The 72,089-nt window shown below is 32.6% G+C and overlaps 4 protein-coding genes across 6 annotated transcripts; 2 read left to right on the top strand and 2 right to left on the bottom strand.

The window, feature by feature from the left end:
• Positions 1–1,806: 1,806 nt before the first annotated feature.
• LOC25492199 (BEL1-like homeodomain protein 1) lies at positions 1,807–7,768 on the bottom strand. Of its 3 annotated transcripts, none has more exons than XM_039833736.1 (5): positions 7,732–7,768; positions 6,346–7,452; positions 4,411–4,784; positions 3,615–3,675; positions 1,807–3,085 (listed from the first exon to the last, which is right to left on the bottom strand). In XM_039833736.1, the coding sequence occupies exons 2-5, from the start codon at positions 7,252–7,254 to the stop codon at positions 2,294–2,296; spliced, it is 2,136 nt and encodes a 711-aa protein (XP_039689670.1). In that variant the 5' UTR covers positions 7,255–7,452; positions 7,732–7,768; the 3' UTR covers positions 1,807–2,293. The 3 variants fall into 3 exon arrangements, with proteins under 3 accessions (XP_039689670.1, XP_039689669.1, XP_039689668.1); XM_039833735.1 differs by having other exon boundaries at positions 6,346–7,571; positions 7,732–7,750; XM_039833734.1 differs by having other exon boundaries at positions 6,346–7,762.
• An 18,814-nt stretch (positions 7,769–26,582) lies between these two features.
• On the top strand, positions 26,583–30,421 carry LOC25492198 (R3H and coiled-coil domain-containing protein 1). Its single transcript, XM_013600277.3, has 5 exons — positions 26,583–26,806; positions 27,323–27,574; positions 27,812–27,973; positions 28,844–28,939; positions 29,958–30,421. Exons 1-5 carry the CDS (start codon positions 26,668–26,670, stop codon positions 30,152–30,154), a joined length of 846 nt encoding a protein of 281 aa, XP_013455731.1. The 5' UTR covers positions 26,583–26,667; the 3' UTR covers positions 30,155–30,421.
• A 4,881-nt stretch (positions 30,422–35,302) lies between these two features.
• On the top strand, positions 35,303–36,907 carry LOC25492197 (E3 ubiquitin-protein ligase PUB24). Its single transcript, XM_013600275.3, has one exon. It carries the CDS (start codon positions 35,485–35,487, stop codon positions 36,724–36,726), a length of 1,242 nt encoding a protein of 413 aa, XP_013455729.1. The 5' UTR covers positions 35,303–35,484; the 3' UTR covers positions 36,727–36,907.
• Positions 36,908–61,316: 24,409 nt separating this feature from the next.
• Positions 61,317–61,802, bottom strand: LOC112420840 (uncharacterized). Its single transcript, XM_024780555.1, has one exon. The coding sequence runs from the start codon at positions 61,800–61,802 to the stop codon at positions 61,317–61,319; it is 486 nt and encodes a 161-aa protein (XP_024636323.1).
• Positions 61,803–72,089: the final 10,287 nt, after the last annotated feature.

The raw sequence follows: 72,089 nt of genomic DNA, 5'->3' as shown, positions 1-72,089 counted from the left end.
ATTTGATTGTTGAAAGTGTAGGTAATCCAATGAATTAACATGAAAATTGATGTTCAGATTGTAGAACAACAATAGGTAATGTTTCCTGTCAAATTTGGGATTTGGGTAGTTGAGATTAAGATTTGAAGATTGTAAAAACAAATCTTCAAATTAAAAGGTTGAAATCTAAATAATTTTTTTACAAGGAGACAAACCGGAAACCGCTAATATTACATGGGTAAAATTAACCCTTTCTTAAACATAATTTCCTTTTACACTTTAAACGATTACATGATCAGTTAATGCTCTCTGTCTAAGTTATAATTAATGTATAAAAATATTCACTCATTAATTAATTAAATGGTGACAAATAGTTAGATGGATTCCTCCGGTGGCGGAGCTAGAAAAAAGTCTAGGGTGGGCCATAAATAATGATGAAGCTTAATTTTCTTACAGGTACATTTTATCATTGGTTAGTTCCAATCACTACAAATTTGTTATTTGTTGAATATAATTCAAACCGGTATTTTAAAATCTGAACCGTTTATCAACCTTAATAAAAGTACAAGATAATTGATCGAACAACTAGGTCATTGAACCTAACGACTGAATTAAATGACTCGACTTCAATAAAAAGATGTATAGGTATTAAATCGAATTGAATCAAACGACCGAGTAAAAAAAAATTAAAATAAAACTCATGACATATATATTAATGTAAAAAAGATCATTACATGAGAAAATATACTTATAATCAAGTACAATAATGAAATATATTTGAATTTAAGTTTTTTCTAGATTACCTTTGAAGAATGGTGGGTAATTTACCCACCAACCAATGAAAATGAGCAATTTGTTGGTGGGGTCAAGATAGTTCATGGATATCACTTAAAAATGTGCTTATGTGGCTAATGTGTATTGGTTGAGGTAAATCACCCACCATTCTTCTATGGGTACCCTAGTTGTCACCATTTAATAAAGAAAATAGTATTTTTTTTTTACCTTTTATTTTAGGGAAGTATTTTTTTTTACCTAAAAAATAATGTTTATACAATTAAATATTTTTATGATATCATGTTTTTTTTAAAGATATTTTAACATTTATGTTATATGTTATGCATTATAAAAGATGGTTGAGGTCCTCTTTTAAATAAAAAATATGTTATGTGTTTTAAAAGAGAATTTTTTGACAAAAAAAGAGATGAAGTTATAAAAAAAAATAAAAAATAAAAGAGTAAAGAGACAATTGTACCCAAAAATAAGAGTAAGGAAGGAAAAGATTATTTTAAATTGAATAAAGGAGTTATGTTTTATTAAAGAAAGAAAGGATTAAGTAACAAAAAAAAAAGGATTATTTTAACAATTATGAATGCTTTTTTTATACAAAAGAAAATAAAAGAGTAATGAAAATGGCTTTGACAAGAGCTGAACCTAGCACATAAGATTTGGCAAAAAGACACTTAACCACTACATCATGCTACACAATCTTCATATAATTACAAAACATAATATATATAATAAGAAAAAAAAAATTGGGGGTAGGCCATGGCCCACCTTGGCCCATGAGGGGCTCCGCCTCTGGATTCCTCTATATGAAATGAGGAGATCCATTTGGAGGGAGTAGGTCAATCAATAAAATAATATTATTTAGCATGCAAATCTTTCTACAAATGAACATCTCGATTTATATATCGATCCAAACTCCATATAATAAAATTAGTTCTTTTAAATCTAGCTCATATTAAATAAGTTCATAAAAGTAATTGCATAGATAAATTTACTTTTTGCATGCATGCAGCTGTAGGGTATGGAAAATACGTAATAAAATTTCATCCAAATTCCATACACATCACTTTCATATCTTAATGAATGCATCCAAATTTTTGTACATCTTTATACCTTTAATGATTTCCACCACATCTACGTACTTACCAAATACAAATTACATTCATGCAGGATCACAAAGTAACGCATACATGTCTGTGTGTGTATATATATATTTAAAGAAATCATTCAACTCCTACATACCTGGTTAAATTTCCAATACCATAATTTTTCTTAACAAACAAAAATGATATATATTAACACTGACACGCAATCTCTTCAGCAAAGGTATGCCAAAGAGACTACGGAATTTTTTCCAATATTATATTAAAGTATGTATACCTTCTCCAACTTGATCCAACTCAACTTGAGTCTTATAATTATATATTAAGTGTTTTGCTTCAACTGGCACTGAGTTTGATGAAATCACATTACACCAGGATTTTGTTGAAACTTCGAAGTGTAGTTTTTGTCAAAATCACATTAATTTCTAGGTCACAAAATTTCGCAATAACTGAGCAGCAAACCTCTTTCTGTTTTCAATATCAATACTCTCATAATTTGTTTCTGAATGAGAAGGAGTAGTGTTGATGGTACAAAACTCATTCTCATTGCTTCCCATTTCATCAATCGTCCCTCCTAAATGTAAATTCTGAGAGAGAAATCCATGTTGGGTTGAAGAGAGAGGGATATTTTCATTATGAGGTAGTCCAAGAGTTAGAGAAACACCATTTCCATGGAACCTAGGAGCTAATTGCTCACTAACATTAAACCTTCTAATATCTTCCATTGAGAATGATCCATAACCACCATCATGATGATTTTCATTTCCACTCATTAAAGGGTAACCATTTTTGTCTTGATTATGTCTTTCAACTTCAACCTCTATGTTAGACTCTCTATTAGACTTCATTTCCATGTCCATTGAAAGGAAACTACCTTGATGGGAGTTTTTTGGACTCCTTTGTACATCAGATGATCCTGCAAGATGGAAACCAGAATTGGATTGAAAGGACCCTCCTTCTCCTCCCATTGTTGATGTTGACATTGAATTATTGGAACTTGAAATTACTGTTGGAGAAGGGTTTTGGTTGTTGAAGTTTTCTGCCTTTGAATGAAGATTATTAATTTGATCAAGTTTTGTGACACCTAATTCTTTTGATTTATTTGTGTTATCCTTGGAGTCATTATTCTCCTCTTGCTCCTTGGTTTCTTCCAAGTACATTTCTTCAACCATTGGCTTCCACAGCCGAACTCTGGCGTTTATAAACCAGTTAGATACCTGCATTAAAAACTTAAAAGTGTCAAACACTTTCTATACATTGTTGTAAAAATCCCGACTAAAATCCTAAAATCCAAGATTTTGCGACTGTATTCACTTTCAACGACTCAAATCCATAGCAGAATCCTAAAATAGGCAAAATCCTAGTAAAAGTCCATCAAAATCGCACAAAATCGTGAAATTCATACAAAATTGCAGGATTTTAAACGGTTTTGAAGGATTTTGTCCATTTTTGTAATCATTTATGTATAAGTATTTTGTGGACTTTAAACCGAGTCATTTATGACTATATACAGTTCATAACATATATTTAGCGTTACTTTTGTTTTGGCAAAGCCATCGATTTTGATTTCTTATATCAATTCTACAAAATTAGTTAAGTCAAATCCTTCGATTTTAATTGCGATTTTACGATTGTCGATTTTGCTCTTTCCTTTCAACCTGAAGCAAAATCTCGATTTTGACAACCTTGTCTAAGATCAATATATTAACCATCCAATTAAAAGTACAGAAATAGATTGGAATGTACCTGACTACGAGTAAGTCCAGTTTGTCTTGCAAGCATAACCTTATCGGAGTCCTTGGGATAACTGCAGGTCACAATTAGAAATTCTTGAATGGAAACTTATCGGAATACTAAATTTTTCTATATCAAAATTTGTAAGTAAGGAAGAGATAAAAAATGTCAAACTTTAAACTCTTAATGTATATACAGTACATATATTTTAAAACTGTACTTTCACTTTTTGTAGCCAAGCACGACACCTGAATTATCACGTTGAAAAATATGATTAATTCAATTGAATGGATGAATAGTTTAATTCACGACCAAAATTATGGTAATTTAACTACATGAGTTAACTACAATTCTTAACGTGAATTTAAAAACTATATATTCAATTGAATTAGCCATAATTTTGCACTTAATTAACCCAATGTTGTAGTTGCATGAAAAAAAAAATGGTTGTAGATAAAATAAATCTATTAAAATTTGCACAAATCAATAAATTATTTTTATAAATTAGCAAATGTTTAATATTTTTTTTTGTAGTGGTGGACGGGGTTCGAACCATAAACTTTGCATATATTATTATGCATTGTTTCTACCAACTGAGTTAAACTCACGAGAACAACACATTGACAAAAATGTGTCTTTATTAATTTATTCTTTTTGAGGGGAATGTGTCTTTACTATAAGTGTAAAATAATTGATAAAAATTGACAAAAAAAAAAAAATGCAACTCTGGACGTAACTCTAGACCTATAGAATGGAGTAATATTAAATATTTTTTTTTTTTTGAAATTTAGTAATATTAAATACTTACGGGTGCAAGAAATGTTCAAAAAGCCAGGCACGAAGAACAGAAACAGCTCGTTCAGGCAAGCCTCTCTGAGGCCTCCAAGCATTGCTGTGAATCATTCCAAGTTGCTGAAGTGCTCGCTGTTGTCGGAGTTGGTGATCGACATACCTAAGCCTAGAACCTTCTAACTTAACACCCAAGCAATCATCTTCGCCCAAAGTCTTGCTAGCCGTCTTAATTTGTGAAGAGATTGAATCTTTTAGACTTCGAAATTGCTTTGAGATTGTCTTTAAGGCAAGGGATGTGTAAGATTTTGATGCTCCATATCCTGTTGCTTGCTCAAATGATGATATCACACTTTGCATTTGATGGTGGTATTGTCTGTACCTTAGCTCTACCTACATTGTTCATTTCAAAAGAGTCATAAATCATATTATTCTTGTATATTCCTTTGCATTAAAAGCTATAATTTAAGTGCATGATCGGACCTATAATAAGTTTGACAAAATTACGGTGAGCTTATGCTATTCTAGTAAAAGTTACACTTTGAAGCTGCAAACAAAATAACAAAAGATATAACGAAACACATTATCTCATGTTATTGTATCTTGATATATAGCTATATATGTAGAAAAAAAAATAAAAACCATGTGAGTTGTGCATTCCTTCTACAATGACACTATTACTCACATGTTGAAGTAGAGTGTAATTATTGAAGCAAAAGACATTTATGAAAAGCCTATAAAGAATATTTCAATTGAAAAACAAAAGGAACAAAGAAAGCAGAAACTCTATTCATGCAAAACAAAAGTAGAAGTAAGTTTTTTTTTTTTTAAATGGCAAAATATATTAGATAAAAAGGGGAATAAATCTGAAGTATTACACCAAAAAGAGAAAATAAAAACACCAAAAACCCCTATAGAAAAACCACCAGCACCCTCAAAATGCAGATACCCCTAACAACAAAGTAGGAGTAAATGAGTAACATACAATCTTCCAATAACTATTTCTTAAAAATACAATCTATAATATCTACACATTACTCATGAAAAAGACAAAATAACAACTTTGATATAATCAGGAAACATTTTTGAACTGTTATGTTAATATGCTACTTGCCACTTGGATCCGCTCCAGCGGATCCATGGTAAAATAAGTGTAGGGACCGTTTAATCTAAAACCAAAACTTTCTCTATCTAGATCTAACGATCTTCAAAGCGGCTACACCATACAGCTGTTGCATGTGATCCATTTCCCTTAATATGTTTAATGTCCTTTAATTATAATCAATTAAAGGAAAAAGACCATATATATATATATTAAAAAAGTGTACTATTAAGATGATTCATGAAATAACACACATAAGAAGAAAATTTGGACCCAACATGAGTGTGTTTATGAATTTATGAAGACTTCACTTTAATTTTATGTTTTAATGTAACCTTTACTTTTCTTCTCACTCTCAATCAATAATGGGTTCACTTGGTAGTTCAAACTATGAAAACTAAACATGAAACTGACTCAATTGGGCCCGACCCAAATTATTCTCTCTGACATTCACCAGATCAAATGGCTTTTTTGCTGTGATTAGTTCCCTTTCCTCAACATATATTTTCAACAAACAACTAAGAAGTGATAACTGACAAACAATCCTGTCAATTTCTGTCCTTTGCATTGTCTCAATCTTTATTATTTCTTCAGTGTCAAAAGCTGAATCCTTCACAATTTTGTTTTTAAACACAAAATATAGTAATAAGCTTAAAATTATCATCATAATAACACATTTGTGTGAATCACCATACACATAATAACACATTATTATTTTTATTCAAACAAGTACAGAATCAAATTAATCAATATGTACCGTACTTTCACATGATCCCACAAATATTTTATTTCTAATGAATCATAATTAATTATTTTGTAGAAAGTTAATTATTACGTGCATGTATAACGTACCTCATCTAGCATGCTAACAAGCTTTGACTTCTTCATTTGAAGTTCTTGTCTTTGTGCAGTGCTTAATTCAGCTACTTGTTTCCCTCCATCGTTTTCTCTTCCACCACTTGAACTAGATTCAATATTCACTTTCCTCTTCTCTTTATTGTTATTACTATTACCTCCTTCCACAGATTCTCCTTTGATGATTCCCTTATCCACATTCACAACTTCATCAAGAAGCTCTTGTGCTACTTTCAAATACTTTGAACCGAAAACAACACCGTTCATGGTCGAAACTCCACCGCCTTCTTCGCCTCCACGGCTACCTGGAGATACCTCAATCTCACCAGAGGCTGACCGGTAAGGCGTTTGTTGCGAAGAAAGACTGAGAGACAAACCACGTTGATAAATTGGTCTGTGAAAACCAATTTGCTGCGAGCGAAACTCTGTAGATGATGTCACAGCAACGACATCTGAACATTCTGATCTATCAGTTGTCGTTGCTGTGACAGTGTGATCAGGTATAAAGCTACCTGATCCCCACATGTTATAATGGGGACGAGGAGTCACGGTGGCCGAGGAGGCAAATGGATGGAAAGTGGAAACTTCATATGGTTGTGTAGGAGTGTCGGTAGTGTTGGATCCATGAAAGTTGGAAGGTGGAATAGTAACTCCAAGCAAGTGGTGTTGATTGAGTGATGAAGGCGCGTGGGGAAACTTGAATCCATGAAGCGCGTGGGGAGAAGTATTATTGTTAGTGGTAGCGTTGGGATTAGCGAAAAGCATGTTTTGTGTTGGATTTTGTGGTTCCTCCTCAGAGTAAGGTACGTAGTTTGGATTCATAAGGTAAAGTGTCTGTAAACCTTCTACCGACGGTTGGATTTCAGAACTGTTGCTGTTGCTATTGCCATGAAAGTACGTTGCCATATCTGTCAGAATTAATTCTCTTTTTTGTCTCCGTACGAAAATTCTTTAACGTATAATTTGGATTGTTGAAAAATGAAAAAAAAAAAAAAAAAAAAAAAAACCTTTTTGGTTTATGTGTGTCTTGATCTATAAGCTTGGTTTTGATATCCACCATGTGATTTTGTTTTCATTTTCATAACTTGGTGGTTGATGTTGATCCTGAAAATCATGGCAAAATAAACTTATTAATTCATATTAATGAATCTAAGAAAATAACTTACATATTAACACATGAGCTTATAATCATCTGATTCTCGAACGAAGAACTCGCTGATAATCTAGATTTCAAGCAAGTAAAGTCTGGTTAATAATTGTTTCATACAGGATTTGAACTTGAATTATAAAATCTTGATGAAGAAGAAAGTAGCTAGCAAGGTTGTTGAAGAGAAAAATAAAACTAATCAAGAAAGAAAAGTGTGCAATATTGAAGAAACAAACCAGTTTCTTTTCACTTTTCAGTGTGATCGTACCATTTGCAATTAATTAGTAGACAAAGGCAGCTACAAGGATTGGAATTCCCGCACGAGGAGGGGAAGAAAAGATTAATGGAACTTTTGGAGGGTTTGGAGTATGATTGATTGCTAGCTCTATTATGATTGTGGTGGTGTGTATAAGTATTTTTCTTGTCCAAGTGAATTTTGGGTGTGGAAAAAAATGTATGATATTTAAAAGGACAGATATGGTGGATGAGTGATGACTGGTGAGATTTAAAAGGTGTGGTCCGTTTTATGTTTCGATATTAAATTATGTAATGTTAAATAGGGGTTACATTTAATAGACACCTCGCAATTAGTTTTGTTGTACACTCTCACGCCTAGTGTTGGTGGCTATACCTTTCTATACAAGGTACTCAAATCCAAGTCTAAATTATTACCCATTCCGTCCAAAATTATATGTCGTTTTGGTCGATTAAGATAAATTAAGAATTGTAATTGATTTCGTAGGAGAAAAATAAATTATGAATTATTTTACAAAATTATCATTGATTGATGGTATGGAAAAATAAATTAAAGAACTGAAAGAAGTGAGACCAATAACTTCGAATGATTATTTTTCCAAAGCGATTTATAATTAGGGATAGATGAAGTACTTACAAGACTAAGGGTTTGTTTGTAACACCCCGAACATTACATGTGATGATTTAACGAAGTTAATTAGAAGAATTCTTGATTTTATGATTAGGGTTAATAGGTCTTTACCCCCCTGTAATATAGGTCATTTCCGGTTTTCACTCCTGTAAAATTTTTATTTTGATTCACCCCCCTGTAAAATATTTTTGTTTTGCTTTACCCCCTAATAGGCCAAACAAAAACCAATTTTATTTTATTTTTTCAAAAAATTTTCGTTTTTGTTTGGCCTATTAGGGGGGTAAATCAAAACAAAAATATTTTACAAGGGGGTGTATCAAAATAAAAATTTTACAGGGGTGAAAACCGGAAATGACCTATATTACAGGGGGGTAAAGACCTATTAACCCTTATGATTATAATGATGTTATGATGCTGGAATATTATGTTAGCTATGAAGAAACAGATTTACGATGATTAATGACATGCTAGGAGGATTATTATGATGAAGGAAAAAAGTGAATAAAATAATATAGAGGCAGGAGGTGTAGAATAGAAGTTTTAATTAGGTGGGGGAGGGAGAAGTAAAAATAATAGAAAATAGAATGGAAGGAATAATAGTATGAGATTAGCCCAAATATAAATAGAGAATAGAAGAGGAGAGAAGAATAGTAGAAAACCCTAATTCAAGAGAAGAGAGCCAAAAAGCTGAGGCTTCAGAGATTCTAGGTAAGGGGGAGATTCCTTTCACATTAGGGTATCTATTTTATGATGTGGGTTGTTTGAACTCTTTAGATGTTAATGTTGTTATGATGTGAATTTTGATTAGAAAATAACGATGAAGGTACATGATGATGATGTTGAAATATTAGAATTGAGGGATTCTAGTTTAGGGTTTTGAATTGAGTCTATAGACTTAAAAAGTGTAGATAATAAGATGGGTTAATGGAGGATTAGTGTTGGAATGATATGGTAACCTTAGGGCGATGATTTGTGACGAGTTTGGCGAGTTTAAGGTCGAAAAACGGAGTTTGGGAAGGTCCCCCAAGATGAAATTGCATAATATTGTGATTTCTACATACATTGGGTGAAACGCACTACCGTGCATGTTATATGCACGGACCGTGCATTTTTCTCTTCCAATTTTCCTTTTGTGTGTTTAAAACACACGGTCGTGCACTTAGAGACGCATGACCATGCACTTTTCCAAACCTTAATAAAATCACTTTTTTTCACCACTCTCTGCTCCGAATCAAGCTTAGGTGTCTTCACGACATTTTTAGGTATGGATGTTACCTTTCAATAGGATTTGGTTTGACCTCAATACCACATCCACAGCTTGAGTTATGATCAAAATACTACATGTGTGTTAACACTGTCGTGCACCCTGTTCAGGCTTAGAAAAACCAACTTTTCCACCACTTTCTGTTCCGAATTGGATTTAGGTGTCTTCATGAAAATTGTAGATATGGATGTTAGCTTTCATTTGCTTTTAGTTTGAGTGCATTTAGACATCTAGAACTTGACTTATGACAAAACACTACACATGGGTCAAGCTGCGTTTTTCATGAAATTTCAGCATAACCCTCCCAATGGACTCTAAAACACTTATGAAAGCAATAATGAGTTTTAAGAAAGTTGTTAGCATGGAATGTAAGAGTAAGGGTCCTAAACTATGTTCATAAATGATGGAGTGTGTTTAGGCATAATTAGAAGTGATTTAGATGAAGCCTGCGAAGATATAGATGTGCATTTCATGGTGGATTAATAACGACGAGAGTAATCCTTTGGATATTTAAAGAGTCTAATATTGTAAGTTAATTAAGATGGTATAATGCAGAATAAACAAAGAATACAGTGGTAGTAGTTATGATGCTCGATGGTATAATGATTGATCGAAAATATGGAGATAGGGCATTAAATATGCATAGGTTAAGGAAGTGAGAAAGACAATGATAAGGGGGAATGATGGAGCAGGTGGCTAAGGGTAATTGATGAGGCTAAGCATAATCGCCCTAAAATAATAATGAGCTTAGGAAAGTTGTTAGGTTGTAAGGGATAAGAGTTAAGATAAACGATAATGTTAAAGGATTTATAAGGTATATATAAACGAGGTAAAGGAGATGTGGGGTTAAATAAATGGATATGATGAGGGATAATGATAGCGGTAAGGATAAATATCGAGTTGCCTTAGATTATTAAAAATAAACAATAATAGTGTAAATTGTGTGGTTACATTGTGAGTCTAAAAACACGAATTTAAGTTTAAGGAGAATAAGACAGATATAAGAGGATATATATATATATATATATATATATATATATATATATGTGTGTGTGTGTGTGTGTGTGTGTGTGTGTGTGTGAGGTAATGACGTTGGCGAGGTAGAACCCTAGAGTAAGGGTTGACTCTAATGATTTAATCTAGATTTAAAGGGTACAAATGAGTAAATTAAGTGTACGATGTTATTGGTCTAAGGTAATAGACGACAATAATAATGAAATTAATATATAACGATAGGGTCTTAATACTTAATAAGCCTAGTCGTATAAACATAAGTTATTATGAGGAAAGGCAAAAGGAGTAGCAAAAATCGTAAAGACCAAGAATGAAAGATAAGGTAGGTTACTAGGAGTAAAAGATGCAGAAAATTTAGAGAAAACCAATAATGAGTGCAAGTTCTAAACATGACGTGATTTTTAACAAGAAAATGTGTTAGATATAATTATATGAACATATGGTGTTAATTAATGATGAGGTGTTAATGATGATGTGAAACGACATTATGATTGTTATAAGACGAATGACAAAAAATGATGAATGATGAAATATGACGAAAGACAAAAAATGATGAATGACAAAAAAATTGACGAATGACTATGATGTAAAGATGATGTGTTGTTTATGTGTCTTTCTAAATAATGTTTTGGTGAGTCTTCATGCATCATATCATACTGCATAATGACGAATGACGAAATGTATGTTTCAGTGACACATCTCTAAACTACATTATTATGACGATATGATCCAGGCATGCATGTATGTCTAGGAATGAAGTATGTTGCATATAGGTCATGTTAGATGAATTGTGATATGTGTTAATGATGTTAATATGGTGTGTGTATGTGTGTGTGCGCGCGCGAATAAGATGTATGTGTTAATAATGTTTATGAAATAAATTGTATGAATATTATGATGAATGATTGATGATGATATGATTATCTACTTTATAATTTATGTATTCCAATATATGTTATGATGTGAATTTTCACCCATTTGTTGTTGTTTATGTAGTTTGGTGTCTGTACCCTTGGGGTACAGATTCTCAGAACGGTGAGCTTTAACTTTGCGGGACGCTTAGAAGGTGGTGACGTTATACCCCGTAGCTATTATTTGCAATATTAAGTAGTCGAATAAATATGTTCTCTGATCTGTAACACTGGGGTTGGGGAATACAAGAAGCATAACCTGAGGAAAAATAGAGAAGCAATTCAAAAGCCAAAAACCCTACTAAAAAAGTAGAGTTGTTAAGAAACAACGAGTAGTAGGATGCTGAATCATCACATAACTTATCTGGGCAGAATCAAGATACTTAGAAGTGAAGCTAAAACTATTAACTCTCATCTCTAATATTCCAATAGAGCCCCTTCAGATTGAGATATCGTTTTTGTTCCCTTCCTAGAGTGAGTTTGGATGCTACCTATGTTTCCTTGAGACTTATAGGATAGTTTCTCTTTTTTCTGCCTTTTTTAGACATATGAGGAGTGAAATCTTTATCAGTTTCAATGTTATTCAGGTGTATTTATGAGTTGCCTCCTCTTCGTCTTCTGAAATCAATTCACCCCAAAACATTTTGAGAATATGCAAACTTTTATTTATTTTCTCATTGGAGACAAAAGATGAAGCAGGGTTAATCAAAGTCTTAGAACAAGGAACATACAAGCCAGTATCAGAATTACCAACAACAATAATATTTGTTATAGTACCATGAACGTGTACCATATATTGAGCTTGGGAAGAAGTAGAAGAGGAGATAAATGTCTTATAATAAATTGTCATTAACAAGACTAAAGTGAGGTGCACCTGAAACCCCCATTTGCAACAATGTTTTCTTCACCACAGGCTCAAAATGAGACATAATAAACTTTAACTCAGAGGTATGGTGCATAAGCATACTTTGGCTTATAATATTAGTTGTGTTATCCACCTTTTAGCTATATCATTGTCAATGGCATGAGAAGTTTTCATCCTAACATGAATATCAGAATCTCTATTAAGAGGAGATGCAATGTCACCAGAGATGTTCTTCTATAGCTCATTGTGTTCAAGAACATTCTCATTACCATGAACCTTGTTTGACAAATTGCGCATAATATACTTCTTAGTGGAATTTTTACTTGTGAAGTTGCACTTTGATAATGTCTGATTCAGCTGCTTTTATGTCCCCTTTTGGTGTTAAGGAATAGAGGCCTTGGCAAGTCTTTTGCATTGTTGGGGAAACTTTGTCAAAAAACTAAAGTAACTTCGTCAGAAAACTAGATGAGGAAGGTAATTCTGAAACATTATCTAATATAGATGTACATTCCTCACAAAGCTCTTAAACCCAATAACCAGAACAACCACAAAACACAGAGTTAGAACTAGGTCAACAAATATGGACTCAGCAGATATCCAATCACCCATAAATTTTTCAACTTTCAATCTTACTAAATAAAAACGTCCATACTCTATCTACCCCAAAACATGAAGTGTTTAGTATAACTATTTATGATGCGGTGAAGAATATGTTAGATGAGAGGTCTCAGATTGATTCCATTGGAGATAATGATCAGAAATGGGATGAGCTAAAAAATCAAGTGGATTAGTTTCTGCTGAAGCTGAAAGAATGTGGAAGAGAGCAAGTGAAGGCTAACAAGGACACTATGAGAGCATGCTTTTCAGATCTGATCATTCACATGGACTTAGCAGATCGCAGAAGGAACCATGTGTGTCATATTGAATTCTTCTAAATTTGTGCCTCCTATTGCTGATGATCTGCCAGAGATCTCTGAGATTACAGATCTTAATACTTACGTAGTGCCTTTGAAGTCAGGTAACTTGATTATCTCTAACCCCATACCCCATAATTCTACTGAATTTGTGTCTACTACTGAGATAAATGCGAATTATCCAAAAATTTGGCAATGATGGGTGGATCACTCGGTAATATTATCTCCGAAATTCAAAATGGTACCACATGCATGTAGAGTCATGTCTAGAGTGTTACATGCACATGAGTTATGTGAAACATGTCATAGGTGATTATGTGATTTGGTGCATTATGTGATTTATGTGATTAGTGAACAATGTGATTTTGTGTGAAGTCGTGTGCTTGGATATCTTTACTTGATGATGTTAGTGCACTTGAGATGATGTTGTAGTTGTAAGAATGATGTGATGATTTGTTGATGATGATGTGATTAGAGAATGTTACTTGTCTTGAAAAATGAAATATGCTTTTATATGCCTTGATTGAGTTGAAGATAATATTCACATGATGTTAGTATTGTAAGAATATTGTGCATGTAAATATGTGATACTTGAAATTCTATAATGCTACTTTTGTGCTTATACGTTTTTATGTGAATATTATCTAACCCCCTAGTGGTCGTTTAGTTGACCGCCTCACCATTTATAAAAATGGTGTAGACGTGCAGGCTTGAGGACGTTCGTGGAGACATGAGTTCCCAAGGCTTGCATGGCGCACTCCTCGTTTTCATTATTGCATGGAGTCTAGTTTAGGCTCTTATTAGGATTGTCGGGAGTCTATGTTTATTTATCTTTGAGATTATGTTGAGACCATATTGTTTATGTATTATGAGACCTGAGATAGGTTGTTGAGATTTTGTGATTCATGCACTTTAAAATTCTGGATGTATCTGAGATATTTGAGATTTTTTTTTCTACTGCGAGTTTTATGAAAACTGGATTATGCATGTTTTTGAGAAAATGATGACGTAGCATCTTGAACTCTTTTGATTAAATGATTTATTTGCATTAAATACTGCTTGTGGGGTTCAAGGGTGTTATAGGTTCCTCGCCTATTGAATCTTAGAAGTGCATAGCACACTCCCCCTCTCGATAGTTCTACAAACGGGAAGCCCCAAACGTCTACCTTTCCAAGGTGCAAGGAGAATGAAGTTACCGGGCTAATTTAAGTCGTGAAGTCACATGTTTCCTTAGTTACTAACTAGTTACTTGCTGATTTTGGCAGGTATAAACCAATATTAAGTATGTCACCTCCATAAGTGCCTAGTTATCAGGGTTATTCTCTAGACGAGACAAATCTTACGCACTACAGTAAAATTAAATAGCAATCGAGAAATAAAGTAATAAATATTTTAAATTAAATTAATATCCAACAAACATAATAAAGGTTCTTCTTAGAACCCTATCCTAAAAAGATTTAATTACTCATGGTAACTAAAGACAAATAACAAAAGAAATAAAAATACCCTAGAGACTTGGATTGAGGAGAGAGAAACTCCTCCCTTAAAGCTTTAGTGCTTGCTTTCCTCTTGAACCACTTCATTCTGAATGAGAAATTATGAATGAAAGGTTTGGTATTTATAGAGAGAGTTTCCACCTGAAGATGGGCTCAAAATTGGGCTTTTCCACTTAAAAGTAGCAAAAATCAGTTACGGCCTATTTTCAGCAATGCTCGGGGCACATGAGAGTGTAGAAAATGAACTCTCGGGGTACCTAGCCCATGCTCGAGGTGCCTGTGAGTGTGTTTCAGTGCATAAATATTTGTTTCTTCGTCTTGTTGGGTGTTAGCTTCCATATAAGATGTCTTGGGACCTAGGAACATAATTTCTCCCTCTGTAATGTTTTCTAAGGCCTCTTGAATCTTCCTTCTTGATCTTCCCAAAGTTTTCACAAGTCTTCAGATGTCTTGCTTTTCCGATTTGCATGATTTGTTCGTGAATTACATTAAAACACCCTAAAATTGTTATGTTTCGAGAAGAATAGAATTACAAACTCAAATATAGAAAAAATTACAAATATCCCGAAATCATAAGCAATTTCTCTAATACCCCTCTAATCTGGATGTAAAACCTACTAAAAATGACTCATAAACATGCTAAGAATAACATAAGTTGGAACCCTTTGGCGACTTCGTCAATATTGTCGAGTCTCCTGTAGTCTCCTAGTGTTATGCATTCCATATCTCCCAACTCTTTGTCGGAAGTGAAATCACTTAGACTTCGAAATGCAACTACTACTGCTTCTCGGATTGCTTTCCGAAGAGCTCTCTCGGTTTTATCAAAGTCGAAGTCGAATAACAAGGTACTTGAATCTTTACCACACATAAAACAACTCGCAACGGATTTAAGAAGAGCTTGCGATAGAGAATTAGACTAAATAAAAAAAGGAAATAAGATAAAATAAACAAATTCGGTTTTCAGGAATATAAATAAAATTGAACAAAATTTTAAAAACAAAATAAATCTTACCTAGATATTACCATAAAATAAAACAAATTAATTATTTTTTTGTATTTTTGAAATAAGATAAAAAAAAATAAAAACAAACTAAATCCAATCTAACCTAGAAACAATAAAAATAAAAAATAACTTATTCTAAAAAGATTTAAAAACTAAACCTAATCCTAAAAGATAAATCTAACCTAGAAAATATGAATTAACCCTAATTTCTAGTAACTAACCTAAAACCAAAAACAGGAAAATAAACTAACCCTAAAAACATTAAAATCGAAAATTTAAAATAAAAACAGAAAATAAAACTTACCTAACATAATAATCCTAATTGTTCAAAAAATAAATTCTACTGATTACCTTGTCGAAATATTAACAATCTCCGACAACCGCGCCGAAAACTTGATGATTGAAATCAGCAAGTGCACCGAATCATATAAAGTAAAAAAAAAGTAGTAAGTTATCATCTTCAAGGGATTGTCCTTTAACTTGGTAATTAGTTTGATTTTATCATTTGTTCATGAATTGTTGTTCAACTTGGTAGTTAGTGGAATTTATTATAAATAACATAATTAAAAGAGATAAAGTGGTTTTGATCGAAGGGTTTTAATTGTCCTGCCCAATACGAGATTAGGTTTTGTGATTTAGAGGTGTAATATGGTCATTAAGGAACCCTTGAATCCCCCTTATATCTTTGTTGGAATTAACTCGATTATGTTGGAACAAAAGTGGTTTGTACAATTGAATATACTAATATTTGTTCAATTGTGCAGGATCTTAGAATATATCCATCAAGTATTAAAGCATTAGTAGCACCAGAAAAGCTTAAGAGACTATGGTAGAAGATATGAAAAAAGGTCAACCAGAAGTCAACATCTTGGATTAGAAAGAAAGAAACAAACAAAAAGGACGTCTCCTAGAAGCTGAAGATTAGCCTCATCAGACGGAGATCATCAGACTTAGAAGACCCCATCAGACTTGGAAGACTTTCAGACTTCAGAAGAACCTGAGGGACCCAGGATCCACGTCAGATTTGTCGTCTTCTATAGTTGTCTCCATCAAAGGATATGAGTATAGTTTTGTCTTCTTCTGAAAACGTGTAGAAATGGACAAAGAACGTGAAGGACAATAAGAAGGAACGGATACTTCCAATTTCAACAAAGGATTTTTGAATGACTATCCAACATAATTAACCATATCAGGATATGGCTCAACATCCTTGGTTTAAAGCTTCTCAACGACTCTTAATGCGCTTACACTATTCTCCAACGTCTCTCAAATCCCTGCCTATATAAGGAGCTGAAGACCTGAAAAAGATCAACAAGACTCAATTATTTTATTGTGCCATTACTCTTCCAAATCAAATTGCGCAAAACACTTAAGATTTTCGTTTCAGCTTTTGTATCTTAGAAATCCTAAAGTCATTAGAGTCTGTTCAAACATTGTTCAGTTAACACCACCAATTGTTTATCTGGTGTATGAAAAAAAATTGTTTTTCTTTGTAAACATATAGAAGTCTCTTGCATGCGAAGCGTGAGCACTAGCAGTCTCTTTCACTTGTGATTGTGCTGTAAAAGTATCTTGGAGTTGTCCTTGAGCATTGGAAGCCTCTTGCCTGTGTGCTTAAGAATTTGAAGTTTCTTGGAGTTGTCCTTGAGCAGTGGAAGTCTCTTGCAAGTGTGCTTGAGCATTTGGAAGTCTCTTGGAAGAGTCCTTGAGCAATTGTAATCTGTGAGATTATAGGAAAATCCCTTGGAAGTGCAAGAGGACTGGACTACTCATGTGTTCTGGGAGGAACTAATATAAATTGCTTCTCTCTCTCTCTCTCTCTCTCTCTCTTATCTTTATGTTATGTTATATTCCGCTGCACTCAGACTATGTGCCAGATTCTGAACCCATCAGAATCTGACCAGTTCCAACACTCAGAAAAACCCCTTCTTGTGTTATTCTCACGTTCAAATTCATTATTAGTTTATGACTTGTCTCTTTGGCTTTAACAAATTAGAACATGGCCCCGGGATGAATCAATGGAAGTTTATTTTAATATCGATTAAAAGAATTTAATTTAAAAACTAAGCAATTTACTACTGTCTTGTTCGAATGGATTTCAGGTTGTCAATCCTACAAAGCTTCATATAGAGATATGGTATAAACGGACATATACAAATTAAATTATACTTTATATCATAAATTGAATAAGAAAGTTTATTAATTGAATCCAAAAAATAAGAAGGTTTCATCGTGGAACCCTAATCAAAGATGTTTATTTGCTCATGGCACCAACATCATTACAAAACAACATAAAAACATACCCTAATGAGAACAAGAGGAGGATGGAGATCCTCCGCCTTGAAACTCTGATTCTTGACCCTTTCCTTGTACTAGGATTTAAAAGAAGAAAACTAGGGTTTTTCCACTAAAAACAGCTTAAAAACCAAGCAACCAACATTTCCTGGCCGTGCTCATGTGCAAGGCACGTAGAGTAAAGCGCAAGGGCACATTATGCAATAGAAAATGCTGCCTCATGTGCAGGGGAGCATGGTCTAGGTGCATGAGCACTTTTGGCAGCCCGTATGTACAAATTTTGCAGTTTTCATCCCTTTTTCGAGTGTTCTTCCGTCTTGCAATGCCTTGAAAAACGAAATGAATTTTCTTCACTTTCCAAGAACCATTGATCTTCAATCTTTGTATCATCGATCCTTCACGTGATGTCTTGTTTTGCAGATTTACATGACTTCCCACGGAAAAGACTTAAAATACCTATGGAGTTGCGTGATTTAGGATAAAACTGAATTACAGCGGCTCGAATGAAAACATTACAAAGAGTTCCTCAAACCAATACTCTAAATGAATTCTAATTTGCCTTTAAATGCAAAGATTTTTTAAAAAAAAACATAGCCTAAAATATCATATGATGTTCGATGTCAACCTAATTAGAATGTCTCAGTCTCACCTTGATCCCTCACCTATCTGTTAGTTCATCGAAAGAAAGAATTTATTATGCAATAGGAAACAGTGACAAATTATAATTTAATTTGGTTAGCATCAACTTGGATTATTTGTTTGAAACATAATGACGTTTTTTTATGGGAAAATCGCAAATGTAAAGTTAGAATGAATTATGCATTGTCATGGTCCTAGTTTATATGCAAGGATGGTAGAAATAAGTACATTTTATTCTCAAATTAGTGCATTAATTTACCATCTTGTCTTCTATGTATTTGATATTGAGTTGTTGTAATGGGTTTTGAGTACCCTCTCATAGTTACAAACTTTTCTTATAAAAATATAAGAATATAGAACACAAGAAAAATCATTGAAGTACATGAGAAATTAGTGAATCTACAACTCTTCATACATTTTGAATTTTAGTATCCGGATAAAGAAAACACAAGTTTGGATTTTAAAATCTGAAGAATAATAGAATGACAGAAAAATGGACGAATTGAAAACGCAATATAAGAGGAAATGTTACTTGTTTTGAAGAAGGTTTTACTACCAAACCATTAGTTTTGTTTTTTTTTAAGAAATCAAAATGGTATATATTCACAGCGGCGATGAAAATTCCTCAGTACAAGATGTACCAGAGAAACCACCCCGAAAAACAACTGTTTAACAAAGTAATTACGGTAACAAGGTCAGTCGATACTCAAACAAAGTAAAGGGTTCGACCACCATTTCTGAGAACTGTACACAAAAGTGGTGTTATCAACTTTTAACCACCAAAACGAATGAAATTTTGCTTTTTCTAATAGCTATAAAATCGGTGTTTCAATGTTATTGAACAGCCAGTTGTTGCGAAAAGTTACAAATCCAACGTCAAAAAACTTTATATTTTCTTACCTTTTTTTATTAATGAGATTTTTAAATATATTTTGGAAAGAGTATGACTGTCTATGTCCATGTAATCGATAAGTTTTATGTCTCATAAACTAATAAATAAGGGTCAAATGCACCAAAGTTTAAAGCTTTTATGGACTTGTTTAATTAAAAATGAAAATATCTTATTAAAAAATTAGCATGTTATCAATTGATTGAATAATGATCTTAGTTTTTAAGGAATTATCTATAAAACAATGTAAGTACAAAAAAAAAGAGCAATTAAAACGAATATACCATAACCATACTATACCATGAAGAAGATAGTGTGTTACATACCGAGAATCTTAGTTAGATTGGACACAACAACAAACTACTCTTTCTGTATGTTATTACGAGGGATGTCTTTTTCCTTGATTAATAACTAAGATAATTATATATATTTGTACAATGTGAGATGTTCTGCCCCTGGTGTGATACGACTATTGAGGATGATTGACATGCTTTTGTGGGTTGTACGGTGGCGCGTGAGAGTTGGTATTGGACATGGCTTTTGACTGTGCTGCAACTGCGAATTAGAACTATGAGCAGTTTGGCAGATTTTGTATTTGATATATGTCGCTCAGAAAGCCGAGATATTGCTGGTCAGGTGGCTTTACTTCTTTGGAAAATTTGGGCTACACGTAATGATGTCATTTGGAATGACGCTCATCATACTTTAATGAGCATTGGGAGGACAACACTATATGCATGGCAACAATGGCAAGATGTTCATAAACAACCTCATCACCGGTTGTGCAATACAGACAAAATAGAGTGCAAGGTAACAACTCTGTTTGGGAGAAACCGAGCGAGACGTGGTTGAAGTGCAATGCGGATGTCGCGTTCCATGACCGCAACCATATTACAACTTTTGCGTGTTGTGTTAGAGACTCCCATGGGCAATTTATTCGGGCTCAAACGAAATGGAAGCGGGAAAATATGACAGTATTGGAGGGGGAGGCAGTAGCCTTACTCGAGGCCCTACACTTTGCTGTTGCGAACAGATGGAACCGGGTTATTTTCGAGTGCGACTCATCTACTAGTGCAAGCTATATCGTCTTTGGCCCATGGTGATTCAGAATTCTATGCTATTGTTTCTAGTATTATTTATCAGTTATCTTTATATTCCAACTTCAAGGTGAAGTTTGTTATGAGACAAACGAAAATGGTTGCTCATATTTTAGCTAGGGCGGCCTGTTCTTGGGCTAGTCACCGTATTTTTAATTTTTATCCTTCTTGTATTGAACATTGGTTCATTATTGATAATAGTTAATTTTGCTACTGTAAAAAAAATTATATATACAGACACAAGCATTAGAAGCTAAAAATAAATATGCGGATACAATAGTTTATGAGTACAAGGGGTATTCAAGTCCGAATAAAAAATTAAAAACGACACAAACCAAAAATAGCCACAAAACAAAAAACCAACACACAAGAAAAAACATAGCTTCTAGAGAATTAACACCAAAAATCACTTTTGATAATCAAGAACTTTGATGAAAAAGTACCAACTAGTGTGTCGATAAATAGTAATATTTATAAAAGATTCGTCTCCATAGGGTATGTCGAGTTTCAACTTGAAAACTGTGATTAGGATTAAGATATTTGTAACAAAAAGGGAGGTTTTGCACGTGGCAAATTGGTTGGTTTTAATTCTTGGAGAGAGAGAGAGGGGGGGGGGGGGGGGGGGGAGGGGGGAGGGTGGGAGGGAGGGAGAGAGAGGGAGAGAGAGAGAGAGAGAGAGCTTGGGTAACTACAAACTATGAACCCAATGTTGTTGTTTACTTGATTTTAAGACATTTGATCAAAATAGCTAGGTCAATGTCTTTGTTACTAACTCTCTTCAATGGTTGGTACCCACCAATGTCTTCTTGAAGCCCATAATTCTCGAAGGTTTAAGAATGTCAAATTAAGTACACAATTATCATTAGTTTATATCTAAATCTAATCTATAATTAAACGGTTAAAATAGGTCAAGAAATCAAAGATAGTGTTAGTATTCATTATGACCTATATCAATACATGGACATTCCTAGATGCATAAAAGGCATGAAAAATAATATTAACCAAATAAAATGGCAAAGTAATAGACTGAAATTCATAGAATCATTTAAATTTACATAATTAAACAATTACAGAAAAATTCCTCCTTCATGACCTAACCTATTGAGGATTAACTATGATAAAGGAATCACCAGTTGATGATTCCTTAATCTCGAATGGCTCTAGTCGATCCAATCCTTTCGAAATCGCGTTTCTACATTTTTCTTCTCTTCAAAAGGTGTTTTCCTACTTACCTAGGAATCTGATACTTACAGGAAAGTGTTTCCATAAAATTTAAGGAAAAATGGTTCGTTATGCGATCCCAAATCTCGCAATGCGTGACAAACAATAAGCTCCCCTTTGGCCCTTCATTCCATTCTAGCGATGTGAGGATGAGAGCCTGCGATGTGAGATAGATAGTGGCGATCACCTTTCTTTTCAATAGTATCTCACGATGCAAAGCCCGTAGCCCTTGATGCAAGATTGGCAGTGATAAACTTGTAAAAAACATAGCACAATCATATAGTTGCCTTGTTTGGGTGGATTTCCATGGTTTCAAGGATTTTTCTCTTCTTTTATCTTTCTATGATTTTTGAATGATTTCTTTACAAAACTCGACTAAAATACATATAAGTTAACTAATTTATCTCATCAAACACCCTAGATCACGTACCATGAGAAGAGGAAATTAGCAATACCTTATAAGGGATACATTATAGTAATACCCTAGATCACCTTTGAAATAATAATGAAGTGTGCTAGATTTTTCTGATTCTAGATTGTTAAAGGGATGCATTTTTTGAAATGTACGAGATGTTTAATTTTTGTTGTTGAATATTGGTTTCTTTGTTATTTGTTTCAATATTTTATGTATGATGTAATGGCTAGGAAGGTGAAGCAGCCGATGGATGATACTGATGGAAAATATGGAATTGATAATGATGAAAATTATCATGTTGTGTCTTTGAAATCTGATAACGATTATGAAAGTATATTTTGTCATTTTTCTTCTCTTGTTTGAATTTTTTTTATTATTTATCTGTATAAGATGTAGAAAGTCTTATCTAGCCTACACAAAGGACATAATATTCATATCCTTGGAATTTTTAAGATCTTACACTTGACAAGTTGTTTATGATATGTTAGTTTGATTACTATACTAGTTTACTTGTGATAGGACTTTGAATGAGAAGACCAATTTACTTGATAACATTTTATTTTCGGTTAAGATGAAAACTGATACCATTTTACATTGACGACTTGGTGATAAATTTCATTGTTGTAACATAGCTAAAACCGTCTCTTTAAAAAATTCAATGCAGCTAAATACTTTGTTGAGAAGTTCCCTTTTTACCAAATTTTTATCAATCAATCTCCCATGTTCATCTATCTACGCAAGTCATAATAATCTTGGCTTAGGATATCCCTTTTTTGTTTTCTTTACTTTTTTTTATTCTTTTTCACCTTAGATAAATCAATTGGAGCTTCTTCACTTAAAAACTATTGGATATAACTCATCATCGCACTCCAACACACTATCTACATCGCTCAAGTCTCCGGTTTCTATCTTAGATTTTATTCCTCTCTTTCTTGACTGCGCCTTTATCTCATTAGATAAAGGCTCTCTATAATGAGACAAATCATAAGCATTATATTTTCTATCATAATCAATAATGCTTAAAGTTGGTTATTGATTCAACTCAAAAAGGAAATGCACAACAAAGTCTTTTGGTTCATTAATTTTTTTTAAAGAGAAGTTTCAGCTATGTCCCCATAATGAAATTTATCACCAAGTTTTCAATACTAAAGGATTTCTGTTTTCAACTTAACTAAAAAGAATATGTTATCTTGTAAATTTTTCTCCTCATTAAAATTCTAATCATAAGTTAACTACTATCGTAAACATACTGACATATCATAAACATTTTTAAAGTTTAAGATCAGAAAAATTTCAAGAATATATATGTCATGACTTTTGTCATGAAATAGATAATACTTGTGAAACCTTAAACATACATTTCATCACAAATTTTCAAATAGCGGAAGATAAGTGAAAAAATATACCTTAATAATTAGAATAAGATATCAAAGACGCAACAAAATCATCTTCATCAGTGCAATTGCCATATTTTCTATCAGTATCATCCTTTGGTTATTTCCACTTCACATCCCCTAATTCATACATAAAACATCAAAATCATGAACAAAGCAATCAATAACCTGCTACAAAAAGTAAATCATGTTACATTTGAAATAACAATGCTCAAATAAACATTCTTAATACCACACAAAAAATCCCAAATCAAACACAAATACAAATTAATTGACATCTTCAACAATCCATAGTCACAGCAATCGAGCACCCCTCCTTGTCATTTTGATTTAGATTATGTTCAAAACATTTGACAAACAAAAAATAGACCCAAAAAAATAAATTGTGAAATAACCGAAACCCAAATATTTCATAAATTTTGACATTTTCTCACTGAATAAACACTAAAAAACTAAACATTCATTCAAATTACAAACAAAGATAGAGAGAAAAAACACAACAATGAGCTAAAAAAATTTATAATGTATTATGTAAAGGACCATTTTCTCATATTATATCTAAGACTCGTAAAACTCTAGAAACGGCCATGTGTAGGAGAAAGGCCATAAGTGATGTGCGTCAATAGAGTTGCAAGTTTTGTCTATATATTAAATATGCATGATATTCATTTTCAAGTAGAATAAATACTAATAATTTTTCAGATTTAATACTTAAATGGTTAGATTGAAAAGTAGAAGGCTAGGGTGCTGAAATAGTTGATAATATTTTGATATTTAATTTATTATGCAAAGGGAAGAAGTGATGAAAGTATCATGTTTAATTTGGTTATCATCAACATGGAGTATTTGTTTGAAACATAACGATGTTCTTTTTTATGGGAAAGTCACAAATATAAAGTTAGATCAAAGTTAGATCGAATTAAGTGGTTGTCACGGTCAGGAATTGTATGAAAGGGGATATAGTTTTTTATTTAATAATCCAAGTGATAGGGTGAAAAAAAAGAGAGATAAGTAAGAATTTGATGGAAAAAAAAAAGAGAGAAATAGATTGAATCATTGTTGTCAAAATCACGAATTAAGTCTCAAAATTTAGGATTTTGCGACTTTACTTAGCTTCAACGACTCAAAACTATAACAAATTCCAAAAACCAGCAAAATACTATCAAAATCGCACAAAATCTTGAAATTCGTTCAAAATCGCAAGATTTTGATGGATTTTGTTTATTCTTTTATACAAGTCAATTTTTGACTCGGTTCGTCAAATGACCCGATTGGTACCCATGACCCGGTACTATAATGAGGGAAATGATGAAGATGAACGTGTTGATATGATTGGGATAATCCATATAATTGGTGATTTCTTTGCCTTAAAACTTATAGCCACTTTCTCACTTATGATCAAGTATTTTGTCAAACATCTAGGATTTGTCTTTAAGTATTTTGTTTAGGTTGTTTAACATTATCATGACTACTAAAAAATATTTGACATTTAGATTTTGAGTCGTTTATATATATATATTTATGTGTGTGTATTTTGTGGACTTTGAACTTTTAACATTAAGTATTTTGATACCATTTTTCTAATGTGTTGCATGCCGAAATTTAAATTTATTTAAAAATAATTTAATATAAAAAATATACACTCCCTCCGTTTTTTAATATAAATAAAATTGACTTTTTAGGTTCATTCATTTAATGATGTATATGGTTCATAATATGGACCACATACATCATTAAATGAATGAATCTAGAAAGTAAATTTTGCTTTTATTTAAATACGGAGGGAGTATGACATTAAATTAAGGGTTAATAGGTCTTTACCCCTCGTAATATAGGCCAAACAAAAACGAAAATTTCTTGAAAAAAAAAAATTGGTTTTTGTTTAGGGAGTAAATCAAAACAAAAATATTTTACATGGATGAATCAAAATAAAAATTTATTGGTTTAAATGTGTCATTGGTCCCTGCACTTTTTTTGTTTTGCATTAGTCCCTGCACTTTGTAAAAATATTGGTATTGGTCCCTCTGTTAACTTTCTGTTAAAAAAAAACACAAAACCAACGGAGTGCCACGTGGCCCAATCATTTCACGTCATGTGGCACCAATATCAATATTTTTACAAAGTGCAGGGACCAATACCAATATTTTTACAAAGTGCAGGGATCAATACCAATAGTTTTGTGTTTTTTTTAACAGAAAGTTAACAGAGGGACCAATACCAATATTTTTACAAAGTGCAGGGACCAATTCCAAACAAAAAAAGTGTAGGGACCAATGCCAAAATCTGATGAAAGTGCAAGGACTAAAGGCATATTTAAACCAAATTTATTTTACAGAGGTGAAATCAGAAATGACCTATATATTAAAGATAGAGTAAATAGTCAATTTCCCCCTGAAATTGTAAGTTTCATCAATTACCCCCGTGAAATTAACAAAACTTCAATTACCCCCCTGAAATTTCACAACGTTAGTCAATTTACCCCCTCCATCAAATTTTTCTGTTAGTGAACATGACGTTTTGCAAATACCCCCCAAACTTAAAAATTTATATTATTTTTTTCTTAAAAACAAACAATTAATATTTAAATATTAAAGCTAACTATTAATTTTGGAGTTTGGAAAAACTACATACATATATACTTCAGGGGGTAATTGAAATTTTGTTAATTTCAGGAGGTAATTGATGAAACTTACAATTTCAGGGGGAAAATTGATTATTTACTCATTAAAGATACTTTACAAAACCCTCAAAAAAAAAAACAAGAAAGTTAAAAACAAATCCAAATACCGCAACACCTTAAACAACGAAACTTGATAATTTTGCGTTCTGGTTGAAAGTGAGAGTGTATTGCCCTCTGAGATCGAAACCAATGGAGAAAGGGAATCGCAGTGAAGACTTAGTTGAAACCCTAGTGGCGAAAGAGTCCAATTACGACGTTGGTGTTACACCATCACCGACCAATCCTGCTTCACTAGATTCTATTGAAAATTCTTCTTCTGCTGATGACGGTATGTTTTTAATGTTCTTTATTGTAATAATTTTAATGTAGCAAACCCACCCGGCGTTTTCGTGCTGGTGTAGGCTTCGACCCGGAGTGGTGTTCCTCTTTAGGTTTTAGATTTGTATCCAGACCCGAGGCACTCCTCACCTTACAAGCCGGTTTTGTAAGGATGTGTTAGGCCCCAAATTTCATCATATCCCATTTAGAATTGATTCTTAATCAGTTGAGACTTTGCTGACTCAGCAAAAGTTAGTTACTATATTAAGGTCTTGTTTGGTTCTTGGCTACTGTTTTAGTGAGCAGGCAGAAGGTACATATATGGATGGCTTGTCATAAAGGAAGAGCAATCAAAGCAGAGATGAGGGTTTATTAGAGACAAGTTTGATATTCATGAAGGGATAGTTCTAGGATAATAGGTTATTGAATTTGAGAGGTCACTCGTACATTATGTTATAGCCTCATTTTGATATTAGATTTGTTTTCTTGTTGTTCATGAATGGGCATGTTGGCCTAACCGTTACAGATTGGGAAGCAATAGCAGATCGTGAACCAGACAAGTTAGTGCCCATGGTGTCTTCAGACATTTTAACTGGAGTGTCAAAAATTAAATTGGAGGACTCCAAAAGTCCAACCCCAAAGCGGCGTGGAAGGGGAACATTCTCTTATGATAAAGATAAACTTTATAGTGATCGGTTACTTGATGGTTCGATTATTGATGATGTTGAGGACGATGAAACTAATCGTGGTTCAGAAGATAAGAAAGATACAACTAACTGTAAGTACACCTTGTTATGTTTCATCTTTTCAGTAAAATCTAGATTTGTTTATTTTTTACATCCATAGTTTTTTTTGTATTGCATCACATTAGTTATTTTAAATGGAGGATAGTTAGATACTTATGATTTCTTAAATACCCCTGATCATAATTTTCATGTTCCGGTATAATTAGGTTGTCAGCATAATATATTTTGTTGAAAACACTTAGATTTTAATATACTTTTTTTCAACTCAGTACAATATGGGACCAATCATGTTCTTCTGCTGTCTCACTTTTCACCAAGCACTAGAACAACCGACTTGGAGAAGGTTTTTGAGGACATAAAAAATTGTGATTTTGTGATTCGCTGGGTCAATGATACAGTTGCACTTGCAGTATTCCGAACTCCTGCAGAAGGTAATTACAAAATTACTTGGTTTATTATTTCTGTAATATAATGTTTATTATATTCAACTATGCTTATTTGTTTATGTATTATGATGGTGAATTATGGTTGCGTGCCTCTAAAGTTTATACTTTTTGACATGATAAACATGATACTTTATTTAAAATATGATAAACATGATATTATGATTGTGTAGTATGTCTCAATGAAAAAACTAGTACTTGTCTACTTGAACCCGTTTATATGGATCTTCCACTTCAGTTCTCTCTTGAACAACATCATTCTCTATGCCTAAAGCATGTAGTGTAAACCATTTTGAAGCTGGTATATAGTATATACCCCATATTGACATCAGTCTGAATGTGACATTTGAGTAAACACTGGTACTAATTATTTTATCATCATTAAGAACCATCTCTTGCCTTTGCAATATATGTAGAGTGTGTCATCGGTAGCTGGTTTGGTGTTACTTAAGTATGCAAATGCTTATCTTTGTTTACCATTCTATGTATACTAGGAGGATGTGCTCTTTAGCAGTTAAATTCTCATCATTAATCATACTGTTACCCGTGACAACCACTTTATCTAGACAAACATACAGAGTGACATACTGTTACCCCTTTTCGGGAAGTTGGTTGGATTAAACTTTAATTTATTTTAATGCTTTTCCAGTATTGTTCACATGATATATGATGTATAACAACATTCTGTATGCTTATATTGCATCTTGTTGGACTTCTTTATATGCATTATTTTTTAGTTTCATTACTTGACTATTCGATACAATCAATTTTATAATGACCCGATATCATTAACTTTATAATGAACTGGTAACAGTAATTTGACAATGGCTAATCAATACCATTACTTTTATAACGCAGCACTCCAGGCTCAAAGCAATGTTCGATGTTCATTTAATATGAGTATAGGGATACTTGATGAAGATGATGCTATTCTCAGTTCACTTAAAGCAAATGGTAAAATACTGCTTTATCTTTCTGCTATTTCAGGGTGATATAAGGTTTGCTTAAAATAAAGTTTCTTGGCGATGCATTTACTTTAGGAAATCTAAGTATGGCCTTGTTTCAGAAGCTCTTTTTGATGTTTAAAGTGTGCCAAATTTGTTGTGATAGCATTTTCGCAATTGTGTTGCACAGCAACTGTGTCTCTTACTTCTCCCAGTTCTCTTCTTTCTTTATCTACCAGACGCGGCATGTTTCTTCTTGTGACATTCAAGTTCTGATTGCAACACAAACGCAGCCCTGCTAGTTTCAGAGTTTGACACCGCCTCTGCAGAGTGTCGACGATGTATTGGCAGTGTGTCCACAACTTTTCTACAGCGTGTTGCAGGCGTATCGAACATATTTTATTTTTTGATAATAAATGTCACTCATACTTGGTCGATACGTGTTGATGGCATATTGTGTCGTATCAGTGTATCAATATACCTATTGAGGACGATACGACATCAAAATTTGCATATTGGTGCATCATAATTATAGTTTACTTAGATAATATTGTGTGGTCTCGTATCGACGGAGGTATTTTGGAGCACTATACAGCCTGGTTCTTTGGTTCAATCTCATTTGACTGCTATTTTGTGTTAAAGACTTGATAACATGGCAGTTCCTGTATTTCATGACTTTTTAGACACCCTTGCTTGTTCCCTCAAACTTGGTTTTATTGCTAGCTAGCATTTGCAGTTGACTAAAATGCAGTTCCTGAGATCTATGATATTTTGCAATATATTAAACTAAATATGAAGTTGTTAAAATTCATTTTCAATCAATGATAATAGTTTTGAAATTCATCTTTAAGGAGCTGGGTATTTTGCGTACTGAGCAGGTTCTTTGACTGATAGAGTACTACAACTTTATACACTCTCGTTGAATCGAAATAAAATTCCATTGTTTATTGCACTTTTGAATTAATTAACTGTATGATCAGTTAGTGTTGTCTGTCTCACATGGTTTTCCTGTTTCATTGTTTATTCAGACCTGAAACCGCCTCAGCAAAGACCAAAAACCTCGGCCACAGCAGCCCAGAGGATGATTGCTAACAGCATGGGAATAAAGTTACCCTCCCCGAGCCACGTGACAGGGTCCCGAGAACATAAAAGGCACGAAGATACAAGGAGGGAACGCATTGTTAACAGGCAAAAGTTGAAAGATGAAGCATGGGGAGATGATTAATATCTTCATAGTACTGTTTTAATTATTGTAGCTTTTAACTCCATTCATTGTATCCATAACAATCAATAGATGCTTTGTCTGGTAATTCGTAAGGTGTAGTTAACGAAGTAACGAAATAATTTACGGAACATGAAATCACGTTGCACGGGCTATGTCAGGCGAATTTGGTCAACATAGAAAATAATCTGTATAGTATATGGACGATGGTTTAAAACTTGTACATAAATGTGACCTTTGCAGATTCTCAATTTTAGCGTTACTTTGAAATTTGTTAGAAAATGAGTATTTGTTTCCTTAAAAATTATGTTTAAAATTAGTTGTTAGATGACTTATTTACAGTAAAATTCTTGATCTAGTAATTATTCAGAAAATTCTTTCAACTTTTTGGGTAAAGGTTCTTCTATAGACCCCCACCATGAAAGAGTCCAATGAGAAGATAGCTTCCGATGGAAAAAAAGAAAAAAACCTACGGAAACGTATTTTACAATATGTGCTATCGGAATTTCCAATATATTGAGAGACTTTTTTAGTATACCTATAGGTTCTAGTCGAAGGCGATGTTCAATTTAGAAGTCTATCATTGATGCTATGAAGATGATATTGTCTTCTTGGAAGGGTGATCAACTATCCATTACTGGATGAGTAACTCTTAATAAATTTGTTGTGAGCTTTATCATTGTAACATCATTTTTTATGGGGGTGGAAACGGTTATGTTGATAATTTTTTTTCTTTTAAGAAGTCAAAATGGAATTTATTAAAATCACAATGAATCCTAACTAGCACAAGGTATCGTAAAGTAGCAATATACAAAGGAAAACAAAAGTTGTACCCAAACCCCCACCAAAAACCTTTGAAAAACAAACGATTGAAACAACAACAACCACCTTCGCCGCAACAACAATTGATGTCACCTTAACGAATCCACCTTTGCAACAAACAACAACCAGCCCAACAACAAAATCCACCTTCACGGCAGCCACATCATCGATCCACATCGACAAAACACTATATAACAGAGTAGTCGAACCGGATGAGAAGATTCTGATCGAACCCAACCGTTGAAGACCCACCGTCACCTCCTCACACCACCAAAAATGTGGCCTACATCACCACCTCACACCACCATCATCTCCTCCGCATAGATTTGGATCGGAAGGAAAAACCATCACACAAAAACACCAGACAACCTGTATTTTCCTAACAGCTGCAAACTCAGCACCTGCAACAAAGAAAATCACAAAACCCCCAACAAAAGTTGCGATTTTAGCCCCCTAACTAATTAAAATACAAAACAGCCCCTTATGTATTGGATCTTTGCCAGTTTTGGCCCCCAAAGTGGAAAGAGAGGGGGCCAAAAGTGGTCTTGGGAGTCAAAATTGTCAAAGATCCAAAATACATAGAGGGCTGTATTTTTTTTTTTATAAAAATGTGTTACTAATTGTTTTTTTTCTTCCTGAAAGGATGTGTCACATGTTGTTGAATGGTAGTAGGAGACTACGAGTATAATATAGGTAGAAATTATTCAGTTTTGCTGACCAATTCGTTTCCCAAAACCCGCCGTAGTGGTCCTCATTGCGACTATTTGAATTCAAACTCAGCCGTATTCAATCTTCTTTGTAGCATAACAAAATTTAAACTGAAACTTGCTCAAGGACCAACATTGATCCTGTTTTATGTATACGTTTTCAATTGGGTCAAAAAAACACAGAGCTAAAGTTAAAAAGCTGTTTAAACTTATCTCATCCATAGCTTTTTGTTTTCGGATAATATAAACTCGTGTTCATTGCATGCATTAGGAAGTTCATATTCAGAAGTAGTTTGGATGAATTTTACCACATATCTCTTAAAAGTATTTAAAGTATAACAACAATGGCCGGGAGCCGTGACCGGAGTTCGAACATCGAACTCCTCTAGTTATGCGTGAGTTTTCAATCGTTATCGTCATTTAACTTACGTCTATAACTGTAATATGGTTATTTGGCTTGTTTGTATTTGGGCAATCTGAAAGGAGAGAAACAATTGTATCTTCAAAAATGCGGTTATCGTTTCTCACAGTATTGTTAAAAAGTGAAGTTGTATTCCTTTTTATGACTCTCTTTGAATTTCGTATCTATTGCGTTTGGATTTCATGATTGGGGTAAACACTCACTTCTTTGTATGGGTGTATGTAATTTTTTTTTTTTTTTTTTTTGCTTTGGTGGTGGCATCTTTGTTAGGTGCATGTGGTTTGTAATAGACTTTGGGTGATTCATCACTTTTAACACATCTTGTGCGGGTGAATCACCTTGCTCTTGAGCAATATATTCAATTTTGATTTGTAAAAAAAAAAATTTACATCTATAACTATTAGTCCCTTCGGTCCTATTTACAAGAGACAATTTACTTTTTAGATACATTAAATAATTTATGTATTTGATTTAGGTTCTTGACTAGATACATACATTATTCAATGTATTTAAAAAGAGTCAACTTTCTCTTGTAAATAGGACCAGAGGGAGTATTATTTTATCATGTACTTGAGTACTTCCTCCGTTTCAAAATGAGTGTTGCTTTAGCCAATTGCACACATATTAAGGAATGAAATAAAGTAGTCAAATGTCATAACAATTTTACCAAATTATCATAATCAACTATTCGTTTGTTTTTCTTTAAAGAAAAAATAATACTTAGAAAGTAGTGTAACATAGTATTAATTGAAGGGTACAATTGAAAAGAAAAAGTTATTATTGAATGGGAACCGAAAGTAACATTCATTTTAAAATAATTTTTTTTTTGCTAAAACGACATTTATTTTGAAAAGGAGGGAGTATATTATAGGCGTATTGGCATGTGGAAACTTTTGACATAATTAAACTCGTGTGTAAAAGTTAAAAAGCAGTTTAGTTCTCATCCATAGCTTTTTCTCTTTAGACAACAAAATCTCGTGTTCATTGAATTGCATGCATAAGGAATTTCATACTTTTTTTTTTTTGCATAAAAGTAATTTCATTTCACACGTAGAAGTAGTTTGGATGAATTTTACCACATACATTTGAGAAGTACACCCTCTGATCACTATTACACCATCTGATCACTATTATAAGTAATTTCATATCTAGTTGTTTCAGCTTCACCTTTAGTGACCCAATTGCAGGTGTTGGAGGCCTATGCCAATTTTCTAGATCATGTGTTGGTCGTAGATGACCTAGGAGATCACTCCTCCATGGGTGGGATACATCACCAAGTTATATGAGATGGTATCTAAGGATATCACATATGTACATGTTGGCCAAGGGACTGAAGAAGTGTAATTAAACTTCAAATTTAAACCCAAACTGATCTTGTTTCTTCTAATTAGTTTCCACACACGAGAAGCAACTGAAAACACACGAGAAGCAAGAAATGCATGATAAGAAATTCTCAAATTTAAACCCAAACTGATCTTGTTTCTTCTATACGCCTCCAATTAGGTAAAAAAACATAGTGCAAAAGTTAAAAAGCATTTAATTAAACTTCTCACCCATAGTTTTTTTTTTTTGGGTTAAATATATTTTTGATCCCTACAAATATACCAACTTTTCGTTTTAGCCCTTCTAAAAATTTCCTTCAACTTTTAGTCCCTATAAAATTTTCAATCACTACTTTCGGTTCCTATTTTTAAGTTAATTTTTGTAATTTTTAATAAAATTGTGCAGAAGTGTGTAGAATATTGTAAAAAAAATTCCCAAAAATTTAGAATTTTTTAACAAAACACAAATTAAATATGAATTTTTAATCGTGAAAAATATAAAAATTCATATTAAATTTATGTTTTGTTTAAAAAAATTAATTTTTTTTGGAGAAATTCTCATAATATTATGAATTTTTCTGCAAAATTTTATTAAAAAATATATGAATTCTACGTATGAGTTTACTTTAAAGGAGGGACCAAAAGTGAAGATAGAAAAATTTTTAAAGACTAAAAGTTAAAGAATTTTTTTTTAGGAACTAAAACAAAAAGTTGACATATTTATAGGGACCAAAAACTAAACTTTTTTTTTCTTTAGACAATAAAAACTTGTGTTCTTGCATGCATAAATAATGCATACTTTTTTTTCTTTCTTTTCTGTAACAGAAATTTCATAATTTATAATTTCAAGACATGGTCATGGTAAAAATTTGTATTAAAGAGACATGAATGAATAAGTTTCAAGATAAGATTTTCTTAAAAAAGGTTTCAAGATAATCTTATAGTTAACCTATCATATCTCCCTGACTACCAAAGAGGCCAGTAAGGTTTAATCACTATATATGCATATTATTTCTAAACTATTGGAGAATTTTAGATAAATCCCTAAACTATGTCATAATCAAATCCTTGAACTACTTTAATTTTTTCAATGAAATCTTTCTATTAAAGAAGTGTTAGTCATTAGTTAGCCAATAGTAATAAATAAAAATGATGAACACTAATTAAACCAAATTAATCAATCTTAATTAAATTTTAGCCTCCTCTAATTAGCCACCACTGGCACGTTGAAATGTTCCTCTCAATTAAGGTTTGAAAACACTATAATAAAAAAATCAGCAGTAATCAAACGTCCAACTAGACAAATGACCAACAGAAGTTAGGCACGTAGCAAGCACGATGCACACTTGGAAAAATTCATTCTTGCATCTAAAAGTCAATATCGACAATTATGTATAATTTCAAGTCGTTGCTACAAGCTACAAGCTTTGACCACCCACCCAAATTCTATATTAACAAATTATGGAATATTATATTCATTTTGGTTCTTGTTAAAGGATGTCCTTGGAGCAGTCTTTAAAAAAAATTAAAAAAATATATTTTATAAAAAGTAAAATATTTTAATTTTTAATACATTGATTATGATTTTATATAAAATTACAATTTAAAAACTTTAAAAGATCTCATAAGTCCTAATTCAACTGGCGAAAATGTCAAAATTGTTAGATCGGATGTCATAATCGGGGTTTGAACGTGAATTTATGACAGCTTTGTCATCTCTCCTATCTACAAAAAAAAACCTTTAAAGAGTGTCTTCGGAACGTACGTCGGTCCCTTTCATTTATATATTCATATGAAATACTAGTATGCATCTATGACAAGTAAAATCATAGGAAAATTTTGCTCTAAGTTTTTAACACCTTTTATGACTTTTCTAGAAATGTTCCTTCCTTAATGCATACTATATATAATCATCTCTTTAAGACCTTAAGATTTATCAAGCCGCATTCTCTTACCAAAACAAGCATAATTCATTTTCATCTTTTCTTCTTCTTTTTCATTCTCTTCACCAAATAACACCTCATTTGTAGAAAAACTATAACATTTATTTTATACAATATTATGGCTGAAATTGAAATTCCTCCATATTTTGTATGTCCAATTTCATTTCAAATCATGGAAGAACCTGTGACAACAGTGACAGGAATAACATACGATAGAAAAAGCATTGAAAAATGGTTAATGAAAGCCAAAATTTGTGTATGTCCGGTAACAAATCAATCACTACCAAGAAGTTCAGAATATTTGACTCCAAATCACACACTTCAAAGGCTAATCAAAGCATGGATTTTATCAAATGAAGCCAAAGTGGTTGATAATCAAATTCAATCTCCAAAATCTCCTCTCAATAGAATCCATCTTCAAAAACTTGTCAAGAATCTTGAGCTTCCTAATTGTTTTCAAGCATCAATGGAGAAGATTCTTGAACTTGCTAAACAAAGTGACAGAAATAGAATATGCATGGTTGAAGTAGGTGTAACAAAGGCTATGGTTATGGTGATTAAAAAGAAATTCAAAGAAGGAAATACCAATGGTTTAGAAGAAGCTTTGAAAATTATTCGTCTTTTGTGGAATGAAGCAATGATCAACAACATGATGAAGCCTTTGGTTGGCAAAAACATGGATTTCATGAACTCGTTGACTTGGATTTTGAAAATTTACATTGATACTAACAATTTTGAGATGGTAAATGAAGTTATGCCATTACTAAAGTTGACAATTGATGTTGTGGACTCAAACCTTTTAGGAAATTTAAACATTGAATTCTTTGTAACAATGGTTAGAGTACTTAGAAAGAGAAGATTATTCTCCAAACAAGCTATTAAATCAGCTTTATATGTGCTTATAGAGACGTGCCCGTTGGGTAGAAACCGAACAAAGATCGTGGAAGCGGGTGGAATAACCGAACTCATTGAACTCGAGCTTGAAAAACCGGAGAAGAATGTGACTGAGCTTGTGTTCAATCTTTTGGCACATTTGTGTTCGTGCGCGGATGGAAGAGAACAATTTATGAGGCATGCAGCGGGCATAGCGATGATTTCGAAGAGGATTTTGAGGGTTTCAGCCGCAACCGATGACCTAGCGATTCAAGTACTTTCAGTGATTGCGAAGAATTCAACGTCGAAAGAGTTTGTTTTAGAGATGTTGCAAGTTGGAGCGGTTTCCAAGCTTTGCATGGTAATGCAAGCGGATTGTGCTTCTTATTTGAAAGAGAAAGCAAGAGACATACTTAGGTTACACTCCACTACTTGGAATAATTCTCCATGCATACAATTGTACTTGTTAACAAGGCACCAAAGGTGATCAAATATAAGTTATATAACTAACTATGTATATTGTGCAAAAACGTATCTACCATTTAATGTGTACATTCTATATAGATAGAAAACAAAAAAGCCTTCAATGTAAGAGTACTTAATCATTTTTAATTTGAATTGATAAATCAAATTGTACTTTGAAGAAAGGAAAGCTCTTTCTGTACCTATATATCTCTCAAAGTAGAAGTTCAAATATTGTACTAGGTATTTAAGTTTATCTACCGACATAAATTTTGTGAAACTCTTTAGGAAAACTTTTTAAAATAAAAATAAAAAATTAGGACATTTTTCATAAGCTTTTTCCAACTTATTTTTATATGTTCTCCAAGATGGCTTTTGAAAACATTTTATAACATGTACAAAAACAATTTAACTTTATTTTACCATTTGCCATAAAATAGCTCATGTAATCTTATACATAATCACTTATCATGGTAAGTGCTTGTGCTATAAGTATTGATTTTTTTTTTTTTTGAAGGATAAGTATTGAATTTTATGGATTAACCTTAATCAACAATTAAAATAATAAATTATTATATTAACTATTAATTTTAATTATAATATTGCATTGAATAAAATGATATATATATATATATATATATATATATATATATATATATATATATATATATATATATTGGCAAATTCTATGGTACACCCAAAGATATGAGTGTATTGGTACACCAAATCATTAAATTAATAGTTAAATATTAATATGATGTAATTAGAAACGGTTCGTGATGAGTTGATCGGTTCTCATAATACACATGTTGAGAGGTCGCTCTCCATATTTATAAATACCGACTATCCTATTAGGTCAGATAATTATTCAACATATTCTCAATTGCCATCCAAGATCAAGGTACACGTTAATAGTTAGTTTATATGTATCTAGTTCTTTAGAACAACAATAAGACTCTCCTACAAGACCAAAATTGTTAAGTCGTCACTTTCAACATCATTACAAATTAACATTTCAACACCTCCAACAAGAATGACTAGTTGCCAACGAAGGCTCCAATGTTTGCAACAATATGATCGTTTAAGATGCCTAAACTCTAGGTCCTATATTTTGATAAATATTTCCTCCATTTTGAAAATCATCTTGTTTTTTATGTTCGAGTTTCTTCGTTGTATGACATATTTTCTTTTTGCATAGTTAATCATCTTTTTTGCTTAAATAAAACTCGACATATCCCGTGAACTTAACTCAGTTGGTAGGGATATTGCATATTATATGTATGGGTGGAGGTTTGAAACCCGAACATTCCACTTCAGTTAAATTATGTAAGTTCTAGTCACTAGGTTACTTTGAACAAAAAAAACTAGACATAAAATTAGATATTGTTTGTTGTTTAAGTAGTTTCACATCATCGTTTAAGTAACAAATGTACCCGCTTGAATTGGATCGTATCAACATTACATGGTGCTTTTTATTTTATTTTATTTTTTTTAACTTTGATTATATGGCTCTTATTAATGTACCTTTATATCATATAGACCGTCAATATAAATTTTTAAATAAATCTAAATCAGTTTATACATTATTGAAGTAGATCAAAATTATTGTCTTAAACACTTTTATTATACGACATTAATCATCATGCACGTATCAAATAATTTTAGATTTATTTTAAAATTTATATAGATAATCTGTATTATATAAATTTTCAATCTAATGCTCAAATTTGATATATATTGAGTAAAATATTATTGAGCGGTGTAATATTAATATCGATGTAATTGAAACATACTCTTTATGAGCCCGTTTGAATTGACATATTTTTGAGCTTATGCAAAACAATTTATACAAATAAATAAGCTTTTATGTATTATTCATAAACTTGTGAAGGTAGTTTATGAAAAACAATTTATGAAGATACAATTTTTGTTATTGAAAACTTATGAATTAACATAAAAGCTTATTTATTTTCATGAGCTATTTTTCATAAGTTTATAAATAAGTCAATTCAAAGAGACCCTATATAAGCCGATCTAATTCTAGTATTTTTTTTTATTTCCGGAAGTTTATCAACAATAAAGTTTATGTGAGAATGTTTAAAAATATGTGATGGCGGAGGAGAAAAACTCCTCACGAAAGGAAAAAAGAATTGGACAAATTTAAATATATCTACCGGTCACTATTATAAACAAAAATAAATATATTAGATTTATTCATTAAATGATGTATATGATTTATAATAAAGATCATATACATCATTAATTGAATGAATCTAAAATATAAATTTTTTACTAATACATTTTAGTTTGTAAACATTCATTGAACACTTATTTTTTTCCTTCGGTTTATTTCACTCCCACTCTCTTTCAATCATATGGTCAAAATATTTATCATTTTTACTCTCTTTATTTCTTTCTCTCTCAATATTAGGCATATCAACAAAACCCGTGCCCATGAGTATCCACCCAAACCAACCCCGATTTGACAGGTTTTCCCCTATTTGATTGGGTTTGAGTATAAGTTCGGGTTTTTTCCAATTTCATAATACGGATACGGGACGGGTAACGAGGATATATGTACTCATCCCGAACCCATACCTAAACCCTACCCGAATGTAGAAAGGTCATGTTTTTGTTTTTGTTGAGGGAATTGATAATGATATGTCATGTTATTTGGTTTGATAACTATCTTGATATAAAAACTTTCATTGATAGTTAAAGGAGCAACTGAATTATTTGGTAAGGAAAAGTTAAAATAAGCGCAAATTATTAGATAATGCATTACAATATTGCCATTGAAGCTTAAAAAAACTCTTTTTAATAAATAAAAAATTGATTCACCGCGAGGACGCGGATGGGGCTGGAATACCCAAACATATTGGGGACGAGGATGAGAATCAATTTCTCATCCCCGTTAGGTATGATAGGGTAACATGTAAATATATGGGAGTCGGAATGGAGGAGGTAAAACCCGTCCCCATCCCCCATTGTCATGCCTACTCAATATATATAGATAATGTATGAGTGTCCAAATAACATTTTTCTTGACATATTAACGACGATATTTGAAAAGAATCACCTTTAATTTTAATCAAAGCAAGTTTATTAAGACGGAAAGAATATCATTACTTTAGTTCATAATCATACTACATACACTTTTCATAAATTGCAAACGAGGCTAAATCCAAAAGGGAAAAAGTTTACACATATATAAATTTGAATGCTTTTTATAAAGTGAAATGAACGCACTTGTGCTGCGTAAACTAATAAAGTTAGTTATATAACACGTGCTTTAATATGAAAAAACACGTGCTTTATTTTCTCGTGTGTCTCTTTACCCAACTATCTTCATTATCGCACTATAGCAATTCTCATGGAAATTTCATACTCTTCAAAACATGAGAATTTCATGTGTCAAAATTAAGTATAATTAATAGGCAAATTCGATTTCTTCAAAATTGTTATCGAATAGAATTTGTGTTATGGAGCTTCATTAGTACAACTTACATGCTTATAAAAAAAAGTGCAAGTTAGATAAGAGTTGTAGGGACATTTGTTAGGTAGGAGTGAAGTTTCAACCCCATGATTTTTCACTTTACAACATTTAATACGTGAGTTTTGTCATTAGATTTTTTTAATGTGTGTGAGTTTCGTCATTATATTCTTTAAAATTGAAAAATTAATATATGTTTTTAATAAAACACAAAAATAAATTTTGTATTGGACACCTTTTTTTAATACACGGGTTAGTATTTTTTTTTCCTATAAAATAGGTCATTTTCGGTTTATCCTCTAAGAAATTTTCGGTTTGGAATTCGTCCTTCTAATTTTTTTGTTTTATTTTGGACCTTTATGACAAATTTCGTCCCCTGTAATTTGAGAAAATTTCAGGTTATCTGTGATTTGAGAAAATTTTGGTTCGCTCCATCTAGTAATTTGAGCGAATTTCGGTTTACCCTGCTAGATCATCGATTTTGTACAGTCAGATGGTCTAGGGGGTATTCCGGAAAAAAATAATTTTCAATGACGAATTTCAAAACGAAAATTTCTTATGGAGGTAAATCGAAAATGACCTATTTTACAGAGAAAAACACTGTTAACCCTTAAAATAATTATTATGCCTCCAAGACTGCTCCTCTCACCCCATATTTTTTCCATAGTCATAAGGACACCTTTCTTGCTTTTAACTAAAGAGGAATGTTAGCAACACTTATGATTTAACACTTTCTCTAACACACTTTTTTATTAGATGAAATCAATGTATGTCCCACCACTGTGTGTGTTTAATTTTTAAAGTATGTATTTACAATGATTTAAACCAATAAAAAAGTGAATATTAAATAAAGTATTCAAAAGAGAGTGTTGCTAACATTACTCAGAAAAGTCACAAATACGAGAGTGTTATTCTATCACAAATACTAGCAATACATCATTAATCATCTGTTTTGTTTCAGCAAGTACGCTAATAGACTCAATGACAACTTTGTAAGGGTTTGTGACTTTTGGGAGATGATAATGGAATCAATTTAGAAAATAATAAACTATATAATTGAACTATTTAACCATAACAGAGATTAACACCAGTAAACCAATGTAACATTACAATGTATGGAAGGGAAAAATTCTAAAAGTAAGATAGAGCTTAGCACAAGACTAAGAAGAAGAAGGAATCATTCTGAAGAATGCCAAGGGAGGAATAGAGAGGTTCATCAAATTCTTCACCCCTTTGCCAATCCTTTCATTTGCCTCTTATAGCATGTACAGTAATATTTTTCTGTTAGCTCTTTCTCTCCTCAACTCCTTCATTTGTGGATCAGATGTCGAGTGTCTCTTAAACTCTCAATCTTGGTCATTCTCAGCCGTTGAGATCATAACATTACTCCCACCATTAAAATCAACCTTCTCCTCAAGGTTGAAGCCAGGACAATACAATGATGTTGGAAATTGTAACACCCTAAATCCTTAAAGCAACAAAACACATAAATAATACAACTATTCAAAAAGTTTAGATGCTACATCTTCAATTAATCCAAAACATGTATAAATAATTTTTCACAACTCACAACGGAATAATATCATAACATCTCATCGACAAATAATAAAAAAAAAACTCCTGAGTAGCCATATCATATGTATCATAATACTTCACCAAATAAAATATCCAATCTCAACATACTGAGTGATAGTCTCATCAAACATAAAATAAATGATAAAATACCGACATCCTAATCAGAGCCCTAAACTAAGACTCCAAAGAAAAGAGACGAGGCAGCTTCAAAGCTAGTCCTCAAGCATACTCACAAGCAAGGTCAAAACAACTAATCCTGCAAGCCGTCTATCCATTCATGCAAATAGGCCGACGGTCAACCAAACGACCACTGGAGGTTAGATAATATTCCACAAATAATATATAATCAACTTGAAAGCAAAATCGTATATTCGTATTCAATGATCAACTAAACACTTAATTAAATCATGCACAATGAAATTCCACATCAACATTATTCATCAAGCTTACAAGCATAATCAAGCAACGTATACAAGTTCACCTTTTTCAAGTATTCACAATATTTACCAAGTCTCACAAATGCATATAAACACCAATTCACATAGTCAAGTATGACACGACTCACCAATTATAAAGTGCATGCAATGTTCTATACTCTTCTAAATGCATATAGTACCAATAGAATTCTGGAGATAATTTTACCGTTTTTAATTCTCACCCACGTAAGAGTACACCTCCAGTTACGTATTTCACCAACGCAATGTAAAATTACACCTCCATTTACATTCATCATAAGACTCAACATGACTATGAATGCATGGACTTCAAGTAAGACTCGACAATGCACCTAACATCAACTATATATTCACCAAAGCAATGTAAAAGTACACCTCCAATTACATTCTTCATAATTCAACACCTTATGCATTATCAAGTTTTACATCCACACAATCAACAAGTCTTAATTCAACAAGAGTCATCATCAAATCATCAAATTAAATTCAACAAAGGAATCATTATCATAATCATCATCAACAACTATCACCTTAAGGAAACAATATCGTTTTAAAATCACGTTTTGCATAAAAGACGGACAATTAACCACATCATAACATTTATCAAATTAAACACCCAATCATCATTGATTCATTCTTATTCTATCTTATCATCATGAATACAAAACCATTTACAACTTATCCGACCATAAAACATTACTTTGACAAATTTCATCTATTTTCACTAAAACTATAATTTTCCAACTAATTCATCGAAAACAAGTCATTCACGTTCAAACACCTTAACAAAGCATATCCACATATCACATATGATCACAATAGCTCATACATATTCACATCATAACTCAAATCCGATTATTTAGAAAAATTCCCTAAGTTCGTCTCATTTCCTCATTTTTCAAAAGTAATGCATTTTCAATGTAAAACCAAGTTCTAAGCCTACATACTCCTTGCATAATCATTCTAGACTCATAGTTACAGTAAACAAATCACAACCCTATCATTTTACATGAGAAAAACGAGTTTCGGAAAATTATGCGTTCATGAACGTTTTCAAATAAATTCCAATTCGATTCATCAAAACCATATTAATCCATTCCAATTTATGTTCCAGTAGGTTTATTAGTGAAAACAGTAATCAAACTCACGTGCCCGTCTTTCTGCACTTTTTATTGCGATAACGTTTGAAAATTATTAACTATGTTGTTTTTATGAAATTTTGTTGCTTTAAGTTATAAAAAACCAAACTAATTATGATTATTTATTTCAATGACACCAACAATATAACAATAAAATGAATACAATGTAAATTCTTGTTTTTAATGACATCAACAACGATCTTTATTATAGAAAAAATTGTTCAAGGGTATAATTGAAATAATGAAAAAGTAATTATAAATATACTCATCTAATTTGTTACACTTTTTGAAATGATAAAGGAAAAAAAACAGGCATATATATATATATATATAATCATATTGTGTTTGTTACATATTTTTCAATAATTTTTTTTTTAATAAGGCAAGAGCAAATGACATAAAAGAAAAGAGTGGCACCCATCTCTAATCTTCTGTCAAATGCTCATAAATATATTATTAAGAAAAGGAAAAAATACATAATAAAAAACTGGGGGGACATAAACCTAACTAGTTTATCCATAAAATGGAGGTCTACCCAAACATGTGATATTAAAATTTAAAAACAACACAAATGAATTATAACAGCCTCTTAAGTAGAGGTCTAGACTGCGGTGAATGGACCAACCGTTAACACGGAGCAGATCCACGTACCATCCTTTCCCTGCAAAGCACAACAAGATAAACACTCTTTTTTTCCCCAAAGTACAGACCAAATAAGACCCTCATTTCGACGTTGGGAGGAATACTTAAAACTTAAGACCAGAATCGCAACCACCATCGAGAAGCATCTGGATCAACACAACAGTGCGGCCCTTATCAGACCTTGAAGAACGACGACAACCTTGAGGATGACGACGACGGTAGGTTGGGAATCCGAGCTGAAGCTTAATCATCAGAGAGGAAAACGTCTAATCTGACACGTCTACTCAAATTAATCAGAGACAAGCATGAGCTTATCTTTTTGAGGGATGGTGTCTGAATCGGCCGCCAACAAGGACAAGATTCATGTACCAAAAGCCCATGCGACAAATCACAACAAGTATTTTCAGCCCTTTCGAGCCCAACAGACCCCGCACACCGCGAACCACATCTGAGGTAAAGCACACTAGCAAGGGTTTTGAAGTAGAACCATAACTACACAGTCCAAAACTTATGTTCTCCACCACAGTGAAGAACACAAATCCCATCTCCAGCTTTTGAGTGTTGACCCAAACGAAGGAGATATGAACATCCATAAGCAAGAAGAGACCAACCACCACCGTTAAGGAGGCAGAGGTTGTTTTAATAACCATGAACCAAAACTCCAGACCCTTTGACCTTCCTGCAACCACCGCAAGAGATGCTGCGTCAGACTTCTCTGGGTTGAAAATAAAAGACATAGCAGTGAAGCAAACCACCAAAGGTGCCGGCAACATGAAAGGAAACCACCCAAAACATGTTCAGAAATCTACCACAAAGGGGTTTGGTGGTGACGCAGCTGGGACCGTGAGGTTGTTCGCATCACCAGCTACCTTGGTTACATGACGGCGATACGGCAGCAAAAGGGTTTAGATTTAGGGACAAAATTGTTGGGGCAACGGTCACTGGAAAGAAATTTGAATTGAGAAGAATTGCAAAAAAGAAGTAGAAGAAGGGTGAACCTTGGAATCGCAGAAGAAAGACTTCACGATTTCAATTTCCAAGATTTCCCTTGTTTGCCTATATAAATTATAGGAGAAAACTTAGGTACAATTCCTTAGGTGCTTTTTGTATGGTTCTTAATTAAATTCACCATGATTTCCTCAAATCCATAATTTTCTCAAAGTTTGTTATATCCAAAAAATATATATTTTTAGTTAAGAACCATACGAAAAGCACCTAAGGAATTGTACCTAAGTTTTCTCATAAATTATAAAGCAACAAAACTCACTCAACCTACAAAGCTTATCTACAACGTTCAACGTTATAGGCTTTAATTTATTCTTATCTATTTGTTACATATGTTATTTGTATTCAAAATTAAAGACATTCTTGGAAAAGAGAAAAAGTTAGTCCAAAAAATACGTTATTTTCTTTATCTATACGATATATAAAGAAAACAACCCCTTTCAGCTTGTTTGGGATGACTTTTTCTTTCCAAAAATGCTCTTAATTTTCAATACAAATAACACATTTAACAACTCTAGATAAAAATAACTTTAAATATTAAAAAAAAGTAACAAACACGATATGAATATATGTCTATTTTATTTTCCTTTATCATTTAAAAAATGTAACAAATTAGATAAGTATATTTATATTGTTAGTGTCATTAAACAAAATTTGATTATTTTTTTTTTGTTATATTTTTAGTGTCATTGAAATAGACAATGATGGTTAGTTTGATTTGTTATAACCTAAAAGCAATAAACATTCATATTTTTAGTTTTAATCAAAATCAAAATTTTATATGTTATTTGTATTTAACATTGAGGGCATTTTTGTAAAGAAAAAAAGTCCACGAAACAAAGAACAAGGGTTGGGAGAGATGACGCGAGTTACGAATCGGATGACAAAGAATTCCCGATGTTTGTGAAGAGTGAAGAGACGGCTACAAAGAACCGGGGGGGGGGGGGGGGGGGGGGGGGGTCTAGAGTTGGGAGGGACGTCAGCAATGGACGAGGGCGATCAGAAGTTGGTGGTGCCGGAATGGGGCGATCCGAGGTTTGGACAATGGGATGGAAACATGTGGATCTCCTTTGAACAACCATGCGATGAAGACGACTTTGATGTGATCGATTACCTTGAAAAGTTCAAGAAGGACACTGGTGCTGGTGCCCATGACATTGACATTTACGAAACCCTCAAACCTCCAGAATATGCTTACCGTTCTCAAAGAAATCGCACCTGGTCTCTCTCTCTCTCATTGTTTATTTTTTAGCGATTTTACCTTTTAGTTCATTTTGCGATGATGCTGCATGTTTTAAACCCTAAAACTAATAATAATGTCAATATCACTATTATTAACACTAAGTAACAACATGATTTGATTACCGAATGTATATATGTTAAAGCAAGCATGCATTTCTTTTGATTAACCTAACCATGTAATTGTTACCCATTTAAATTTTCCATACTGGTGTTTCAGTTAAATGACTGTTGTTGTCTGTTCTTTACTTTGCAGTTTTAGTTTTGCTTTTCTGTTTTTTCTATTTGTATGTTTGATTTCACCAGGGGTCGACCACCTTTAAAATAAATATGCTAATTTTACATAAACATCTGTTTTTTGAAAGAAATTTTTTCATACACACATGTCATTAACATATAGCACAAATTAAATTCAAATTTAACCTGTAAGTTAAACTCTTATATCAAACTAGAGTTTTGTTGACGTATCGACTTATAGTCCTTAATTATCATTCTCTTTCTTCATGCGGAAGAAATAATTTTGTCTCTCAACTATGGGTTTCCTTAACTGCTTTAGTAAAGCGTTAAATACAATCTTTCGGAGTTTTATGTTTAATTGATTGTCAGTCCCAAACGATTATATAAGATGAGTATATAGAATGGAAAAAAAAAAAAAAAAAATTCCTACTAATCAAACAATATTGTCTGCGGTGTTTAGCCTTGCTCCATTAATTACGTGGGTTGTATGTTTGTTTTTCCTCATTGAGGGGGTGTGTGACGCTCCACATTCAGCTGACAACTTTTCTTTTTGTGGCATAATTTGTTGACAAAGTCCAATGTACGCAACCCCCTTAAGACATGCTTCCTTGCATATCTATTTGTGGTTAATGATGCTATAAATAATTGAGTATGGGTTGAATGCCTCATGTCCAGTTCTACAAAGTTTTGACTAAGTATGCTTTTTGGATCTCCAAAGCTCTTGTATTTGGATTTCTATAGTCTATTTTGAAAAAGAACATCCACCAAACTTGTTATTGGGTTGCAATAAAAATCGTTTTTTTTTTTTTAAATAATTTAGTTTGCTTGCATACAACTATAAAAAATAAATTTTTTTATTACCAAATTAGTTCATTCTTTTGAACCAAGTTTTCTCTCTCCTCTTAAAAAAATCTTTTTTTTATGATTGACCTAACCAGTCCATGGTATTGATTCTAACACTCTCATTTGTTCCTGCAGATTTAATAGAAAGTAATGTTAACGGGCCAACCTGACGGCAAGACAAGTACCCAATCACAAATCGCTTTGTCCCGTAAAATTTGGAAATATTTACTTTGTATCCCTACAATACTACTTCTACCCCCACAGTTTGTCTAAAATCCAAGTTGTCCATTATACTATTAGAAAATAAATATTTTATAAAAGTAAACATTTTATAAAAATAAAAATTTCAGCTAAGTCTCTCACCTCCACAATCCTACAAAATTAACGTTATATACCATTATTTTTATTAAAAATTTTGGATTTTATTTTATGGCTTAATTGTATGTTTGATCCCTTATGTTTATTTTAGTTTTCAAGTTGATCCTTCATGTTTTAAAAGTTTCAAGTTGGTCCCTTGCGTTTTAAAAGTTTCAAGTTGGTCCAAAACGTTACTCACGTTGAAATAAGTTAGTCTCTTCTGTCACTTAAATTTAAAGATTCGGGTTGTCAATTTTAAAACATTTTTAATTTTTGTTTTTGTTTTATTCAACTCAGTATCATGTCGCGGAAGAGACTAACTTATTCCAACGTGAGTAACGTTTTGAACCAACTTGAAATTTTTAAAATGTAAGGGACCAACTTGAAACTTTTAAAACATAAGGGACCAACTTAAAAATTAAAATAAACATAAGGGATCATTAAGCTTTATTTTATGTATTAAGAATGTCAATCTTAAAATTGATGAAACAGCTACCAATTTTTTTTTTTGATGAAACATGTATAGTACCAGCAATTTTAATATTCAAATTTTCGGTATATACAATCAATTATGGCAAGTTTAAAATCAAATTTCTAGGCATACACCTGCAAACTATTATGAATATTAGGGTTAGGGTGTGTTTGCTATGCTAAAATGTAAATATTAATCAAAACAACATAAGATAAGAATAATGTTTTTGTTTAGTTTGAAGCTAAATAAGTAAAATATCTCCATTGTAGATGCTACTAAAATGTATATAGATTAAAGTTGATGATTTAGACATTTTAGATTGTTGTTATTGGATTACATTTGTTGTTATTGGATTACATTTGAAACCAAAAGACAAATGAATTCTGCTATTTATTCAATAAAAATCACTCGCGCTCAGCTGAACTTCCAAAAATACTCATGCGTAAGTTAATTCACGTACCACTGGCCTGTACCCAAGATAATTCACGAAAGTTGATCGGTTGGTTAGAGCTCAAGAACACATGTTTTTTGGACGGTGGTCAGCTTTTCAACCTTCAAGCTACACGTTTTTTACAACTTCTACACGTTTTTTTTTACTACATTTATGGTAGTTATAACCTATGTTATCATTCCCACCTATATATACTCCTCCAAACTTCCTCATTTTCTCACATCATTTCACATTTTTTCCTCCTCACTCTCTCCCCCTATAAATCTCCTTCTTTTCCTTCTTTTTTTAGTCTTTATTTTGGTGTAAAAAGAGGTCAATCGAAGGGTAAAAATATGTCGATCGACATGGGGTAAAAAGAGATCAACCATTGGGGTAAACTAAATCTGCTTCTTTCTACCTCTAAAACTTTTTACCATGGGTAAAAAGAATCTTCTTGAGGTATAAAAAGAACCAGATTTAGACTTACACCAAGGGTTGATGTCATTTTACCCCAAAAAGATCGGTCTCTTTTTACCCCATGATTGGTCTCTTTTTACTTCATGATTGGTCTCTTTTTACCCCAAAGAAGTAGATTTAGTAAATTCGAATAAAATGTACCAATTATTGTAATTGTATCAATGATATTAATAAAATGAGATGTTTTATGAATTATTTTTGTTCCATTGTTTTTATTTGTATTTGCATTTATTTTATGATTATTTTTGTTCATTTTTATTCTTTTTATTTATGTATTATTTTTGTTCCATTCTTTTTATTTATTTTGGAAATTTTTTTTTGAAAAAAGAATAATTAAACTCAGTGTAAATTCGAATAAAAATTGCGTATTAAATAAATTCAAAAAAAGTTGCGTATTAAAAAATTACGAAAAAAGAATAATTAAACTCATCGTGAATTCGAATAAAGATTGCATATTTGAATAAATTCAAATAAAAGTTACATTACATTACATACATAAAGTTCCTAAATATGTATTATGCAAAATCAACTATATATGTTATCACATCAAATTCCCTCATATAAGACGAGTCATCACATAAAGAATGAGGTGCATTCCGTGACACTCATCTTATATGAAGGAATTCAATATCATATCTTATATAGTTGATTCTGCTAGAACCTTCCAACTACAACAATTATCTTACCTCTGAAATTAGGTAAATTCAAACTTGCTAAACAACAACTCTCAAATATTCACCCGGAAGTTTTATTGTTCCATTCAAAAGATTAAATTTTTGTTAGCTTGGTTTAAAGATGATAATCAAGTGTCAAAAGAATGAGGTGCATTCCTTGAGACTGCAATACCTTCATCTAAACCAAGCTAACAATAATTTAATCTTTTGAAAGGAAAAATAGAACTGTCGGGTGAATGTTTGGAAACTGCCGTTTAACAAGTTTGAATTACCCCATTTCAGAGTAAGACAATTGTTGTAGTTGGAAGGTGCATTCCCTACCTAATCACGATCTTCTGGCAGAATCAAATTGTTGATAATATATTCAGTTGATCTCAGCAACGTTACACGCATATCGATCCACTGAAACATGGTGTGCTCCCAAAACATGCTCCTCACGTTATCGTCGTTCATTAATTCCACCGAACTGAATGATATTCTTCCATCGTCGAGCGTTGGACGTTTATACCGAACGTATTCCACCCTTCTTGTGTCTCCGGGGTTGACTCCTTGGTTGAATTCATTCAGTTGATCCTTGATACCTCTTAACGTGACACCAAGGTGCCGAATCTTCAATCTCTGAGGTTCTCCACCGTTGAATTGTGCATGAATGTCGAACATATCGGCCATTGTTTCAAATCTACACAATAAGAAATTTAAAACATTCAATGAAAAACTCAATCAAACATTTCGTCAAACACTTGGAGTGAAAAATATAAATAAACCCTAAAACTCATAACTACAACATAAAAATGCAAACATGTAAACAATTAAGCAATATAAGTCATTTACATGTAACATTGGAAAAAAAATCAAAATTTAAACAAACCTTAAATCTAAAAAAATTCTCTAAAACTTAAAACTACAACATAAACATGCAAACATCTAAACATTTAATAACACAGGTCATTTTCATGTAAACATTGTCTGATTTCTTGCCAAAAAAACCAAAATTTAAACAAACCCTAAATCTAAAAAATTTCTAATTTAAGAGAAAAAATCTAACATATAAACATAAAAGGTTAATGGTGTTTGATTATGAAAACTTACTTGTTAATGGAGTGTGGTTTGATTTGAACTTGAAGAAATTTTGAATTTGGGTAATTTGAGAGAAATTTTTGAGATTTTAGATGGGAAATGAGGAAATGAAGTTCTATCCGTCTTTAAAACATCACGTAGCGTGAGTTATGTCACGCCACGCTGCACTAACTCACGCTGCATGACTTAAGTTGCGCAGATTTTAACACTTACGTTAGTTAAGTAATATAGAGGTATTTTCGATAGTTTAGTAGGACACAAGTAATATGTGTTGGGAGAAGAGCAGAATTCAAGACAAATATTGAATCAATTTCGGTACGGTTGTGTTTAATGTTTTAGATACTTTTTTTCAGACTTAATTATTTCACAGATAAACTTTAATAATAGGAACAATATTTTGTATTTTCCTCTCATAAAACAATATTTTCATTTTTGCTACTAAACACTCGACGAAAAGGATATAAATAAAACCCCTTTAAGAAAAACACACCATGTATACCATCATCTAATGAGAAATTTCATTCAAAATATTAGTAAAAACTAATTAAACACAAAATATGCAATACTATAAATTATTTTAAATAATATAACGCTCTTCAACCGGACCAAAATCTTGTGTTCTACCCCACTTGCTATGAATTGTATGTACTCTAAGTACTATGGACCAAGTTATAAATTTATATGCTAGTTGTAAGAATAAGGCATACATATATTGTAACACCCAAAAGTTTAACATGCAACGGATATATACATACGTCCACTCATTTATCTTAAAAAATTAGTTTGACTGAGAAACACGAGTAAATTACTTAAATGCCCCTCGACAGTTAACTGTCGAAGTTTACTGCCGAGAGACATTTGAATAATTTACTCGTGTTTCTCAGCCAAACCAAATGTGTCAACAACAATTTTCTTTATCTTATACTACAGCTTGCTACATGTGAAGCAAATGGAGTGATATATAATTTGTATATATGTTGAGTGCTCTATTAGATAGTGACTAATCACACTTACGTACGGCAATTTTTGCATTTCCCAATCTTTATCCAAAAAGGAGGTCGACATTAGGAATGAATACTCTCACAAACCTTTTTATTAATGTCTTTTCTTATTGGGGTAAAAAACATATGCTTCAGAACCTTGTAATTGAATTAAAAAGAACAAAATTAGTGGCTATAGCAAAATGTTATCCATATGGGCTGCGTGTATTATCCATCGAATAAGGTACGAAAATTCTTATAGTTATATGGTACGTACATTTCTAACGATAAGGATTGAACCAAAGTGTAGCTCTATTGGTTGAACCAAGAATCAAAAGAGCTGGGAGTTAGGTAACTTAACTGAGCTAAAAATTATAGAAGTTGAAGGACCAAGGTTTGTAAAGAAGAAAAATTTAACATAGATAATGTAGTAACATTTGTCTATTCGAAAAGAAAAAAAAATAATTAAGGAGATAAAGGTTAATCAAAGAGAGAAATACTAGCATGTAGCAACATAACTGGCCTTGGGCTAAGGCTTAGGCTTAGGGTGCAACCGTCTCAGGCCCACGTTTGTAGGGGACAAAAAAAAAATTGTACTCAACTTCTTACAGAACATTGTACTCTCGTGATGTACCAAACAATTGAGTTTAAGATGGTCAACAAACTCAATCAAATGAATAATTATTCATTTGAACATGATTCCGATTTCTACGGGGATAATTTTTGGCCAAACTTTACTTATCTCTTAGCTGAATTTTAGATTACTAGAGCCTTTCTCCTGTAAATTGGAGAAATAACACCAAAACAATAAAAAGTAAATCCACATGCACGCTCGTTGTCTTCTCTTTTATTGAGAGATTGAAATAAATTGTTAATTCTTTTGTTAGTTTTGCAAATCGTTTTGTTAAATTTGTCAAACTTGCAGAATGTTGTCCGTATGTTGCAATTGCTTATAAAGTTTTACTGATAGTGCATGTGACCGTAGCGCCAACTGAAAGAAGTTTGTTAAAATGAAGTTGATTAAAATTTACTTGAAATCATCAATGTCAAAAGAGAGAATGATGAGTTTGACAAATTTGTCAATTGAGAAGGATATGTTGGTTTCACATCCAGTTTTTTTGGTACAACAACTAAACAGTTGTGCATTAATCCCGTAAAAAGAATTGGAGGCATGTATTTGTGTTGAGAAAGTGACTCAAAATTGAAGAAATTGGAGTTATGGTTTTGTCAACATCGGTGGCCGAATTGGAGAGCACGGTGGCCGAATTTGACCTGTTTTATTTTGGGCTTCTGTTTCGTAAATTTTCGGTGGCCAAATTTGACAGTAGAAAATAAAACAGACACATATTTTCGGGCCTAGATTTGTTCCAGTTTTTTTAGGATTCTTTTACTATAAATATAGAATTTGTATCAGTGTAAACAATGAGATAGAGAGGCTGAAACAAGGGTTTAGAAAGGCAACAACAAAACTAGGGTTTGTATAGAGTTTGTCACTTGGCAACAAACACTAGGGTTTGAGGGTTGATTAACCTTCGGGAACACTATTAGGATTGAGTCTCTTAGTTATAGGAAGAGATTGAGACTTTTGGTAGAATTAGGCGGGAGATTTATTCTTGTAACCCATTGATATCTCTTTTGTAAGTTACCCATCATTATAGTGAAACAGAGAGTTGCTCTCTCCCTCAGACTAGGTCAATTTGGATTGAACTGGGTAAACAAATTTCGTGTTTTTTTTTTTTTTTTTTTTCTCTCGCTATTTTCTACTTTTGTCTTGTGATTATAACTTCCATACACTTTGTTTTGGTTGCTTGACTATCACTTGCTCCACACATCAAGTTTATTATTGGTGTGATTTTTTCATCGAATTCACAACAATTTGGTCCCATCGTGGGGCAAGGGTCAAAGGATAATCAAGTACCATGGGTTCAAAGTGGGATATTGAGAAGTTTACCGGAGATAACGATTTTGGGTTATGGAAGGTAAAGATGGAAGCGATGTTAATACAACAAAGTTGTGAGAAAGCTTTGAAGGGTGAAGGTGCGTTACCGGCCACCATGTCACAAGTGGAGAAGACCGAGATGGTGGACAAGGTCAGGAGTGCCATTGTCTTTGCCATTTTGTTTATCTACCAAAAAAAAAATGCATTAGACAGGAGTTAAAAAAATATATAATGAGATTTATAAGTGAGCCCAACACTTGGCCTTGACAAAAAGAAAAAATTGAGGCGCCTATAGTGTTGTTTGTGTATTGTAACATTTAGATAATATGTGGTTTTAATTTATGTTTGAAATTGTTTATGTAAATTTTGAAATTGTTTCAAATTCTTCCATTAGATATGTGCTTATAATTTGTTTAAAGTCACATTGCAAGCAATTTGTCGTCAATTTGTCAAAATAATGTGTTAACTTATGAACAATAACTTAGTTTATGTGCTAACTGAGTTTATATTTTATAATCTGAACCTGAATTTTACCTTCAGATTATATAATCCAAACTATAAAAACTTATGAAATGCAATTGGTCTTTGAAACTGGTATGTGGGGGTTTGACAGCTTTGAAATTATATAAATTGTATTGATATTATTTTTTTTGATTTATTTTAATTTTTGAATCGTGTTGAAACAAGATTTGGAGGAATCTGGGCAATTTTCAGTTGTTTTCTAAATTTGTAGGGTATTTATATTATATAATCCAAAAAAATGGTAAAAATGGTTTAGATTATATAATACAGATGGAGGTAAAATGGGGAATTCATAAGGCACACGAGAAGCTAGTAGGATGAGAAATGAAATCCTATTTGACTATCGATACTCATCCATGCATAGCTTATTCTGCTTGGCCACTATAAGTGAAGCCACGTTGATCTCCGATAAAATTTTCGTAATTTGTCCATAATTTAGTGGAATTTCTCTTTAATCTTCTAAGCTTGCTCTCACGCATCAGAAAATTACTTTATACCCCAACTACAATTAAGTGGCATTCACTACTGAACTAAATGTTAAAGAGCGAACGACAGTTAACTATCGTTGGTAGTATTGAAGATCATTTTGGATACATGAGAGCAATTTCTTAATTTAGTTGATAAAGATTCAATTATATGGTAGTGGACTTATACTTCCTTAAAGCCCATAACACTTCTTAGAAAGTTTCATGCGACCTAAAATGACAATTGGTTAAGGGTTTTACTCTTTCCACCCTATTGGTTTCTCACGCGTCCTATTTTTTTTTTCCGGAATACCATTTGCTCGAATTTGCAATCCAAACTCGTTCATAGGGAGTTTCAGATTATACAATTCGTACATTTGTTTTGCACAAGATTATCAATTAGATGACATATATTACTAAGATGATATAATTGGAAATGACGAAAAATAAAATAAATGTAAAGAGACACAAAGACAAACATGATATCAATTCTCATTTTATTAATTTATCAATACTTTCATAGTACATTTACATCAACATGAATCTTATTGCAAGAAATTATTAAACACCTAATGATAAATCTGTGCTGCAAGAAGATAGAGGAGGGGAGGGTAGGGTAAGATATGTTCCTCACCCATCCTAAGAAGGGAGATAAGGGCAAAACGAAATCTACTGGGAGAAGGATACTCTGATGAGCAACCTTACACCAAGACAAATTGTGTCAATTTGTAGAGTGGGACATTGTCCTTTGACCATTCATACAATCCCTAAAACATTAGAGTAACATTTTTATATGAAAGACCAACAATGAAACATTGTAGAAGTAAATTAAAAAAAGAGAAGGACATAATGTGAGATGGAATATAAATTTGTGAAGAATGAGAACATATTTATAAGGGTAAATTAAAACATAGAGTCTAACGAAGTCAATGGAAAGTTAAAAATTCATGGTAAATGCATGAAGACATGTGTTGAATCGGCCAACCTTGTTGACCAAGCCACCGTCCACATCCTAAATTGGTTTGGATTATATAATCTGAAACATCTCTAGAATTTCTTGGATTATATAATCCGAACTGATCTAAGACTATGCTAAAACTTAAACTTTGTAGGGTGAAGGACATTTCAAGTTTTATAATCTAAACCTGTAAAGTACATGAATTTTTATGTGTTCCACATTGCACCAATAGTTTTTGTGATCCACGAATCAAATAAACTTGTATAAATTGGTGAGCTTGGTTCATTTTCTGTAAAAGACAACAAATAACCATGGACACTTATCATGTAGATCTAAACCCCAAGATGTAGTTTTGTAGTTGTCATGTTGTCCTGCCAATAGAAATATGTCTGTTGGCAGGACAACATGATCAAGTTCAAAACAACATCTTAGATAACCTTCCCTTTCATCGCCACTCATCTTATAATTTCAGTTGTTTTATTGTAACATTTATTGTTTTCTATCGTTTTACATTTTATCGTTTTCATGAATTCTAAATCCTGTAAAACCCTCTAAAAACTCTAGTATTAACACATTCTAGAATGATTCAGATTACATAATTTGAATCCTTCTCTAAAGATTTCATATTATATAATCTGAACCATCCCATAATATGGAGGATGGCGTTACAAGCAATGTTTAGACAGTTTGTGGTGTGTTTAACGCTATTTTGGTGAGTTTAGATATTGTAAACTTTTCCTTTGACTATAATTATAGTCTAGGAACGTATTATTTCTATAAATAGACTTGTATCCTTCAACATTTTATTAATTCTTCACTTTTCATTTGTTCTAAAATTGCCTTTCTTACTTTTCCAATAAGAGAGGTTCATGTTATCATGGTCATTGATGACCATTGATACAATACGATCCCTGAAATTAATTTGCAGTTTTTGTGGGGATCGTTCGGTGGTCTATAAAGATCTTCAATATAAATTTATACATCAATTTTGCATTTCAGTAAATATTGAATTGTATAATTCGAAAATCCTTATATCTGAGTTTAGATTATATAATCCAAACAAAATGTATTTTAGAACCAAAAAAATAGGATTAAAAAAAACTGCTGGATATATAAAGTAAAATCCTTAGGTTAATGGCCTCTCCTTGCCCATTAGCATGTGCATATATACTATATGGAGAATGCGTGAACTTTATATTGTCATAAGAATTATAAACCATCCATAGAATATGAAAAATTTAGGGAGTTTCACTTCCACGAAAATTTTGAGACGGTAAAAACACTACATTTTAGTTAATACAATTTTGGTCTTAACTTTGATTCTTCAAGCTTTTTCCGTTTCGTTTTGATTCATGGGTGTGTTTGTTTTAAGTTATATTCAGAGATTTCCGAGAATAAAACGATATAAATATACATATCTATGTTTGTTACAAGTTTACAAAATTTTATTTCTAGGTATAAAATGTTCCTAGGAATAGAAAATTTTTCCTAAAGAAAAGGGTGGGAATAAAGTTCTCATTAAGATGGGAATAAATCCATGTGTAATTACCTATTATAATCTCTATTTTTATGGTTCCTAGAAATATTATAATGTTAATTAAGGGTGTGTTTGTTTCAAGTTTACCAAATTTATTCTTAGGAATAACATTCCTTGGAATATAAAGATGGAAATTTTATTCTCAGGAATTTAGGAAAAATATGTTTGGTTAGCTTTATAATATTCCTAGGAACCATAAAAATAGGGATTATAATAGGTAAACTATTTATGAATTTATTCTCATCTCCATGGGAACTTTATTCTCACCCTTTTCCTTGGAAATTTTTTTTATTCCCAGGAACATTTTATACCAAGGAATAAATTTTAGTAAACTTGTAACAAACATAGGCATATACATTTCTATAATTTTATTCTCGGGAATCAACAATTATAACTTGAAACAAACACACCCTAAACATCTTTTTTTCTAAATACCTTGGAATACATTCCCATCTTTATATTTCAAGGAATGTTATTCCTAAGAATAAATTTGGCAAACTTAAAACAAACACACCCTTAGAGTACATAAGCTAAACAAATCGATCCTTTAGCTTACAAACATAGATAATTTGGTCTCTTAAGTTAGAAATGTTGGATACTTTAATCCCTTAAGTTAGATCGTTAGACACTAACACAAAGGGTCAATGTGTCTTATATTTGTAACTTAAGGAATTAAGTGTCCCATAAACCCATTTGGGTTGGTTTAGTGGTATTGACTTGGGATTTGGGAATATACTCCTCATCAATGTCTCAGGTTCGATTATCTAAGGTGTCAATTTAAGTGGGTTAGTTTAGCTTCTTAAAAAAAAAAAAAGTGTCTCATATTTTTTAAGGAACAAAATGAATTAAAACAACTTTCGAAAATAATGTGTTAAACGTTTGTAATTTAAACGGCTAAAATAAAACAAAAAAATATAAGGGATGAATTGTAAAACTTAAAAATAATTTAAGGGATTAAAAGTACAATAATTTAGACTTATTTTTATTGTATTAAAAAAATGTATTCTTCGTATCTAATTTTCATTTTCTACATCATAATTTTTCACTACGAGAATATTCAATATTCTTGTTGACAAATTAAAAATAACATAAATTTCAAATTAACAAACAATTTAGTTAAACAAAAACAATAAAAACTGAAAATATTTTCACAAAGCAAACAATACCTTAATTATCCTAGTATTTTTCCAAGCCATGGTATGAAAATAAACATGAATTGTGTCTCTTTTTTTTTGTTGAAGAAAACATGAATTGTGTCTTTGTCAACAAAAAAAAAACATGAATTGTGTGGTTCACGCTCTAGTATTTTTTTTAATAATAATTATAAGTTAGAATTTTACATGGATATATATGTAAGGGAATACTCCAAAAATATTCTAGCATATTAATTTCCTTTTCTTTGTTTCTGTACCACCATAATGCATCATCCAATCAATGAGATAATGGGAGAAGATCTTGTTTGTGATGGGAATAATGTTGCGTTAAAGAGACCTTTATCACAGAAAGCAACATTTGTTGGCAACGAATATCTTCCCTTTTCTTTCATCCCTCCACTTTTTTTCCTCTCTCAGTCAGTCATACATTACCTTCTCTCTCTTTGTTTGAATAATTTAATTAGCTTCCCAAAAAGAATTTGGAATGTGATGATGACATATATGTGTTTAAATCTCTTTCGGTATAAAGTCACAAAATTCTGATAAATACGAATTTGAAGTCTCTTGAATGACAACAGTTTAAATTAAGACTTATTGTCAATTTTAGCTGCTCAAAATAGATCTAATCAAGGTTCTCAAAATCAGAATTTTACTTCAGGTAGTAATGGAATTGAAAAATCGTAAATAATAAAATTGCAATCAAAATCGATATAGCATAGCAAAATTATAAATAATAAAATCGCAATCAAAATCGAAGATTCTACCAAAACAAAAATAATGTTAAATATATGTTATAAATTGTATATAGTCATGAATGACTCAAATTCAAAGTCCACAAAATAAATATACATAATTCAAAGGACGATGGATTGAAGGAAAGAGCCAATCTAATTAGGTTTAGTTCATTTTGAACTAGATGAACTGGAGTTCTCTGTTCTCTCTCCTGTGAAACATCAAACCACCACAAACATCCAACACAAACCGCCACCCACCTCCTCCTCCTCCTCCAAATCCAAACCCTTACCTCACAGTGTAGACAATTATAGTGGTGGTGCGACGAGATCTCTAACCTCCTCATCACCATCTCCAATATGTTGACGCCATTGTTTTCGTTTGTCTTAGTTTTGGTTCGGAGCTTCCTCCCTTGCTACCGTATTCTCGCCTCCACCATGCTTGGTGGTTCGTAAGGTTTGGTGGCTTGAAGATCCGTTGTATCTTGGTGTTCATGGGTTTATGCACTGGATCTAATCTCATGGTGGATGTGGTTCTTGTTTGCGGTAGTCTTTTTGGTTTGTGACTCCTGGTTCGTGGAAACTTTGTTGCCACTTTGTCGCCGGTCGCGTGTTTTGCCCGCCGGTTGGGTTTTGCGCAATTGGTTGTCGGCGTCTTCGATCGTTTGTTTTGAGCTTTTATTATTTTGTTTGTTCAGATGATGTTTTTGTGTTTATTTTGTTGTTCGATACGAGATTGGGTGATTTAGACTTGTACTCCACTTTTGCAGTGGTTACGTGTTAGTGACTCAAAAACCCGAAAGGGTCTGGTTCTACAACCCGAAAGGGTCTGGTTACTAACGTATTGAACTCATCCATCGATCTGAGTTCTTACATGTTTGTTTTGAATTGTGTTTGGTGACATGACTTCTTTGTCTCTCTGATGTTTCCAGATTTGTTGAGATCTGCAGATTTCAAGTCGTCTTGTCTGCTACACATTGATACTTTATACTCGAAAGAGCTTTATGCTTGCTGCTTTGTTCAGGGAGTTGTTGTCACTAGGAGTTTGATATTGTGTTGGCGGTCGATCCATTCGTCGAAATTAAACCTTAATTGTTCTTTTCATATGTTCACTTGTCATATTTCTTGTAATTAGGTTTCGCACCCGTACGCGGGTTCGTTGGGTTGCGCCTGTTATTAGTGCATTCTTTGTTAGGATAGATTAAGGCTGATCACTAGATTTTATTTATCACATATCGCTACTCCTGGGTCAGGTCTAATGTCCATCCAATCTTTGTGTCTCGTTTTTTTTATCTATTATAATCTTCGTTTTGTCTAAATAGCAGTTTAATGATGAAGGGAGGGAGTTTGGATTGTGTGTAGTTCTCGGAAAATCCTGTTGAGAAGAAGCCGTCAAGAGAACAATACTAGTAATTGCCTCTCTTAAATTATCATTTGCCTATTTACCTACAAAATGGTGACACTAACACTACGTAAGGAATTTGTGATACTAAGATGAGGCAATAATACCTTGGACCATATGATCGTTATATGTTTTCAATCAGTTATCTCATAAAGCTTCAGAATTCCAGATTCAAAAAATTCAAGTTGCAGCTATGATTGTTAATTATTCTTGTCCTTAGACATCTCGTCCTTTTCCATGTTTGATCATCATTGATGATACACGTACCACATATAGGAGAGTTATCACAAACTTTTGTCCAATAAAAGTAAAAGATAAATGATTTCAATTAATTGTTAAGGTGGTAGTATAATTTTCTTTCACGAAATAAAGCTGCCCAGTATAAATCTTTTTCATCTTGTAGAGCATGAAAAATTGTTGGACTATAAATTATCTATAAAATTAAAAAAAAAAAAAACAATAAACTTGACATTAATTTTCAATAACATAAACATGGATACTAAAAAAAATAAAAAATTATAAACTTCAACATATATTTGTAACATTTCCGTTAGTCAACTTCTTCAACCGGTTGTCAAAAAGAAAGTCAAATTGATATCGCAATCTCAGAGGATAAGTATATGGTGGGATTTGAAACACGTAAAAACAACTTGATTGTAATGAGAAATATGTCAATATGGACACTTATCGATCAATATATTTTGATGGGTTTTTTTTTGGTTACAAAGGCTAAAGAGCAAGGAAACAAACGATAAAAAACATGAAGAAAAAAGAGAACTATAGTCTCAAATAAAAAGTTCCATCAGCATCAGACTAAAGGAGGGGTAAGAGCTCCGTAGGTGGAAAATCATGATGCATGAACTCATAGTTAGACGAGGCACCAAGCTTGACCATAAAATCCGCACATTGGTTTCTCTCCCTAAGGGTGTGGCTAATAGTTGCTTGAGTCTGCTCCATCAACTCTTTTATGTCTTGAATCAAAACAGCATAAGCATGAAACTTCAAGAGGGGGCCGGTGATGATGTTGATACATAATAATGAATTAGAATAGCAAAAAAGATCAACAATACCCTTCTCGTTGGCTAGCGAGAGGCCCTGATAGATGACATAGAGCTCAGCATAAAGAATGACAGAAGAATCATGGATATATCCGGAAAACCCATACAAGTAAAAGCCTGCATCATTTCTAAGAATTCCTCCATAACCAGTTCTAGTGGGGGAGCCAAGACAACTCCCATCAACATTAAGAATGACGTTAGGATGGTTGTTATGATTCCACTTGACAAATTTATCTTCCATAGTGATTTTAGAAGACGAAGGTTAAGAAGACTTAAAAGTGTCAACCATACCTTGAATGTTGGAGGAAAGATGATTTATAGTCCAATTTTCGTTGCCTAAACACATCATGTTTCTATTCCTCCACGCCCACCAAATTGTAGCTGCAAAAATGAACGTCAGAGGGCCCACAAAATTGGTCTTAAGCCAATTATGAGTTACAGAATTTGTGAAAAAATCAGGCTGATTAAAACCGAGGCGTTGCCACATGATTCTAGAATGGTTACAATCTTTCACACAATGGAGGAAAGTTTCATCATGGTGGCCTCGCCGAGAACAAACTGGGGAAGGAGCAATGTTTCTATGGTTGAGCATGGATAAGGTAGGCACCGAGTTGTGACATGCCAACTAAAAAAGAAATTTGATTTTTTCCGGCAGCTAAAACTTCCAAACCCAAGACCAAGTAGAAGGAGGATTAGAAATAATTACCGGATCCTAAAGAGAGAGCAGCCAAGAATATCCGCTTTTGGCGGTGTAGATGCCATTCTTGTTGTTGGACCAAATGAAAACATCATCCACTGAAGCATTAAATTTGAAGTGCATGCTATTGATGGTGTCAGCCGCAAAGGTAGGTAGTTGGCTGTAGAGGATATTTGTATGAGGATTGTTTGATGATATTACATCTTTTACCGTCAAAAGAAGATCATGAATGTCAATGTAAGGAGGTAGGCACCCTATAAATCTGAGAGTGCTCCACAAACAAGACCAGAAAGAAGAATTACCCGACCTGGCGCGCCATTGATGGCTTAAGTACTCATTGTATTTCTCTCCGTTGTTCGATAATTTTTGTTATTAAAAAAAATGATAGACCACACAAAATGAAAGAAGAGAAAATTAATAGAAAGATAGATGATTATATGCAATCCTTAGATATTAAAACCTTAGCCCAATAACGTCAAAGTATAACATTTTTCGGCTAAACTCAACTATTAGATTTTACAATAATTATGTACAATAATTAGTTAAGATAGACTAGTTAGTTGTTCTCATTGGGTTATATAGTCCATGTTGTATCTCTCTATGTAGTTAATCATTATCTCATTAATTCATCAATATAATTTTATTCTATATATTTTTTTCTTATCTATGAATTCTACCATGATTCATAATACCAACCATCATTGGTCAATAACCTTTTTGCATTGTTAACATTTTCTTTAGGTTTGCTTGCGAGTTTAGAGGGGTAGGGAAGGAAAGACTTTGGGAGTCGAGAAATATAGAGGAAAATTGAGAAATCTTTCAAATTTTTTGAAAGAGTATTTTCTTAAAGAGTAATAAATTAATGCTTATGATTAATATATATTTAATTATAAGAATATTACAACAACATATATTATTTTTGAAGAATTCTCATATAAACTAGGGGTGTTCAAAACCGAACCAACTCAATCGAAAAACCGCAAACCTAATCAATCCAAACCGAAATCGTAAAAAACTGCAATTGGTTCGGTTGTATTTGGATCACTTTTTTACTCAGCAACATGGTTTGCTTTGGTTTGCGTTTTTTATTTTACCAACCAAACCAAACAACATCATAAGAAAAACACTAATTAAACATATATCATCTAGAACAATACAAATAGAAACTCAATGGAAACTTTTATGAAATGACATATTTTTTGACTTGTTAAGTTTCTTCTTTGATTTTTATCTCAAAAATGTATTTATGTTCTACTTGAACTTCTAGAGAGCGATAAAATTTTAGCATTTCTTATGGAATAGGATCACTTTTTGCACACCTTTTTAATTTGGTTTATGTTGTTGGGAACATCGTAATGTTTGATGAAATTTAAAATACCGTTGAAAACATTGTTGGATATATGTTGTGTTCTACCTTTTTAATTTGATTTTTAATGTTAAAAACAAAAAATTGTATTGTCTTAGAAAAACCGCACCAACCGATCCAACCCAAACCGCATTGGTTTGGTTTGGTACGAATTTTATTTTAAAAGTCAACTGCATGTCTTTTTATCTTACGGTTCAAATGACTTTTATACTCAAAACTGAACCAAACCGCACAGTGAACACCCCTAATATAAACCCTCTCAAACGGTCCTCCAATACAGTTTTTTAGTTCCATCAAATGGGGAGGGTTTTATATTTTGAAGAAAAATGAGCCCCCTCTTTCCTCCCAATGTCCTATATTTCTTCCACTTATTCTTTCATACCTTCCATTCCCTTCCTCTCCAAACTTACAAACAAAACCATATTGAAGTCAACTTATTATTTTGAAAAAGTGCGTTTAGCAATATTAAAATACATTTATAATGAGACAGATCGATATTAAATATGGACATTATATATATAAGGTGAGTTTGAGCTTCTTATAGGGTTTTTTATGCACTTTTTCATAAACATTTCTCCATTCATTACAATAAACTAAAACATACAAAATACTCACCTATTACAGTATGAATAATCAACTATAGTTAATTGATAGGTAAACTAGAGTTATCCTTTGGATTCCATGATTACTAATATGGTATCATAGAGATACCCTAGGGATGAAGATGATGATGCTTCCGCTTCAGATTCTAAAATTGATGAAGATGAAGAATCTAATGATGCAATTATCAGGACTTTTGCTTCTGCGTTACAGGAAACTTTAGCTTATCAAGATTGCATCCTTTATATGACCATCAAAAGCAAGAAACGAAGAAGAAAAATACATTGGGTAAAAGGTGAGTGAGACTTAAAATGTCGATCACTGACACTGTCTCCTTCACATGCGACTTAGCGTACTCTCACTTTTTCGTCACAAACACTCACTCTCTTCTCTCTTCTCTCTCTCTCTCTCTCTCTCTCTCTCTCTCTCTCTCTCTCTCTCTCTCTCTCTCTCTCTCTCCTCTCTCTCTCTCTCTCAAAAAAAGAAAAAAAGAACAAAAACTCCACGTTACCACTAATTCAGCTCTCTCACAACAAATAACAAAGTAAGCAAACAAATTATTTGTGTTATAGGAGAGTTATCACAAACTTTTTATCCGATAAAAGAAATGATTTCAATTAATTGTCAAGATGGTAGTACAATTTTCTTTCTTGAAATAAAGTTCTTTCGAACAAACCCTTTTCATCTGGTGGAGCATGAAAAATTATTAGACTATAAGTTATATATAAAATTCAGAAAAAACAATAAACTTGACATTAATTTTCAATAACATAAACATGGATACTAAAAAAAATAAAAATTATAAACTTCAACATATATTTGTAACATTCCCGTTAGTCAACTTCTTCAACCGGTTGTTAAAGTATGTCAAATTGATATCGCCATCTCAGAGGATAAGTATATGGTGGGATTTCAAACATGTAAATACAACTTGATTGTAATGAGAAATATGTCATGAACACTTATCGAACAATATATTTTGATGGGTTAAGTACTCTTTGTATTTCTCTCTGTTATTCAATAATTTGTTATCGATCAATATATTTTGATGGGTTAAATACTCTTTGTATTTCTCTCTGTTATTCAATAGTTTTTGTTATTAAAAAAAATGATAGACCGCAGAAAATGAAAGAAGAGAAAATTAATAGAAAGATAGATGATTATATGCAATTCTTAGATATTAAAATCTTAGTCCCATAACGTGAGAGTATAATATTTTTCGGCTAAACTCAACTATTAGATTTTACAATAATTATGTACACTAATTAGTTAAGATAGACTAGTTAGATGTTCTCATTGGTTATATAGTCCATGTTGTATCTCTCTATGTAGCTAATCATTATCTCATTAATTAATCAATATAATTCTATTCTATGTAATTTTTTCTTATCTATGAATTCTACCATGAATCATAATACCAACCATCGTTGGTCAATAACCTTTTTGCATTGTTAACATTTTCTTTAGATTTGCTTGCGAGTTTAGAGGGATAGGGAAGGAAAGACTTTGGGGGTCGAGAAATATAGAGGAAAATTGAGAAATCTTTCACATTTTTTGAAAGAGTATTTTCTTAAAGAGTGATAAATTAAAGCTTATGATTAATATATATTTAATTTTTAGAATATTACAACAACATATATTATTATTGAAGAATTCTCATATAAACTAGGGGTGTTGAAAACTGAACCAACCCAAAAGAAAAATCGCAAATCAAATCAATCCAAACCAAAATCGGAAAAAACTGCAATTGGTTTGGATGTATTTGGATCAATTTTTTACTCAATCTCATGGTTTGGTTTGGTCCGCGGTTTTTATTTTACCAACCAAACCAAATCAAACCTAACCAAACAACAACATAAGAAAAACATTAATTAAACATATGTCATCTAGACCAATACAAATAGAAACTCAATGGAAATTTTTATGAAATGACATATTTTTGGTCTTGTTAAGTTTTTTTATGATTTAAAAATTGTATTTATGTTCTACTTGAACTTCTAAAAAATGATAAAATTTTAACATTTAAGATTTCTTATGGAATAGGATAACTTTTTGCCCACCTTTTAAATTTGATTTATGTTGTTGGGAACATTGTAATGTTTGATGAAATTTAAAATACCGTTGAAAACATTGTTGGGATATATGTTGTGTTCTAACTTTTTAACTTGATTTTTAATGTTAAAAACTAAAAATTGTATTGTCTTAGAAAAACTGCACCAACCGATCCAACCCAAACCACATTGGTTTGGTTTTGTTCGGATTTTATCTTAAAAGTCAACTGAACCAAACCAAACCGCATATCTTTTTATCTTGCGGTTCAAATAACTTTTAGAATCAAAATTGAACCAAACTGCACTGTGAGCACCCCTAATATAAACCTCTCAAAACCCTCCTCCAATACTGTTTTTTAGTTCCATCAAATGGGGAGGGTTTTATATTTTGAAGAAAAATTAACCCCCACTTTCCTCCCAATGTCCTGTATTTCTTCCACTATTTCTTTCCATTTTTCCATACCTTCCATTCTCTTCCTCTCCAAACTCACAAACAAAACCCTATTAAAGTCAACTTATTATTTTGAAAAAGTGTGCTTCGCAATATTAAACTACGTTTATAATGAGACTCATGGATATTAAATATGGACATATTATATATATATATATATATATATGAATTTGAGCTTCTTATAGGGTCTTTTATGTACTTTTTCATGAACATTTCTCCAATTCATTATAATAAACTAAAACATACAAAATACTTACCTATTATAGTATGAATAATCAACTATAGTTAGTTGATAGGTAAACTATAGTTAATAGGTTGGTTAGTTAGTTAGTTACTCCTAGTTATTCTATAAATATCTCACTCTATTGTACTCATTCACTATCTTTTATCATATCTATTCACTATACTATGAGTCTATATGAGTATCTCCCACATGAATACTCTTATGCTCTCTTTCTTGCTAATCACTATGACCTTTATCCGTGGGATTTCATGATTACTTACATGATATCAGAGCGATACCCTAGGGATGAATATGATGATGCTTCTGCTTTAGATTCAAAAATTGATGAAGATGAAGAATCTGATGATGCAGTTCTCGCGACTTTTGCTTCTGCGTTACAGGAAACTTTAGCTTATCAAGATTGCGTCCTTTATATGACACCATCGAAAGCAAGAAATAAAGAAGAAAAAACATTGATAAAAGTTGAGTGAGACTTAAAACCTCAATCACTGACATTGTCTCCTTCACACGCAACGTAGCGTACTCTCACTTCTTCGCCACTACTACTCACTCTCCTCTCTCTCTCTCTCTCTCTCTCTCTCTCTCTCCAAATCTCAAACTAAAAATGTTTCTCTTTCCCCCCTCTCTCTTTCGCTCTCTCTCTCTCTAAAATAAAATGAAAAAAAGAACAAAAACTCCACATTACCACTGATTCAGCTCTCTCACAACAAGTAACAAAGCAAGCAAACAAATTACATTCTTCCTATGTTTGTGTTATAACAGAGTTATCACAAACTTTTGTCTGATAAAAGAAATGATTTCAATTAATTGTCAAGATGGTAGTACAATTTTCTTTCACGAAATAAAGTTCCTCTGAAGAAATCATTTTCATCCGGTGGAGCATGAAAAATTGTTGGATTATAAGTTATATATAAAATTAAGAAAACACAATAAATTTGACATTAATTTTCAATAACATAAACATGGATACTAAAAAAAATAAAAACTATAAACTTCAACATATGTTTGTAAAATTATAAAAATTATGAACTTCAAGGTATGTCTGGAAGAACAAATGGGAACAAATGAGACCAAAGGAAGCTTATGTTGCAAGTTTGAGCTTGAAGACAATTAGAGTCTGAAGACCATCAGAAGCTGACTCTCAGAGTCTGAAGTCACCCATAGTTTGAAGTTCGTCAGAGTCTGAAGTCAAGAACCTGGAGTTAGTTATATTTATTGAACACACAAGTTTGCATAAGGAATAGAAGTCTGGAGCAACGACCATTTCAGAGGAATTATAAGGCATTTGAGGCTTATCCACTGAAGGAGCGCAGAGAAAGGACAAATAGTACAATTGTACAACCACTACTCCATGACTCCACTCATGTCTGTGCATAGTACTACTACAGTTGTGCCTCTGTTGGTTAATTCTCCATACAAGGAATGAATTTCAAATTATTTCCTCATGGGACACAAACCAAATCAAGCAACAAATCATTATTGATGATCAAGCTTCAACAACGACTCTTTTGATGTGTTGGCACTTCTACAACGTCTCTTTCATACTTCTATATAAAGGAATGAAGACTTGACGATTTGTGTAGCTCTACAACATTTGAACTGTGCTAAAACTCTGCTGAAATTTTTGTGCACCAATCACTTAGAATTTCTTAATAACTTCCATATTTTAGAAATTTTAGAGTCTTAAGAGTCAAATTTGTTTTGTATTGTGAACACCACTGATTGTATATCAAGTGTTCAAACCAAACTTATTTTTTCGTAATTTGTTTGTTTTGAAGTCTCTTGTTTTTGTGCTTGAGCATAAGAAATCTGTTGCTTGTGTGCTTGAGTATTTGAAGTCTCTTGCTTGTGTTCTTGAGCATTGTAATCAGAACTTGATTTTAGTAAAATTTCTTTGGAAGTGCAAGGGGGAGTAAACTACTTCCGAATTGTGGAAGGAACCATAATAATTGCTTTGTGTATTTCTTCTCTCTCTCTCTCTCTCTCTCAATCTTTACACTATCCGCTGCATTAGACTTTGAACTCTGGACTTAGTTTAAAAAGAAGAAAAAACTAACACAATTCAATCTCCCCTTCTTGTGTTTTTCTCATCTTTATATTCATTCTACTATGAGTCTCTATGAGTATCTCATACATAAATACTCTTATACTCTCTTTCTTGATGATCACTATGACATTTATCCCTGAGATTCCATGATTACGAACAAGTGTCATCACTATAAGACTATAATTCCATGATATTGATATCATTTGTGAAACTATATACAACTTTTTACAAACCTATTTAGGAAATTAAATAAATTATCATGAATAGTGATTTATGGCTAATGAATGGCTAATCAATATTTACAAGTCAAACAACGAATATAAACATATTCTAATACTCCCCCGTAGTTGAAGCGGGAGGTTGATGAACGCTCAGGCTATCTCTCAAATCTTGAAAAAGAATTAAGGGAACACCCTTGGTAAAGATATCTGCAATTTTATATCTTGAGGGAACGTGAAGAACGCGAACATGACCTCGAGCTACCTTTTCACTAACAAAATGGATGTCCATCTCCACGGTATTCAACTGCAGCACTAGAGCGAGATAATGTGGGTTGCCTCTTGGACGACCATGAAAGTAGGTTATCCCCCAAGAAACACACAATAACCAGAGGTGGAACGTCTAGTGTTGGGGCACCCTCCCCAATCAGCATCTGTATAAGAAATTAAGGAGGAAGTAGATGATGGATAAAGATGTAAAACTTGTTGGATGGTGCCTCGAATGTAGCGTAAAATACGTCTGAGAGCGTGCATGTGAGCTTCCATGGGATTGTGCATGAAGAGACATATTTATTGTACTGCATAAGAAATGTCTGGTCGAGTGAAAGTGAGATACTGAAGTGCACCTGCAAGGCTTCGATAGAGAGTTGGATCTTCAAATGGAGAGCTATCAGTTGCACTTAGATTCGGTTTTGTATCAACCGGTGTGAGGCAGGGTTTGCAAGATGACATGCCAACACAGACAAGAATTTCTTCTGCATACTTCTTCTGTGAGAGAAATAAACCTTGGGAGTGGCGAGTGACTGCAACACCCAAGAAGAAGTGCAGGGGTCCCAAATCTTTCATAGCAAATTCTGAACTTAGTAGTGAAATGATAGATTTTCTCAATTTATCGGAAGAAGTAGTGAGAATAATATCATCCACATATAAGAGGAGGTAAGCTATATGAGTACCTTTCTTGTAGATAAAGAGAGAGTGATCACAATTTCTTTGAGAAAAACCAATTGAATAAACATAATCTGCAAATCGTTTATACCAAGTTCTAGGAGCCTGTTTTAGACCATATAAAGATTTACGGAGAAGGCACACATGATGTTGATTTGTCGGGTCCCTGAAGCCTAACAGTTGATGCATGTATACCGTTTCCTAGAGCTCGCCATGTAGAAAAGCATTTTTTTACATGTAATTGATGAATTTGCCAAGATTTTGACATAGCAATACTAAGGATAGTCCGAATTGTTGCTGGTTTAACAACTGGACTAAATGTTACTCCACAATCAATGTCAACCTGTTGACCTGCACCATCACCTACAAGACGGGCTTTATGCCTCTCAAAAGAACAATTAGATTTCTCTTTATGTCTAAAAATCCACATAGATCTTATTACATTGACATCAGGTGGTCGTGGTACTAAATCCCACGTCTTATTCTTAATTAGAGCATTATATTCATCATCCATGGCCATTTTCCAATTTGGGTCTTTAAGTGCAGACACTGGGTGTTTAGGTAGAGGAGATTTGGTAACATTGTTGTGTAGGTCACAATATTTTGGATTTGGCTTAAAAATTTCATGTTGACTCCTAATTACCGGTTTGGTGTCTGTTTGTAAAACCGGTTGGAAAATAAGAGGAGGTGATGGTTGGTTTGTTATTTGAGAGTGTGATGGTGTAACTGAGGTGTGGGAAAGAGGTGTGGTACAACTTTGAGGGCTGGTCCGTGTTGTAGGAGAAGGGGAGGTGGGTGGCTGATATGAAGAATTAAGATTAGGTGGAGTGTTTTGGTAGTTCGAAGTTGGTGAGGAAGGCTGGTAAATTTGATGAGCCGGTGGACTTTGATTTGGGTCGGATTGAGTTTGAGTCAAGAGGTGGTTGATGATGTAAGATGACAAACCATCGTCTAGGAATGTGTAAGTTGTGGGTTTGGAGTGTGTATCTTTGCATAAGGAAAAGTTGTTTCGCCAAATAGGACATGACGACAGATGATAATTTTGTTTGAAGATAACTCAAGACACTTGTAACCTCTATGATTTGACGGGTACCCAAGAAAGACACATGGTGTAGAGCGAGGTTGAAGTTTATGTATTGTAGTGGAAGGAATGATAGGATAACATAAACATCCAAACACACGTAAGTGAGAATAAGATGGATATTTTTGATACAACATTTTAAGGGGTGACTCAAAATTGATAGTTTTACCAGGTAAAATGTTCAAAAGATAGGTTGTCATTTCTAGAGCATGATGCCAAAATGATGATGGTAACGATGCACAAAGTAACAAAGTTCGAATAATATTGTTAATGGAACGTATTTTTTGTTTAGATTTTCCATTTTGAGAAGATGTATATGGGCAAGACAAACGAAAAATGAATTCCTTTGGTTTCACATGTTTTTCGAAAATTGTTATTTACAAACTCACAACCATTGTCACACTAAATGGTTTTAATTTCCTTTTGAAATTGTGTGTTTATGTAAGCACAGAGTTTTTGAAAGCAAGAGTATACTTGAGATTTTTGTGAAATGGGAAATGTCCAAAAAAATTTGAGTAATCATACAAAAACAAAACATAATATTTGTGACCTAATGAACTTAAGACCGAAGATGTCCATACATCGCTATGTAAAATATCAAAAGGCAACAAGCTATGATTATGATAATTCATAAAGGACAATTTAACATGTTTACAAAGAGGACAAGATTGACAAAAAGGAGAATGTATTTTCCTAGAATCATTACATTCAATCAATTTATTTTGTCTAGAGAATTTAAAACAAGTTTTCCTGGATGACCTAAACGATCATGCCAAAGAGACGACGACAAAGCTGCAAACGAGAATGTAGGCTCGACTTTATTGATGA

The sequence above is a fragment of the Medicago truncatula genome, chromosome 4, assembly GCF_003473485.1.
Source record: "Medicago truncatula cultivar Jemalong A17 chromosome 4, MtrunA17r5.0-ANR, whole genome shotgun sequence".
NCBI lineage: Eukaryota > Viridiplantae > Streptophyta > Magnoliopsida > Fabales > Fabaceae > Medicago > Medicago truncatula.
The sequence above is the reverse complement of the archived record's forward strand: the minus strand, read 5'-3'. Positions and strand labels throughout refer to the sequence as shown.

What these genes read in the sequence shown, in the direction of transcription:
- LOC25492199 (XM_039833736.1), bottom strand. Translation starts at nt 7,254, where the DNA reads ATGGCAACGTACTTTCATGGCAATAGCAACAGCAACAGTTCTGAAATC. An exon ending in TTGTTAGCATGCTAGATGAG is followed by an intron (nt 4,785 to 6,345) that starts GTACGTTATACA and finishes TGAACAATGTAG; the next exon opens with GTAGAGCTAAGGTACAGACA. An exon ending in TTTGAACATTTCTTGCACCC is followed by an intron (nt 3,676 to 4,410) that starts GTAAGTATTTAA and finishes TGTGACCTGCAG; the next exon opens with TTATCCCAAGGACTCCGATA.
- LOC25492198 (XM_013600277.3), top strand. Translation starts at nt 26,668, where the DNA reads ATGGAGAAAGGGAATCGCAGTGAAGACTTAGTTGAAACCCTAGTGGCG. An exon ending in TAAGAAAGATACAACTAACT is followed by an intron (nt 27,575 to 27,811) that starts GTAAGTACACCT and finishes TTTTCAACTCAG; the next exon opens with TACAATATGGGACCAATCAT. An exon ending in CAGTTCACTTAAAGCAAATG is followed by an intron (nt 28,940 to 29,957) that starts GTAAAATACTGC and finishes TTGTTTATTCAG; the next exon opens with ACCTGAAACCGCCTCAGCAA.
- LOC25492197 (XM_013600275.3), top strand. Translation starts at nt 35,485, where the DNA reads ATGGCTGAAATTGAAATTCCTCCATATTTTGTATGTCCAATTTCATTT.
- LOC112420840 (XM_024780555.1), bottom strand. Translation starts at nt 61,802, where the DNA reads ATGGAAGATAAATTTGTCAAGTGGAATCATAACAACCATCCTAACGTC.